Source organism: Schistocerca gregaria, chromosome 4 (assembly GCF_023897955.1).
Source record: "Schistocerca gregaria isolate iqSchGreg1 chromosome 4, iqSchGreg1.2, whole genome shotgun sequence".
Taxonomy (NCBI): Eukaryota; Metazoa; Arthropoda; class Insecta; order Orthoptera; family Acrididae; genus Schistocerca; species Schistocerca gregaria.
The window spans coordinates 74,932,488-75,004,576 of NC_064923.1; positions in this window are offsets into that span (position 1 = coordinate 74,932,488).

A 72,089-nucleotide genomic window follows, 5' to 3' on the forward strand; every position below is an offset into this window, starting at 1 on the left:
AAGAGGTTTGACCAAATAAGGCAAAAGGGATAGGTAACAATACATCAGAATTTCTAAAACCATTGGGGGAAGTGGCAAAAAAACAACTCACGTGGTGTGTAGAATGTATGAGTGTGGCGACATGCCATCTGACCTTCGGAAAAATATTATCTACACAATTCCGAATGCAAGAGTAAGAGAATTATTGCACCTTCAGCTTAACAGCTCATGCATCCAAGTTGCTGACAAGAATAATAACAGAAGAATGGAAAATAAAATTGATTATGTATTAGATGACGATAAGTTTGTCTTTAGGAGTGGTAAAGGCACCAGAGAGGCAATTCTGACGTTGCTTTTGATATTGGAAGCAAGGTTAAAGAAAAATGAAGACACTTTTATAGAATTAGTCGACCTGGAAAAAGCGTTCGTCATTGTAAATCGCTGCAAGATGTTCGAAATCCTGAGAAAAACAGGTGTAAGCTATACTGTTGAATCTGTACACCGAAGAAGCAATCACGGAAATAAAAGAAGCATTCAGGAGTGGGATTAGAATTCAAGGTGAAAGAATATCAATGATATGATTCGCTGATGACATTTGTAGTCCTGAGTGAAATGATCTGCTGAATCACATTATCTGCTGAATGTAATGAACAATCTAATAAGTACAGAATATGGATTGAGAGTAAGTCGAAGAAATACGAAAGTAATGATAAGTAGCTGAAATGCGAACAGCGAGAAACTTAACATTAGGACGACAGTTAAGAAGTAAATGAAGTTAAGAGATTCTGCTACCTATGTAGCAAAATAACTAATGACGGACGGAGCAAGGATGCCATCAAAAGCAGATTAGTACTGGCAAAAAGGGCGTTCCTGGCCAAGAGAAGTCTGCTAGTATCTACTACAGGGTAGAGGGAGCTGTAGATAGCAAAAACTGTAGAGGACGACTGAGATTGGAATGCATTCAGCAAATAATTGAGGACGAAGGCTGCATGTGCTACTGTGAGATGAAGAGACAGGACAGGAATTCGTGGCGGGCCGCATCAAACCGGTCAGAAGACTGATGACTCAAAAAAAAAAAAAAGCAGAATAATAAGCAATTGCTATACGAGAAAGCAGAGGAAGCACTTCGGAAATCTTCGGTTCGCGCCTAGCTTGGATGCCAGGCGAAGTGGTTTGGCCGTAAGTTCAGAGCTGGTTCGACAATCTCGGAGGACAAACATGTTTTCTCCCGCGGTCGATGGTTAAGAACTTAATTAGCAACCTCCGTTTTTTATTTATATTTTATTTTATTTTTAATTATTTATTGTACGTGTAACTGAGAGGTAGTTTGGTAGTAATTACGCAAACCTGAAGCTGATTGTTTTGTTTATTCTCTGTGAAATTGCGAAGAATGGAAATTATTTGTGATTCGTAAAGAGAATTATAACTTTGCAGATTATCTTATTCTGCTAATAAAAAAAACGAGTGACATCCCTTTCAAACAGACCAATTCAATATTTAATTAATTTTACAATACTAGTTCCTCTCTGTTTGTTAAAGCCTCAATATAGCGGATGACCTACGTGCTGTTTTCTGTGCAGGGGACAACAGCTATAGGAGACTGCAGGCTGGTGAACATTATTTGGAATTAATATTTTCTACTCAGGGCGGCGGAAGCAACTAGGCACTTCAATTATACGGTGTACTGCAATCTTAGTACAAATAAGATCTGTGGCAATACAGAGGAGGTATGAAGGAGGGAAATTTTCGAAGGAAGGGATTTGTCATTCACATGAAAATCCCTCATGTTATCTATCTTCCCCTCTCTTCCACTTTCCATACAGGACACCATGGCACCCGAGATTTGTAAACCACTACCAGCGACTACTTACCAATTAAATTCAGGATATTAACGTCCTGTTTTCTATGTATTTGTCTACTATAAAAACTGTCGAAATAAGAAAATTATTCCACCATCTTACATGGGCATAGAATAACTCGACAGTAGCTCGGCTGGCCGACTGGCCGCTGTGGCCGAGCGGTTCTAGGCGCTTCAGTCCGGAACCGAGCTGCTGCTGCGGTCGCAGGTTCGAATCCTTCCTCGGGCATGGATGTGTGTGATGCCCTTGGGTTAGTTAAGTTTAAGTAGTTCTAAGTTCTAGGGGACTGATGACCTCAGATGTTAAGTCCCATAGTGCTCAGAGCAATTTAGGCCAGTAGCACGCACGTCAGACGCGTACCTAGTAATGAAGTTCACTAAAGGAAGGCTATATACGTGTGCCTGTCAGCGTTCCGTTTGTCTTAGAATAACAACTAAAACCTATGAAAAGCGACCTTTAGATAATTAGTAATATGATGGGCATATTATTGTTTTCGTTTTAATCTTAGTGTGTGGTAGAAAGATGTTTATTGTTTCAGAATAACTTTTGCGAAGAATACTGCAACCAGTTCAACTACAATCAAACAATACAATAAATTTTCCGTAAGTAACAGCAGTTGTAACATGCTTTAATAATAATCTTGCACGTGGCACACATAACTCTTTTATACGATACAGACTGCACCGTCACATTCTAGTGTAATTTTTATAGTCAATAGATTTAGGTTTTCAAACTGGATATTATATTAAATACATCATAACAAAAAAAAACTGCAAAGGGGGTGTTGTGTACATAGTTCCGCGTAGTCAGCGCGGACACAACTTTCCCACTAGAGCGCGTCCCGCTGAGCTCAAATGTTCATATGTGTGTGAAATCTTATGGGACTTAACTGCTAAGGTCATCAGTCCCTAAGCTTACACACTACATAACCTAAATTATCCTAAGGACAAACACACACACCCATGCCCGAGGGAGGACTCGAACCTCCGCCGGGACAAGCCGCACAGTCCATGAGTGCAACGCCTTAGACCGCTCGGCTAATCCCGCGCGGCCCGCGCTAAGCACAACAGCGCAGGCGCAGCGCTCGTCCGTCTCCGCACTACGAGATGGCGCTGTCTTAGAGACGGACCAAATTCTGCATCCGCCGATCCGCGTATTAACATGTAACGCAGCCAATGAGATCGCTGCTAACGTAGAACCTTTTCTCCTCGCGGATCACACTCGCGCAGTGATACATGAACGCGCGAGGTATTATAACGAGTGTACAGGCCTCCGATTAGTTAGTCTGCATTTGTCTGTACCAGTCTGTAGTCAAGTTTCAGTCTGTGCCTAATAAGATTACCATATTCCTGTACATAGCCATGAAGATAAATGTATAGACACTTTGTCAAGTATCAGAGATATGTGAGAATAAGATTAACGTAGCAGTACCAAAGGAACTTCAGATTGTCAATTGTAAATAGCGTCCAGAATCAAGTTAAGTAATTTTATGTTGTTATTATTTTAATAAATGTGTGTGAAAATTAATCAAGTTCTGTTTAAAGTTGGTCACCGTCAATCTGCTACTCTAAGGGTGCAAGTGGCATTTCTATCGTCTGACCTAATGAGTGAAGATAAACACGCCACGATAAGACCACGAGACATATTGCTGACACTCGCCAACTTCGTTAGAGCGACAAGTCAATTAATCTGATGGTGTGTGTACCGAAGGTCTTACAGTATGCACGCCACAGCAGGCGTAGTAAATTTCCTGCTACAACTTACTACTGGTTGTGTTCAAGGTTTTGAAATATTATTTCGTGGCCCATTGTACTTTGTGTCTGGCACTCTTGTGGCATAATACTGAATACTTGAGCGTGAGTCTCCTCTCTACACACTATGAAAGTTTAAGCACGACTGAGATATTACAGATGTGGCGCAGTGGCTCTTGATTCATTTGAATCACGTACCTGTACGGAGAGCACAATTCCGGTTTATATGGAGGTCTGGACTATCATTCACGGGTGTTGCCCACATTTCCCTACTAACACAGCTCAGTTTTGTACATAAGAGAAGGTAACGGGGAGAAAAAGGCAGCAGGAGTGGTGGATCGTGTGTGTCAGTACCACTCACTAAGCTGCCATTTCAGTTCTTTATTCACCGCACCTCTACAGCTAGATGACATTACTGTATTCAGTTGCAGCTACCGGCTGCCATGCGCACTGTTTTGTGGTGTCGATCTATCCGCACATTTTTTGCCTCTAGAGCAAGAGCCGTGAAACCCGCACACATGATACGCCGGGAGATAAACTTTATTGCCTACGTTCTCCATACGACTCAGCACTCCTTCACGTCCGGTTTTACGACGTGGCGCGTTATGAAATTCTGCAGGCAGAAATTTTCGCAATTTATTCGGAAGGTGACGGGATGCAGTCGGCCGTTGACATACGAAGGACACGTCGGTGCAATCGCCTCTGTGTGTGGGGGCTGTTTTCCATATTTCTGGCACTCAAACGCGAATTGCGTTCCGTCTCGCCTCGAAGTAGTGCCGACAATCACTTTATAATAGTTGTAACTCCATTAATTTATATGGAAGGAAACCTTAGGCTGACTTATTTTTACAACCTTACATGAACTATTGTTTCTCTCATGTGTAATTCATATTCCGCTAACTGCACAGTTCGCAGAATTATAAATTTTTGTAAATGATACAATAACGTAATCGATTCAAAATTATGTACAAGTGAATATTTTGAAAACAAGATCTTTAAAATCACGAAGCGTTCATCAGGTTCATTCGCATACTTCCTACCTTGGGAATTAAAAAACAGTGTCATCATATTTAGTAGTGCACATCGAAAGGCACTAAGCCAATCGTCATTTAGGAAACAGGCACATAACCTTAATAATCTGTGAGCGTCGATACTGATGAGGTTTTAAATTGCAACAACGAAAATTCTGAAGAATCTTATGAGTTGGTTCAGGCACTTTCTTGTTTCATGTGACGGATAGTCTTGGACGGAAGCTTACTTTGGTAAGTTTCATACGGTATTTTCTTGTTACTCTATGGAAATATATCCTGAGGTAACTCAGACTGAAGCAAGAATACTGTCATTACCAAAAGGAAATTCAGGAAGAATGATATGCTGCGCTCATTAAGAATCTTCTCACACATCATTGTTAAGATGATATGTAAAATAATTACGGCCTTCTAGCACATATAAGTTTATTTTATATAAGCCATAACATTTCAGAATGAGTAATTATATTCTTAATTACAATACTAGAATGGGATTCATTGAAACTGACAGTGATGCAAAACAGGACGAGTGATATTATCGCCATGGCCTTTTTATCATTTTCCTAGTGGTATAAGATGATCAACAAGTAGTAAAGCTAAAAGTGAAAGAAAGTTAAAATAATTTATTTTGGGCAGTTCTGTCTAAACCACAGAAGAATTTTTATTTAGCAAACTGTGTCCGATATAGTGCAAAATAATTAATCACGTAATTAAACTAAATATTGTTTTCTTATTTAATAATTTCATGTAAACTCAAGGTTATTTCCGTTAGCAAATCATTATCTAAACATCTCTCAGAGTTTTCGAAAAGATGTTTCCGCCATTTGGCTGTATCATTGAGCTCATTTCACTTTCTACATTTTGGTTTTGGGCCATTTTCAAGTGTTACAGTGGAATAAATAACAATAAAAAGTGCAAATAACAAAAACAGGACAAAAACACAAAAAATAAATTGAAATTAATGTAAAAGTTACATGATTTGCTACATTAGTTACACGTCAAAAATCGTGCGAATTTGGTGAAACACAAGTCACTGTTGATAAACACAGATCAGCTGTCTTGTAAGCAAGTATGAAAACACATCTGCGATACACAAAAAGGCTGGGAACTTGCATGTCAAGCAGCTGAAGTGAAATTGTGATGTAAATTACGCGGTCCAAAACACAGGTGTGAGCTTCATTTCACTGTATGTAAACATCAAATGCTCCCTAACAAAAGAAAAACCAGGAATATTACCTTAACTTATTTGTACTAAAAAGATAAGTGAAACAAATGTTACTCACAATGGTGTTGAGAAACAGCTGAAATCTTCAAAATCGAACAAAGCTAAAGGCCCTCCGGAATCCCTATCAGATCCTACATCCAGTTCGCAGCTTAGCTAGCCCCTCTATTAACTATAATCTATCGAAATTCCTACGAACAAAAATCTGTGCCCAGTAGTGAGAAGAAAGCACAGGTCACACCCATCTACAACAATGGTAGCAGAGGTGATTCACAAAACTATTGTCCAATACCCTCGACATCCCTTTCTTGTAGAACTAGAACATATCCTGAGTTCAAACGCAGTGAGGTATCTCGAACAGAACGACATTCTCTAAGCGAACCACCATAGAGTTCGAAAACATAATTCATGCGAAACCCAACTCGCACTTTTTTAACATGGCATCCTGGATGCCATGGATTAATGTAGTCAAATATCTTAGATGCAATATTTCTCCATTTCCGTAAAGTATTTGACTCAGTACCACACCTACGCCTATTATTAAAAGTCCAATCGTATTGGGGATCAGACGAGATACGTATCTGGACTGGGGATTTCTTGATAGGGAGGAAGCAGCGTGTTATCTTGGATGGAGAGTCAGTAACAGATGGGAAGTAACTTCGATTGCACCCCAGCGAAGCGTGTCGGGTTCCTTGCTGTTCATTCATACGTATATTATAAATGAGAAAGTAACTCTGTCTCTTACGCTTTTACGTCTAAACCGATGAAACGAGTTTGATAAAATTTGATATGTAGATAGCTTGAACGCTGAGGAGGAACAGAGACTACTTTAGAAAGTGTATCGTATAAAATATTTACTGATCTGAAGAAAATAACGTGAAATATGGAACAATAATCACTCTTTGCAAACGCTATTTACTCTTTGACTTTTGAACTTTATCATACTTGTGAAAATGCTTTTATTGGTTAGTATATTCTATGTAATATGATTCAACATAATCAATACAATGCTTATTAAATTCTTAACTTATTTTATCCATACTTCCATTCTAATACCACTGTTATTAATTGCGGAAGTAACTCAGTCTCTCACGTTTTCACCAGTTTACCACTGAATCGATTCCGATGGTGTCTTGTATGCATATAGCTTGAAACCTCTTGAAGACTACAGGCTATTTTAGAAAGTTGTATTTGTTTAGTATTATTAACATGTTTAAATATAATTTAGGAGAATGGCACTCAGGAGACGATGGTGTGATGGCCAGCGAGTCTTAGTGTCTATAGATTATTCAGCGACAGTGCAAATCCAATGTTATTGTGCCCGTAATTTATGGTAATCAGCTACTACACCAACTGTCACAGCTGGAGAGTTTTGGTGGAGATACAACAACAAAACCGTACGGTAAACCAGAAACCATATTTAAACTATTACTAGAAGCCTCGCAAAAGTAAGTCTGTTTTAGTGCATAGTTCTAAGAGAGCTCAATCTGCGAAAGTTACTCGAATCCGACCAACCTAAGAGCATTCTCATGTCCACGAGAACTTGAGTGGAGAACGTCAGGCTGCCTTAAGAGCTACAGAGACAGTCATAGGACAATCGGGTCTTAATCGCTGAGCCTCAAGTGTCTCTCACAGTGTCCGAGACACTTGAAGCAGAGATGGGCAAAACTGGTCTTCTCAGAGACAGTTTCAGAGCTGGCCAGTCACTAAAATAAACTAGCCCTTTTTCACGACCCAGCACTCACCATTCACTCACAACAATAAGTAAAAGAAAGGTTCATTGCATTGTAAATTCAGGTCATTAAAGCAGTGTTTTTATCTGATCTGGTCCTAATTTGAAAGGACATATAAAGAGGAGTAATAATTTTGTGTTATGTCCCAAGCTTTAAATTTCGTCTGCTTTAAAAATTATAAATATTACAAGAAAATCCTAAATATTTTGTATCAAATAGAAAAATTTTAAGAATGAAGACTTATTCTCGTTATATTTTGATACTTTTATTGAAAAAATATACAAAAATTATAAGAACTGTAACTGGAGTGTATCTGCAGTCATCACTTATAATCAGTACTACCACGTAGGTTCTCATAAAGGAAAAAATAATCAGTATTGCCATATGAAAATAAAATTTCACCAATTTTAGTCAATGCAAGTTTCTTTCTCTTCTTAGTGCACATTGATCCTGCTTTTCAAAATATTCGTTACAGGCTACTGATATCGGTGTGATACATAATACTTTTAGAACCAGTAGATACAGCTCCGGTGATTGTTATCTATTAGCTGACTATGTTAATCATAAGTCAGTCATGACAGGGGGATGAATCGAGAATGTAAGCACCATATTGCGTTAAAAGGGATTGGGGGGGGGAGGGGGGGCAGATAGTAGGCGTTACTCTGATAGCAAAATCTCACATTAGTATCAACTGAGCCAGAGAAACGCATAAAAGCTCTACGTCTGCACGAATGTGATGAATCGAGGCATTTTTGAAATATAGTGTACCTACATACTGGCACTGTATACATGTTTTATACAAATGTCTCTACACTACTATGTACACAGACATCTTGTAAAATTACTAGCTTGTTTACTCACCATCACACACCATAACAAAATTATTGATATGCGAGCGAAGCAGCAGGTAGCAGCTAGCGTCATACACTAAAGATCTTGTGGACAGTATTATCAGTATCTCGGTTTTTTGGCAGATGATACAGTTATCTACAACGAAATACAGTGAGCCAGATAGACCTTGACAAGATTTCAAAGTGGTGCAATGATTGACAGCTTGCTTTAAATGTTCAAAAATGTAAAATTGAGGACTTAACAAGAAAGAAAAAAAAAATATAGTAGTCTAAAAACATAATATTATTGAGTCACAGATGTTGGTCAACTTAAGCATAATGGAAACAATCATCAAATATCATTACATAGACATCACAATGTGCACCATGTAATGTATGATATGCCAAGGAACAAGGTAGTTGAATTGTTCCTGTAACATGATGATTACATTACCTTCGCAACAAATACTACATGAAAGTGTTTAAAGTGGAGTGTATAAAATGGAGATGCAACTTCAGTGCTCGTATGTAAATATCGTAAAATGCATTATAGTAATATAAATACCAAGAATCACAGAAGTTCAATTAATTGTCTAAGATGTGATGCATCATATAGCTAGATAGTTGTAGATGTCTCTACGAATTACAAAGACCTCACAGAATAGCTTTAAAGACTTTTGCACTGGATCAAGCGCTCAAAAAGGTGGCAGATTGTAACTAATGTAAAATAAAAACAAAAAGTAGAAAATGTAGATGGGTAGAAGGGCTGAAGGGGGCGGTGTAGTCTGAGGAAGTATGACCTACAGCTGAAATCTAGGTAATTAATTAAATAAATACATTGTATACAGTCAAATGGTGGAATATCTTTTCGAAAATTTTGGATGACTACCGGCTCCAAAAAAAAAAAAAAAAAAAAATCAGTCCTTCATATCCTTTGTGCAAACACAAAGAGAGCTCTTCTATTCCTCTGAATGACATTATGTAGTCTGCAAAATAACTCGCTCCACGTCATTATGACGTTTTATAAATCACACACAGACGAGACCAAACTTTAAAACAAACTCAGAACAGTTGAGAAGAAGAGACAGTCAACTGTCACATAAAGGTAAAGCCTCTATGCCCAGCAGAAATTATGCGCTGCCTGGTAACAGCACCCTCCACTCCCCCTCCATTTCATATTGTGTCGAAGCAAAACATAACCGTCTTCAAGGCACAGTGGCATCAAACTATCGCTCGTTCATGCACAAGTGTTATTTTCACAGTTTCTAAGTACAACTAACGTTCTATCACTACAAAGCTACACATTAAATTCTGTTCGGCGAAAGCTTTTCTGGGACTCACATATCCGTTAGAATACAAGGAGGCTGTGAGAATCTGTTAAGAATCGGACCAGATCGATGTGCTTCCAGGGAAATTAGCAGAGGGACAGAGTCATGCATCGTCTAAAATTCTTGTGAATTTTGTCTGACGACAAGAACACGGCAAGTGCCATAGCCCGATTTGTCAGAAACTTCTCTCTGTGAAGAGGAGTCAAAATAAGCGAAAACGTGTCTCGGCTTACCAGCAGATACTCGACTGTTTCTGCGAAAACGAGGTTAAAGCTTAGATGCCAAATTTAGAAGTCTTTTATGGAGTCATAATCACTGACGAAATGGTGGCACAGTGGCTATCGTCACGTTCTCTCGCTTTTGCGTCCCGTGTTCGAAACTCGATTATTGTTTCTATTTGTTTTATTTTTAATTATTTTTACCTGCCGGTGTCCGTTTAAGATCACTACACGAGAGTTTCTTATCCAGTTAGGGGGTACGAGGGCGTAATGTTAGTTACAACTGGACTTCGCAATAAATTTCATACATTTATTGTAATTGCGTGTGTTTATTATAGATGTAGGAATGGTATTTTCAGGGGTTACAACCTTTTCCAATTCTCTTGACCGTCGTTTTCTCAGAAACGGTAATGTATCTACAGACAAGCCGACACACGTGTTCACTTATTTTGATTGCTCTTCCACTGAGTGAAGTTTCTGGGAATCGGGTTATGTTCTCCTCGTCAGCGCTGAATCCCAGAAAAGTGCGTAGAGTGGCGGAAAGGCCTGGAGGTTTTCTCTTAGGCTTCGTAAAATATTAACATTACCAAATTTCCTTGTTAGTTTGACCTCTCTCTGAAAGTACTCTAGTCTGCGCTCACAGTATTCTACCACAGATAATAAACTTCCAAAAATCGTCTTTTTCAGTTGCAGTAAAATGTGAGGATTAACACAAAGTTATTTCAGTTAGGAATCCACATCCTTTAACAAAAATCTAGTGGCACTCCCCTCCCGCGAAAATTTCTCCCACCTATTCAAATAAAAAATTTGATCACAGTAAACTGCTCCCTTCTCGTACGGTTCTCGAAGAGGGCCATCACATCTCACTTGTTGGTATATCCAAATAAGGGAATGCCGCCCACATCTCCTCCTCGTGTTAATGAATGACTTCTGTAATGTTGTAAGCCCTGACACGTATACATTTCGCGACATGCTGTCATAAACGCTACCTTTTTTTTCAGACACTCCATAATTTTCAACAGTTACGATACATTACCACACTAGCAATAAGGAATGTTTATTTGTATTACCCATCTGAAACAGCTTTCTTTATGAAGAACACCATAAAATTCTACTCGTTTGATGATGATGATGATGTTGGTTTGTGGGGCGCTCAACATCATGGTCATCAGCGCTCGTACAAGTTCCAATCTTTCCATTTCCAGTCTCGCCACTACCCGAAAGATGATCAGATGATGAGGACAACACAAACTCCCAGTCCCCGGGCGGAGAAAATCCTCGACCCAGCCGGGAAGTGAAGCCAGTACGCCGTGATCCAGAGGCAGCATCTATTCGTTTAAGCTGTAACAATTCCTCTTTTAGGAGGTACTTTTTTACATTCTATTTCACTGAAATATTTATTTATCTTTCTAGTCCTTAAGTATCGTTAGAGGTTTTATCTGGTGTAGCTAGAAGAACATCAGAAATGAAGGGCTTTCTCACACATCTGTACCTTGTGCTGCAGTGACGCCAGGAAACACCATGCTCCAAGTGGTTTCCACGCACCTTTCCTGATAATCACCTAAAATGACCACAGAAAACAGACAGTAAAGGGGCGTTCCTTTACTGTCTGTTTTCTGTGGTCATTTTAGGTGATTACCAGGAAAGGTACGTGAAAACAAGCAGTGAATTTTATTTTAAGTTTTTCCCAACACAAGCCAAATTTTAAAACACAAACCGGGCACATATTATTTAACTTTTTTGATTTCTTACAGTTTAATTTCTGAACTAAAGAGTTGTTTCAGCAATCTAGCTTACAAGTACACTATTGCCCATCAGAATTGCAACACCACGAAGGATGGAAAATAACGAAATTTTACTTGTTATGCTGATACAACGTAGTAGGTACAGCACATGGTTAATTTTATGAGTGACTTGTGAGTATACAGGGAGCAAAATTTCATACATAGAGACCTTTTGGCAACACTGGCTCTAGCCCAGCTGGACATCGTGTCAAAGTAAGTTCCAGAGACTCACTTGGGTGCTTTGTTCCATGCTATTCAACTATACAGTCATAGTGGCTGGTGAATGGTGGTACCCCAGGCTCTTAGCACCAGAAGACCAGGCGTTTTCAGTGAGTGACAGATCTGGAGAACATACTGGCCAGGCCAGCAGTCAACCACCATCTGTATTGAGGTAGATCGGCGCAGCATATGAAGTTGCTGTCTTGCAGTACCTTTGTTGTATCGTCCAGAGATCGCAGCCCACATCAAAGTCGGTGCTACCACAGGCATTGGCGAGGACTCGCTGTAATCCGCAACGATGTATTGGAGGTGCTGCGTAAGACCACACCTCCCTCTCAGCACCAGCAGTGCCATCACTCTGATGTCAATATAGTGCCAAGCATGCAAGAGCTCGACCCCAGTTTAATACCTCAGCTACAGCAGCCAACATCATAGTGTAGGACCGTCGAGCTGTTAGAGTATATGATGAACTCATTCTGTTGTAACTGTCGACCAATGCACCTCAAGAGAACAGTTTGTTAATTGGTGCATCGAGTGACGCTTTGCTATTCAATGACAGTTGTGAATTACCCTGTACGTCCGTGTCAAAGATGTGTGTCAAAGTTAAGTAAATGTTTTATTCATTAATATAATAAAGTGAATTAATATTTCAAGAGTTTTAGTTTGATGTGCCACCTCACCGTTCAATCAAACAACATACAATTATAGCCGGGCGAAAGTAGAAGGATGCTGCACTGGATCTCTAAGTCGGACAGGGGCCGTGTGCTGATGGCTGAAGCGGTTAAGGCAACCGGTGTGAGAAACGGCATATTCAGGTCCGAGTTCTTCTCCTGCATGAATTTTGAACTTGCCATTGCATTACCACAATGTCCTGTGCGGCTAGAAATCACGAATTCTCAGTGATCTGTTTCTTTTCTTTCTTCGTCTCTATTTCGTATCAAAGTAGTTTCCTCTGGTCACAACAATCTTGGTGAAAGACAGCATCACAGAGACGTCGAAGACACGGTTCTACAAAAGGCCGTAACACGTCATGAATGTAATGTTTCTTGCGCCAGTTACCAGCTATTAGAATCAGAGGTGATCGTGTTGTCTATCCAAGAGCATATCTCACCACCACGCCAGGCGTTGGAACAGTAAGGCAAGGACGAATGGAGTTTGGCAACGTTTCTTCTCTTCTAGATCTCCACATATGGATACGTCCATCGTGACGCTCTGTACAGAGGTGTGACACGTCTGAAAATATTGGATGGTGCCAATACAGTATCCAGTGTTGTTGTTTGGCTCACCAATGACGGCACACCTCTCCGCTGCGGCGACAAGCTGGCCTGCAGAAGATGGGTCAAGCTATGTCTAGACACATACGTACATGGAAAAGAATGGTTTCTTTATATCAACTAGCTAGTCTTCGGTTAGAGTCTTCACCAGAAATAGGAAGCTTCGGCCGAATGAAACCAGTCAAGACGATGCTGAAATAACTTGGACTTCATATCGGCCACAGTCCTCCGTGAGAGAAACATACCATCTACATCTACATGGATACTCTGCAAATCACGTTTAAGTGCCTGGCAGGGGGTTCATCGAACCACCTTCACACTTCTCTATTATTCCAATGCCGTATAGCGCGCGTAAAGAATGAAAACCTATATTTTTCCGTACGAACTCTGATTTCTCTTATTTTATCATGGTGATCGTTCCTCCCTATGTAGGTCGGTGTCAACAAAATATTTTCGCATTCGGAGGAGATAGTTGGTGATTGTAATTTCCTGAGAAGATTCTGTCGCAACGAAAAACGCCTTTCTTTTAATGATTTCTAGCCCAAATCCTGTATCATTTCTGTGACACTCTCTCCCATGTTTGGAGATACTACAAAACGTGCTGCCTTTCCTTGAACTCCGTCAGCCCTATCTGGTAAGGATCCTACACCGCGTAGCAGCATTCTAAAAGAGGATGGACAAGCGTAGTGTAGGCACTCTCCTAAGTAGGTCTGTTACATTTTCTGAGTGGTTCTGGCTCTGAACACTATGGGACTTGACATCTGAACTCATCAGTCCCCTAGACGTTAGAACTACTAAAACCTAACTAATCGAAGGACATAACACACATCCATCCCCGAGGCAGGATTCGAACCTGCGACCGTAGCAGTCGCGCGGTTCCGGCCTGCAGCGCCTAGAACCGCTTGGTCATCGCGGCCGGCCATTTTCTGAGTGTCCTGCCACTAAAACCCAGTCTTTGATTAGCCTTCCCCACAACATTTTCTATGTGTTTCTTCCAATTTAAGTTGTTCGTAATTGTAATACCTAGGTATTTAGTTGAATTTACGGCTTTCAGATTAGACTGATTTATCGTGTGACAGAAGTTCAACGAGTTCCTTTTAGCATTCATGTGGATGACCTCACACTTTCCGTTATTTAGGGTCAACTGCCACTTTTCACACCATTCAGATATCTTTTCTATATCGTTTAGCAATTTGTTTTGATCTTCTGACGACTTTATTAGTCAATAAACGACAGCGTCATCTGCAAACAACCAAAGACGGCTGCTCAGATTGTCTCCCAAATCGTTTATATAGATAAGGAACAGCAAAGGTCTTATAACACTACTTCGGGGAACGCCAGAAATCACTTCCGTTTTACTCGATGACTCTCCGTCAATTACAACGAACTGAGACCTCTCTGGCAGGAAATCACAAATCCAGTCACGTAACTGAGACGACATTCCATAAGCACGCAATTTCACTACGAGCCGCTTGTGTGCTACAGTGTCAAAAGCCTTCCGGAAATCCAGGAATACGGGCTCGATCTGAAATCCCTTGTCAGTAGCACTCAGCACTTCACGTGAATAAAGAGCTAGTTGTGTTTCACAGGAACGATGTTTTCTAAAGCCATGTTGACTGTGTGTCAATAGACCGCTTTCTTCGAGGTAATTCATAATGTACGAAAACAATATATTTTCCAAAATCCTGCTGCATATCGACGTTAACGATATGGGCCTGTAATTTAGTGGATTACTCCTACTACCTTTCTTGAATATTGGTGTGACCAGTGCAACTTTCCAGTCTTTGGGTACGGATCTTTCGTCGAGCGACCGGTTGTATATGATTGTTAAGTACGGAGCTAGTACTTCAGCATACTCCGAAAGGAACCTAATTGGTATACAGTCTGGGCCAGAAGACTTGCTTCACTACTCCAAGGATATTTACTTCTGCGTTACTCATAGAAGCTGTCACAAAACTGGAAAGTCCAATACAACATTTGAAACTCACATGGGTGCAAACTGGGAGGTGGATGTGGATATTGAACTAAGACTATATTGTGATTTGGTACGTCCATAAATGCACTAAGTTTGTCTTCGTTTTCGGTAAGCTCCTGACATATGTCCAGGACGATGAGACAAATGTCACTACAAAGCACTTAGCAAATGCCTGGGGCCAAGCAGTTCCCACCAACTAACTCTCTGTTATTTGTAAGAAATAAACCTACGCTACATCTACGTCGCGAATACCCGAGTGCGGAATTTTTAGTCAAACGGTCGCAGTTCGCACAAGTCCAGATGTTACGAGGGGCGTTCAGTAAGCAATGCAACACTTTTATTATCTCGGCCAGTTTTGTTTGATAAAGTGTGGAATTTGATGTGGGTTGGTTGGTTGGTTGGTTTGAAGATTAAAGGGACCAAATTGCATAGGTCATCGGTCCTTTGTTTCATAAACACACAGAGCACAGTGAAACCATCCATTTGTCATTCGAAGCACAAGATAAAAATTCCAAGGAAAGAAAATCCCCACGGTCAATAATAAAGAAACATGGAAAAGGGAGCACAGCAACAAAAACAACATAGAGAAGAAAGGCAGAAAGAACTAAAACTGTACAGCAGAGGATCGTGCCTGGCTGATCACAAAATAATAGGATGAGCCAGCCACTCTCCAACACGTTAAAACCTCCAGCCTAAAAGATTAAGATGGAGTCGAATTGCAACACAAAACTAATTAAAAGATACAGCTCAAAAGAGGGTGATGTAAGAAAATTAAATGGACCTATAAAAGCCGAATGCGCAAATAAAACGTAAAACCCGAACTGTCATAGAGACATTGTCACCTAAAAGAGATGATAAATCACGCTGGAGATTAAAAGCACGCCTGAGAGCGGTTAAAAGAGGACATTCCAACAACAGATGCGCCACCGTCATGGTTGCACCACAGCGACAATGAGGGGGGTCCTCTCGACGCAGCAGATGCCCATGCGTCAGCCAAGAGTGACCAATGCGGAGCCTACACAGAACAACAGAATCCCTGCGAGAGGCCCGCATGGAGGAACCCCACACAGTCGTGGTCTCCTTTACTCGCCGCAGCTTATTAGGTGCAGACAGAGTGCGTCATTCGTCTCCCCACATCCCAAAGACTCGACGGTGTAAAACCTTTCGGAGATCAATTGCCGGTAGGCTGATATCCAGCGTCTGTTTGCGGGTAGCCTCTTTGGCTAACTCGTCGGCGAGTTCGTTTCCCGCGATTCCAACGTGCCCCGGGGTCCATATGAACGCCACCGAACGACCACGCTGTTCAAGAGCGTGAGTGGGCCCCTGGATGGCACCAACAATGGGATGGCGTGGGTAGCACTGGTCAAGAGCCTGCAGACTACTGAGCGAGTCACTGCAAATGACGAATGACTCTCCAGTGCAGGTACGAATACGCTCAAGGGCACGGAAAATGGCTGTCAGTTCTGCGGTGTAAACACTGCAGCCTTCTGGCAAGGAGCGATGGTCGACATAGTCCGCATGAGTATAAGCGCACCCCACACGGCCATCAACCATCGAGCCATCGGTATAGATAACCTCCGAGTCATGGTATGCGCCGAGGAGAGCAAGGAAACGGCGGCGCAAGACTGCAGGAGGAACCGAATCCTTAGGCCATCGGCAAAGTTCCAGCCGAAGCTGCGGCCGACGAATACACCAAGGTGGTGTATGTGGGCGGACCTGGTAAGCAGACGGAAGAGGCAAACACTCGAGTTCACGAAGGAGCGACCAAACACGGATTCCAATTGTATGGCCTGATCGCGGCCGCTGGTGTCGGATATGGACTGCCGCATTAGCGAAAAGGAGACGGTAGTTAGGGTGACGGGGCGAACAACGGACGTGGGCAGCATAGTTCGCTAACAGTTGTTGACGCCGAATACGAAGCGGAGGAACCCCAGCCTCAGCAAGGAGGTTATGAACAGGGCTGGTGCGGAATGCTCCTGTCGCCTGTCGAACCCCACAGTGGTGAACGGGGTCCAGCAGCTGCAACGCTGAGGGCGACGCTGAGCCATACGCCACACTCCCATAATCGAGTCGGGACAGCACGAGGGCTTTGCAGAGCTGCAGCAGCGTGTTACGATCTGCACCCCAAGTTGTGTTGTCGAGGCAACGGAGGGCATTCAGATGCTGCCAGCACTGACGCTTGAGCTGACGAATATGTGGAAGCCAAGTAAGCCGGGCATCGAACAGCAATACCAGAAAACGGTAAGTGTCAACAACCCTGAGCATGGCATCCTGAAGATAGAGCTCAGGGTGGGGATGGGCAGTTCGACGCCAACAAAAGTGCATGACACAAGTCTTCGCAGGAGAAAATTGAAACCCATGGGCTAGGGCCCACGCCTGCGCCTTGCGTAAGGCTCCCTGCAACCTACGTTCTGCAGCACCAATGGTGGAGGAGATGAAAAAGTTGCAGAAATCGTCAGCATATAACGTGGGTGAGACAGACGACCCTACTGCTGCTGCAAGGCCGTTAATGGCCACAAGGAAAAGGGGCACGCTCAATACAGAGCCCTCTGGAACGCCGTTCTCCTGGATATGAAGTGAACTATGGGATGTGCCAATTAAAACGCGGAATGTCCGAACAGATAAAAAATTCTGATTAAAAATGGGGAGAGAGCCCCGGAGACCCCACCCGTGCAACGTGGCGAGAATATGGTGCCACCACGTCGTGTCATATGCTTTGGAGAGATCGAAAAAGACAGAGACGAGGCGTTGGCGCCTGGAAAAAGCAGTGCGGATCGCAGACTCAAGAAAGACCAAAGTATCGGCGTTGGAACCGCTCTAACGGAAGCCGCTCTGGCACGGAGCCAGAAGACCCCGAGACTCGAGCAGCCAACACAGCCGTCGACTCACCATACGTTCCAGTAGCTTGCACAAAGTGTTTGTCAAGCTGATGGGCCGATAGCTATCCACATTAAGATGGTCCTTACCAGGCTTCGGCACCGGAATGATGGTACTCTCTCGCCACTGCGACGAAAACACACCACCGCCCCATAGGCGGTTGAAGATGTCAAGAACACACCGCTGACAGTCCGGGGACAGGTGTTTGAGCATCTGATTGTGGATGCGATCTGGCCCAGAGGCTGTATCGGGGCACTGTGCCAGGGCGCTTTGGAGTTCCCACAAACTAAACTAAACGGGGTGTTATACGCCTCAGCGTGGCGAGAAGCAAAAGAAAGCCGTTTGCATTCCTCCCGGCGTTTTAACGCGCTAAACGCGGGCGGGTAATTCCCTGATGCAGAGGCCCGAACATAGTGCTGTGCGAAATGCCCGGCGATTGCTTCGGCATCGGTGGATAGCGCCCCGTTGATGGTAAGCCCTGGGACACCTGTAGAGTGCTGCAATCCTAAGATGCGCCGAATCTTCATCCACACCTGGGAGGGTGAAGTACGGGAACCAATGGTGGAAACGTACCTCTCCCAGCACCCCTGTTTCCGCCTCTTGATGAGCCGCCGTGCCTGAGCACGGAGACGTTTGAAGAAAAATAGGTTATCCTAAGACTGGTGCCGCTTATGTCGCTGAAGAGCCCGCCGACGTTCTTTAATGGCTTCAGTGACCTCCGGAGACCACTGACTTTCGCCGGGGACACCCTAACGAAAGAGGAATGGTACATTCCACAGCGAAAACAATCACTGCAGTCAGTGTAACAACCGCCACATCGATGGTACTGTGGGGGAGAGAATCAACAGTGGCAGCAGAGGAAAACGTTTCCCAGTTGGCCTTGCTAAATGCCCATCTAGGTAAGCGGCCATGGTAGCGACGCTGGGGTAGTGAAAGGAAGATGGGAAAATGGTCACTACCACACGAGTCGTCATGGACTCTCCAGTGGACCGATGATATAAGCCCTGGTCTGCACAACGACAGATCTATGGCCGAGAACGTGCCATGCTCCACACTGAAATGTGTGGCGGCGCCAGTGTTTAAAAGGCAGAGGTCGAGTTGGGAGAGGAGATTCTCGACATCTCTGCCCTGGCCAGTAATCTTCGTTCCACCCCACAGTGGATTGTGAGCGTTAAAATCCCCCAGGAGAAGAAAAGGCATGGGAAGTTGGGTGACAAGTGCAGCCAATTCGGTCAGGGAGACTGTACCACCTGGAGGGAGGTAGACACTGCAGACGGTGATATCCTGGGTAGTCCTTACCCTGACAGCCACAGCTTCCAATGATGTTTGAAGGGGCACAGGAGCACTATATACAGAGGTAAGGACATACACGCAGGCTCCACTTGACACACAATTGTAAGTGCTACAGTTGCAGTAGTAACCTCTGTATCCACAAAGGACAGGTGTCCGCATTGCCAAGAACCAGTTTTCCTGGAGGGCAATGCACAAAGCAGGTGTCGTGCTTAGAAGCTGACGCAACTCAGGTAGATGGCTAAAATAACCGCCACAATTCCACTGGAGGATTGTACAAAGCGTGTCCTGTAGGGGCATGCAGGCACGGAAAAGGCAAATTACTTCGCAGGGTCACATGCTGCCATCGACTGAGTGACGGACGTCGCTACGGCCATCGCTTCCGAGGAGACGGCAAGATCGAGGTCATCAGGGGACGCAAAGAGCTCGACGTCATCCTCAGAGGCTGAGCTGACAGGAAGTGGTGGTGCGGGAACCACTGGGTCCTTATTCTTCTCTCTCTTGTCTTTCGCAGGAGGGCTTTCCTGACGCATCATCAGGAACAGACGAAGAGCGTGAAGCCCTTCGACCAGCAGCTGGTGGCTTCTTCAGCCACTGGCTAGTGTCATGTGAGACACTGGGGAAGTCCTTGGAAGGTACTCACCCAAGGGATCCCTTCCGAACAAGTGAGGCTGGAGGAGGCTTTTGCGTCCCCGGCTGAGCAGCTGGAGAGGGCTGTCGCTTCTCCAACTGAGTAGCCGGAGAGGGCTGTCGCCTCTCCAGCTGAGTAGCCGGAAAGGGCTGTCGCCTCTCTGGCTGAGAGGTGGGGACTGACGTCCCCGGTTGTTCGGGGCACACTGCTCCCAAACTGGGTGTTTTGGGAGCAGTGGAAGAGAGAGTGGCCCTCACCTGTGGTGGGGCAGGCGTAACGTGACTGTTCGGTGGACTAACTGTGAAAGAAGTCTTTGCAGGAACTAGTGCCGGCAGTGTTGCAGCAGCACAACTCCTCAACATAGGTGTGGGGTTGAGCCGTTCTAATTTCTTCCTGGCCTCTTGGTAAGTTAAACGGTCCAGGGTCTTAATTTCTTGTATCTTCCGCTCTCGTTGGTATACTGCACAGTCTGGCGAGCAGGGAGAATGATGCTCCCCACAGTTAACGCAGGTGCGAGGCGGTGCACACGGAGCATTGGGATGCGAAGGTCGTCCACAATCTCGACACGTGGGGCTGGCAGTGCATCTGGAGGACTTGTGTCCGAATTTCCAGCACTGGAAGCATCGCATAGGGGGCGGGACATAGTGCTTGACATCGCACCGATAGATCATGACCTTGACCTTCTCGGGCAAGCAGTACCCTCAAAGGTCAGGATGAAAGCACCGGTAGCGATCCTATTATCCTTGGGTCCCCTAAAGACACGACGAACGAAGTGTACACCTCGTCGTGCCAGGTTCTCCCGTAGCTCGTCGTCAGACTGTAGCAGAAGATCTTTATGAATGATAATCCCCTGGACCAAATTTAGTGACTTATGGGGAGTGACGTTGACGGGATGTCACTAAGCAACTCACAGGTGAGTAATGCCCTTGACTGTGCAGCTGAAGCCGCTTGTATCAAAATGGCCCCGCTCCGCATTTTGGACAGAGACGCCATTTCCCAAAACTTATCTTCAAGATGGGTCACAAAGAACAGAGGCTTAGTCCCCAAAAATGAATCCCCATCAGTTCTGCTGCATACAAGGTATCGTGGCGAATATGGCTCCTGTCTATCTGCAGCCCTGCGTTCCTCCCATGGTGTGGCTAGGGAAGGGAACGATTTGGGGTTATATGCCACAGCATTAAAGTCTACTTTACCGCGCTTAGAGACGTTGGTGGTCGTGCGACCGCTAGATTGAGACTTTACCCGCTTCATTGCGGGGTATCCGCCCTGATGCCACCCACTCCAACCAGGGGCCCTCCCCACGGGCGCCACCCAGCCACAGCAAAGGCCACCTGGCAGGATGGCCGTTGCCGGGAGTCCTGATGCCCCAGAGAGTCGAGCATCTACTCCTTGGCTTATGTGGGGAGGTGTCAGTTCAGGCATCGGCAATAAAATCCCTGTGTTGACAGGGGGCTACAACCTAGAGCGTACATGACGACCCCACCACTACGGGCTGGCTACCGTGCTGGATTTCAGGTGCCATGGGAAGTCCACAGGTATCGTGGGTGCAGATAGTGACGCACTAATGATGTAACTTACACAATCCATCAGGGGTGTATGCCCAAAATAAGGGATGGAAGGTGTAGTTACGACGCCAAGACGATAAAGAGTGCCAAGGTCCGAGGGCACAGAGGACTGATGGTGCACCATGTAAGGTGCCGTTCCCCAAAAGGCTCGTACTTCTGTAGAATGTGGAAAAATGGAGGTCAAACCCCAATGGGGACCACCACATTAAAGGCTGAAACAGTTGAGACTCCTTTTAGTGACCTCTTGCGACAGGCAGGAATACCGCAGGCATATTCTAACCCCTGAACCCGCAGGGGGGGCTGATGTGGGATATCGTGGAATATTCCCATTTGAGGCTCTATAGTTCATGAAGCTTAGATAGGTGGCAGTGTTATTCATAGCCTCCCATATGGTGCGTTCCAAGCAGAGAGTTGTCAGCGAGTTTCTTCTGGCGAAAAACCAAGCTTCGCAGATATTCACAGGCGTCTGCAGAATGTCTACGGAGAACTGACAGTGCACAAAAGCACGGTGAGCCATTGGGCGTTTTGTTTGTCATCATTGCAACAAGGTCGCCCAAACTTGTTGGATCTCCCGCGTTCCGATCGGCCGCACGCAACTGTGGTTCCTGCAATGTTCGAACGTGCGGACACTCTCATTTAAGTTGATCGACGGATCACAATCAAGCATCTTGCTGCTCGACTGTACTTCTCTGTTGGTAGTACTGACACACGCGTCCACTCGTTGGGGTACTCAAAGGTGTATGTCTGTTGGGCTCATCATCCACAAAGCGCAATGGGGGATCATCCGTGCGGAGTTGCTTGTGCGTTACGAGGGTGATCGTGACAATTTTTTGTCGAACATTTTCACAGCCGATGGAACTTGGCTTCATAACTGAAGAAAAGACTCCACGCCACAAAAATGAAAACGATCATCTCCTTCTCCATGACAAATCAAGCCCTCACACGAGTCTGCGCAACGGAGAGCACTGTTCTTCCTCATCCACTTTACAGCCCGGATTTCCCACGTTCCGACTTCTATCTGTTTGGCCCAATAAAGGAGACACTCCACGGAAACCAGTATGTGGATGATGTGGAGGTTATTTATGCACCCAGACTTTACCTCTGACTTCGCCTATATAACGGGTCTTTTACGTTGGGACAAATTTATTTTATTTTTTGTAATATGTTTTCGTTAAATAGCTGAGTAAATTGTAATTAGAAATAATTTAATTAAGCAGACTAGAGAAGTTAAAGTCAAAGAGATGTTCATTGGACGGACATTGTCGTAATGTAACGTCATTGCGTTGTTCGGTTGTTAAAACAAGTCGTTTGTGTTGCGTTTTGCTGTTCGGTCGTGCGCGTATCTGAAAGGAATTAATTCGGGGACTAGAACAAAAAATTCACATAATGGTTACGATTCGATGTTCCGACAAGACAAGTGTTAATTTGAATTGTGGGCGACAGGGTTAGTTTTGACAGATAGGTGAAAACGGACGTAACGAAAGTTGGACGCATATCATCCTTGAACGTGACTTTTTAGTTAATTAACGATTGCGGGCTCATTAAAAGCTATTATCTCATGATTAGGATCAATCCCTCTTTCCTCCTACATAGTAATCATGCACTAACATTTACGTCATAAGAAAAAGGATTATTAATAAAAGTTATGTTAAATGACAATTAAGTGTTATTCCATTAGTGTGGAACCGACGTAATATCTCTTAAATGACATTGATATATAATTTATGTTAAATACTGAACTGAGATAGGAAGTAAATTGAAATTAGTGAACATTTGATATTGAGACTATAGAAGCAGAAGCCCTTAAGGTTTCTCTTCTCTAACGTGGTAAAACAGGTACGAACTTTAACTCAATAGTCGACATTATGTACTACTAAGACATTAGCATTTCATACTTATTTTGACGACGCGCTGTTAAACAAAGGAACGTTGAGTCTCTGTACGAGTAGATGTGGGGCATATAAAACAAATTTAAAAATCCATTCAAGCTACAGTGGAGTCGGCACAACACGACGTGGGCACTTATACCTAGCAGAGTGGTGTCATACGGGCATAAAGGAACCTCCCAGTTAAATGGCGTCAAGCCGTCGTATTGAACATAAATTACGTTGGTAGCCAAATGTGCGGGAAATAATATGGTGTATTGGAACCCTGGATAAAACCAACCTACTTTCAGAAAAAAATGTGTTGCTTTACTTATTGAATGCCCCTCCTACAAAACCTCTATCCCTTAACGGGTCCAGATACTTGCGCAGTAAAAGTCTCCTCCTCTTGTTCTCGCATGGGTGGTAGTCGATTTGTCAAACGAAGCGTGTGTGCACAACAGTTACTCTGAAGCTGTATTTGACCTGTACTTTGGCTCTTGTTATTCAAATAATTGCAGTTTTTTCAAAGTACCTCTCCAAACATAACAATGCAAGAGCCATCTACAGCGACCCTTCGAAGACTGAAGATGGATGTGGTTGTGCTTACTGCTACAGTAGCTTCCACGGAACGTATTTCAAGCTTCCTAAGGAACTCATGATTATGGCGGTTGAGCTCCTGGCTCTTCTTCGATCCGTTCAAATACGCCGAGATGCACTTGTTTTCTAAGTTCGTTATCCTTTCTGATTACAGATCAGCACTGGAATTCTCAAGACATCCGGACGGCGGAACATGCAACCATTCAATGGTTTATGACATAATTAATCAGATGTTTCAAATCACAAATAGAAATCAGGAAATTACCATATGCCACGTAAAATCGCATTGTGGCCTAGCAATGAAAACGTAGACAAGCTAGCCAAAGCAGCGTTCTATTGCATAGCGAGGGAACATGTGGAATTACCTGGTACAGATCTCTTAAACGTCTTTAAATTATCGTCAATCAGGCACAGCATAGCAAGATACATCCAAATACAAAGGCGAAGATTATGCCAAAGTGAAGCTGATGCTCATCCCTAGCCTTTGACACAAGAAACACTGATGCTCCAGCTGACTGACGAAACTATTTGACGCCTCACATGCAAGCACGGCTGTTACAGGAACCATCTACGTCGTACTGGTGTGGTTGAATTCCCGCTTTGCATATGTGGTGAAGAAGAGGAAGTCAGTCATATTCACGAACACATACAACGCTACAACGTCGGGTCACCACCGGTTGCCGTTTGCCGACGTGAGTCACCGTAATGCTCCGCTTGAGAGACTTGAAAATTTTATATGCCGTTTTGTTGGAAGACCAGATAAACCACTAATACGGTTATCCGGATTTTTTTCGCTATGATGTTGTGCAATATATTAACTCCGATGTGAACGTCGTTCTTCAATGAGTTAAACATTACTATGAGGTGAGAAAAGTCATGAGATACCTCCTAACATCATGTTGGGCCTCGTTTTGCCTGGTGTAGTGCAGCAGCTGGACGTGGCATGGACTCAACAAGTCGCTGGAAGTCCTAGGCAGAAACACTGAGCCATGCTGCCTCTACAGTCGTTCACAACTGCGAATGAGTTCTCTGTATGTTATGTCCCATAAGTGTTCAATGGGATACACATCGGGCGATCATGGTGGCCAAATCATTTGCTCTAATTCCCCAGCTTGTTGTTCAGTCGCGAACAATTGTGGCGCAGTGATACAGGGCATTCTCCTGAAGTCTATGAATGGCTGGAAATAATCCGCAAGTAGGCGAATACAACCATTTCCAGTCAATGATCGATTCTGTTGGACCAGAGGACCCAGTCCACTCCATTAAACACAGCCCACACCGTCATGGCGCCACCCCCGGCTTGCACAGTGCCTTGTTCACAACCTGGGTCCATGGCTGCGTCGAGGTCTGCACCACACACCAACCCTACCATCGGCTATTACAAACTGAAGTCGGGGATCATCTCACCAGGTCACGATTTTCCAGTCGTCTAGAGTCCAACCGAAATGGTCACGAGGCCAGGAGAAGCGCAGCAGGCGATGTCGTGCTGTTAGCAAACGCATTCACGTCAGCCGTCAGCTGCCAATGGCGAGTGGAGTAGCCGCGCGGTCACGGGCGCCTTGCCACGGTTCGCGAGGCTCTCCCCGTCGGAGGTTCGAGTCCTCCCTCGGGCATGGGTGTATCGTGTCCTTAGCGCAAGTCGGCCAGGGTAACCGAGAGCGCTAACGCGCTGCTTCCTGGACTCGGGTAGGCATGCCAGCCCCGGATCGAATCCGCCCGGCGGATTAACTACGAGGGCCGGTATGCCGGCCAGCCTGGATGTGATTTTTAGACGGTTTTCCACATCCTGCTAGGTGAATACCGGGCTGGTCCCCAAGTTCCACCTCAGTTACACGACTCACAGACATTTGAAAACGTTCGCACTATTTCATGACTTACACTAGACGCAGACAGCTTGGGTGCACTACTTCCGTCCTGGGGGGTTCGGGGTGGCGGCAGAAAGGGCATCCGGCCACCCTCTGCAAGCCTAGGGACCGATGACTTCAGCAGTTTGGTCCCACAAGAAATTACCACAAATTTCGAAATTTTTTTCATTTACTGCAGCCCATAAACGCCAAACTTCGCCGCACTGTCCTAACGAATACGTTCTCCGTACGTCCCTCATTGAGTTCTGCGGTTATTTCACGCAGTATTGCTTGTCTGTTACATCTACATCTACATCTTCATAGCTAGTCCACAAGCCACCGTACTGTGCGTGGCGCAGGGTACACTTTACCACTACTACTCACTTCTTTTCGTGTTCTATTGATAAATATAGTGTGGGAAAAACCACTGTCTATATGCCTCTGTATGAGCCCTAATTTCTCGTATCTTATCTTCGTGATCCTTGCGTGGAGTGTTTGTTGACGCCATTAGAATCGTTCGGCAGTCAATTTCAAATGCCAGTTCTCTAAATTTTCTGAACAGTGTTAGTATTGACAATCCTAAGCAAACGGCACTGCTCGGTCGTTAAATGAAGACCGTCGGCCTGAAATTTGGTATTCCAGGCATACTCTTGACACTATGGACATCGAAATACGGCATTTTGTGACAATTTCCGAAATGGAGTATCTCATGCGCCTAAGTAGAAGTACCACTGCGCGTTCAAAGTCTGTTAGTTCCCGTCGTGCATCCATAATCACGTCGGAAACCTTGTCACGTGAATCACCTGAGCACAAATGACTGCGCTTTTAGATCTTGTGTAAGAGATACTGCTTCCGTCTGCATACGGGCATATCGCTATTGTCACCGCGATATATTTATAATGAAGGCTGTATGAGTCCTGCTCAGGGGCCAGAATAAGAAAAAGAACAGAAAGCGGCTCTGACAAAGGTCTCTGTATTGACAGGCCGTGCTGGTGCCCCAAACGTCGTCCCTCTATACACGTGGATACTTGTCTTGCCGGAAACAAGCTCATTTGCTGACTAACGGTACGTGATGCGGCTGTATGATCCTGCATGGCTGACCAAATTACAAGTCTGTCCTTTCGGGCGCTAGTCATATGGGGCCACTTAGACCCTGCGTAGTGCTGAGTACATCTATATGGGACCTGTCAGTTCGTCCACCTCGGTAGCTACGCAGTTAGCTCGGTGGGCTTTTATCCGCTGGTAGACATTCTTCCTCCTTACGGTAGACATAACGTCATATTCTCACAAACAATAAACATTCGAATGTGATAACTGAATCACAAACGTACTGTATAATCTTACCTTACATAAAGAATGCATACGGCGTTAGTCCTAACCACTTTGTGCGGTAATGCTGAACAGCTTTTGCCTATCCAAGGGAGTTCTCCACTTCATGATTTAACGTTTAATGCATGGGGCCTTCATGACGTTGCAGTTCTAATTGGCAGCAGTGTAGTTGTGCATAAATTTACAAGTCAACCCCACATTGAAAGTGGTAGTCTGAAGTTGACTAAGGGAGTCTGTACCCCGTGTGCTTCTTAACCAATTGGTATTGTTGTTGTTGTTGTTGTGGTCTTCAGTTCTGAGAATGTTATGATGCAGCTCTCCATGCAACTCTATCCGTGTAAGCTGCTTCATCTCCCAGTACGTACTGCAGCCTACATGCTTCTGAATCTGCTTAGTGTGTTCATATCTTGGTCTCCCTCTACGACTTTTACGCTCCACGCTGCCCTTCAATACTAAATTTCTGATCCCTTGATGCTTCAAAACATGTCCTACCAACCGATCCCTTCTTCTAGTCAAGTTGTGCCACAAACTCCTCCCCAATTCTATTCAGTACCTCCTCATTAGTTATGTGGTCTACCCATCAAATCTTCAGCATTCTTCTGTAACACCACATTTCGAAATCTTCTATCCTCTTCTTGTCCAAACTAATTATCGTCCATGTTTCACTACCATACATGGCTACACTCCATACAAATACTTTCAGAAACAACTTCCTGACACTTAAATCTATATTCGATATTAACAAATTTCTCTTCTTCAGAAACGCTTTCCATACCATTACCAGTCTACATTTCATATCCACTCTACTTCGACCATATGGGATCTGTGGTCTAGGGGTAGCGTCTTTGATTCATAATCAAAACGTCGATCCCCGCCACTGCCTAAATTTTGATAAATAATGAGCATTGGCGGCCGAAGAAATCAGCAATGATCAACGACATGAGGATGCAGATGGCAATGGAAACCACTGCATTGAAGACACGTAACGTGTATACACAGGACATGTGGCCTGTAGTTGAAGAAGTGTCACGATGATCTCTCCATTGGCAAAAGATTCCGGAATAGTCCCCCATTTGGATCTCCGGGAGGGGACTGCCAAGGTGGAGGTTACCATGAGAAAAAGATTGAATAACCAACGAAATTATAATGTTCTATGAGTCGGGGCGTGGAATGTCAGAAGCTTGAACGTGGTAGGGAAACTAGAAAATCTGAAAAGGGAAATGCAAAGGCTGAATCTAGATATAGTAGGGGTCAGTGAAGTGAAGTGGAAGTAAGACAAGGATTTCTGGTCAGATAAATATCGGGTAATATCAACAGCAGCAGAAAATGGTATAACAGGTGTAGGATTCATTATGAATAGGAAGGTAGGGCAGAGGGTGTGTTACTGTGAACGGTTCAGTGACCTGGTTGTTCTAATCAGAATCGACAGCAGACCAACACCGACAACGATAGTTCAGGTGTACATGCCGACGTCGCAAGATGAAGATGAACAGATAGAGAAAGTGTATGAGGATATTGAAAGGGTAATGCAGTATGTAAAGGGGGACGAAAATCTAATAGTCATGGGCGACTGGAATGCAGTTGTAGGGGAAGGAGTAGAAGAAAAGGTTACAGGAGAATATGGGCTTGGGACAAGGAATGAAAGAGGAGAAAGACTAATTGAGTTCTGTTACAAGTTTCAGCTAGTAATAGCGAATACCCTGTTCAAGAATCACAAGAGAACGAGGTATACTTGGAAAAGGCCGGGAGATACGGGAAGATTTCAATTAGATTACATCATCGTCAGACAGAGATTCCGAAATCAGATACTGGATTGTAAGGCGTACCCAGGAGCAGATATAGACTCAGATCACAATATAGTAGTGATGAAGAGTAGGCTGAAGTTCAAGACATTAGTCAGGAAGAATCAATACGCAAAGAAGTGGGATACGGAAATTCTAAGTAATGACGAGATACGTTTGAAGTTCTCTAACGCTATAGATACAGCAATAAGGAATAGCGCAGAAGGCAACACAGTTGAAGAGGAATGGACGTCTCTAAAAAGGGCCATCACAGAAGTTGGGAAGGAAAACATAGGTACAAAGAAGGTAGCTGCGAAGAAACCATGGGTAACAGAAGAAATACTTCAGTTGATTGATGAAAGCAGGAAGTACAAACATGTTCCGGGAAAATCAGGAATACAGAAATACAAGTCGCTGAGGAATGTAATAAATAGGAAGTGCTGGGAAGCTAAGCCTAAATGGCTACAGGAAAAATGTGAAGACATCGAAAAAGATATGATTGTCGGAAGGACAGACTCAGCATACAGGAAAGTCAAAGCAACCTTTGGTGACATTAAAAGCAACGGTGGTAACATTAAGAGTGCAACGGGAATTCCACTGTTAAATGCAGAGGAGAGGGCAGATAGGTGGAAAAAATACATTGAAAGCCTCTATGAGGGTGAAGATTTGTCTGATGTGATAGAAGAAGAAACAGGAGTCGATTTAGAAGAGTTAGGGGATCCAGTATTAGAATCGGAATTTAAAAGAGCCTTGGAGGACTTACCGTCAAATAAGGCAGAAGGGCTAGATAACATTCCATCAGAATTTCTAAAGTCATTAGGGGAAGTGGCAACAAAACGACTATTGGTGTGTAGAATATATGAGTCTGACGACATACCATCTGACTTTCGGAAAAGCATCATCCACACAATTCCGAAGACGGCAAGAGCTGACAAGTGCGAGAATTATCGCACAATCAGCTTAACAGCTCATGCATCGAAGCTGCTTACAAGAATAATATACAGAAGAATGGAAAAGAAAATTGAGAATGCGCTAGGTGACGATCAGTTTGGCTTTAGGAAAAGTAAAGGCATGAGAGAGGCAATTCTGACGTTACGGCTAATAATGGAAGCAAGGCTAAAGAAAAATCAAGACACGTTCATAGGATTTGTCGACCTGGAAAAAGCGTTCGACAGTATAAAATGGTGCAAGCTGTTCGAGATTCTGAAAAAAGTAGGAGTAAGCTATTGGGAGAGACGGGTCATATACAATATGTACAATAACCAAGAGGGAATAATAAGAGTGGACGATCAAGAACGAAGTGCTCACATTAAGAAGGATGTAAGACAAGCCTGTAGCCTTTCGCTCCTACTCTTCAATCTGTACATCGAGGAAGCAATGATGGAAATAAAAGAAAGGTTCAGGAGTGGAATTAAAATACAAGGTGAAAGGATATCAATGATACGATTCGCTGATGACATTGTTATCCTGAGTGAAAGTGAAGAAGAATTAAATGATCTGCTGAACGGAATGTACAGTGTAATGAGTACACAGTATGGTTTGAGAGTAAATCGGAAAAAGACGAAGGTAATGTGAGAAGTAGTAGAAATGAGAACAGCGACCAACTTAACATCAGGATTGATGGTCACGAAGTCAATGAAATTAAGGAATTCTGCTACCTAGGCAGTAAAATAACCAATGACGGACTGAGCAAGGAGGACATCAAAACCAGACTCGCTATGGCAAAAAAGGTATTTCTGGCCAAGAGAAGTCTACTAATATCAAATACCGGCCTTAATTTGAGGAAGAAATTTCTGAGGATGTACGTCTGGAGTACAGCATTGTATGGTAGTGAAAAATGGACTGTGAGAAAACCGGAACAGAAGAGAATCGAAGCATTTGAGATGTGGTGCTATAGACGAATGTTGAAAATTAGGTGGACTGGTAAGGTAAGGAATGAGGAGGTTCTACGCAGAATCGGAGAGGAAAGGAATATGTGGAAAACACTGATAAGGAGAACGGCAGGATGATAGGACATCTGCTAAGATGACTTCCATGGTACTAGAGGGAGCTGTAGAGGGCAAGAATTGAAGAGGAAGACAGAGATTGGAATACGTCAAGCAAATAATTGAGGACGTAGTAGGTTGCAAGTGCTACTCTGAGATGAAGAGGTTAGCACAGGAAAGGAATTCTTGGCGAGCCACATCCAACCAGTCAGTAGACTGATGACCAAAAAAAAAAACTTCGATCATCATCAGTCATTTTGCTCCCCAAATAGCAAAACTCCTTTACTACTTTAGGTGTCTCACTTCCTAATCTAATTCCCTCAACATCACCCGATTTAATTCGACTACATTCTATTATCCTACTTTTGCTTTTGTTGATGTTCGTCTTATACCCTCCTTTCAAGACACTGTCCATTCCGTTCAGCTGCTCTTCCAAGTTCTTTACTGTCTCTGACAGAATTACAGTGTCATCGGGGAACCTCAAAGTTTTTATTTCTTCTCCATGGATTTTAATACCTACTCCGAATTTTTCTTTTGTTTCCTTTACTGCTTGCTCAATATACAGAATGAATAACATCGGGGAGAGGATACAACCCTGTCTCATCCCTTCCCAACCACTGCTTCCCTTTCGTGCCCCTCGACTCTTGTAACTGCTATCTAGTTTCTGTACAAATTGTAAATAGCCTTTCGCTCCCTGTATTTTACCCCTGCCACCTTCAGAATTTGAAAGAGAGTATTCCAGTCAACATTCTCAAAAGATTTCTTTAAGTCTACAAATGCTAGAAACGTAGGTTTGCCTTTTCTTAATCTAGCTTCTAAGATAAGCCGCAGGGTCAGTATTGCCTCACGTTTTCCAACATTTCTACGGAATCCATACCGATCTTCCCCGAGGTCGGCTTCTACCAGTTTTTCCATTCGTCTGTAAAGAATTTGCGTTAGTATTTTGCAGCCGTGACTTATTAAACTGATTGTTCGGTAATTTTCACATCTTTCAACACCTGCTTTCTTTGGGGTTGGAATTATTATATTCTTCTTGAAGTCTGAGGGTATTTCGCCTGTGTGCTACATTTCTACAGATGGTAGAGTTTTGTCAGGATTGGCTCTCCCAAGGCTGTCAGTAGTGTCTACTTGTTTCGACTTAGGTCTTTCAGTGCTCTGTCAAACTCTTCACGCAGTATCATATCTTGCATTCCATCTTCATCTACATCCTCTCCCATTTCCATAATTTTTCCCTGAAGTACATCGCCCTTATATAGGCACTCTATATACTCCTTCCACCTTTCTGCTTTCCCTCCTTTGCTTAGAACTGTGTTTCCATCTGACATCTTGATATTCATGCAAGTGGTTCTCTTTTATCCAATAGTCTCTTTAATTTTACTGTAGGCAGTATCTATCTTACCCCTAGTGAGATAAGCCTCTACATCCTTACATTTGTCATCTAGCCATCCCTGCTTAGCCATTTTGCACTTCCTGTCAATCTCATTTTTGAGACGTTTGTATTCCTGCTTCTTTTACTGCATATTTTAATTTTCTTCTTTCATCAATTAAATTCAATATTTCTTGTCACACAAGGATTTCTACTAGCCCTCGTCTTTTTACCTTCTTGATCCTCTGCTGTCTTCACTACTTAATCCCTCAAAGCTACCCATTCTTCTGTATTTCTTTCCCCCATTCTTGTCAATTGTTCCCATATGCTCTCTCTGAAACTCTGTACAGCCTCTGGTTTTTCAGTTTATCCAGGTCCCAACTCCTTAAATGCCCACCTTTTTTCAGTTTCTTCAGTTTTAAATTTCTATTTTTTCATTTCTATTTTCTACATTTCAGAACTAATAGATTGTGGTCAAAGTCCACATCTGCCCCTGGAAATGTCTTACAATTTAAAATCTGGTTCCTAAATCTCTGTCTTACCATTATATAATCTATCTGACACCTGTCAGTATCTCCAGGCTTCTTCCATGTATACAATCTTCTTTCATGATTCTTGAACCAAGTGTTAGCTATGATTAAGTTATTATCACAACGTTATTGGAGATGTTAGAGGACAGTGCAGTTGCCATGCAGGAGACTTCTAGAAGCAGTAGGGATCGATTCTCTGAAACTGAACGTCGGCAATCGACAAACAACGAACTGACAGCTAATGCTGTGTTTGTGTGTGCGGAGCTAAAGGAGATCCGCTCATTGCACAGCAAAACGCAGTGTATATGAAAATTGCTGATACAAACTTGTAGGACTTGTAGAGATGAGTGAGTGCTTAATTTCTTGAACAGGAGCCCGTATCTGGAAATGTACCGTTTCCATTCCAAGGCGTTTTAAATTCATATGTGTGAGGCGTCTACGTCTGCTGTGGGAGAGAGAAAAGCCTGAGTTGCTTGTCCTGGTATGTAGTAGAGTTGACGAGACGACGTGAACTACGTCACGGGGTCGCGTGTTTTGATAGCGCATCACTATGCTGGGTTCCTTTTTCTTTCCTAACAATTGTTGTTGTTGTTGTTGTCTTCAGTCCTGAGACTGGTTTGATGCAGCTCTCCACGCTACTCTGTCCTGTGCAAGCTTCTTCATTTCCCAGTACCTACTGCAACCTACATCCTTCTGAATCTGCTTAGTGTAGTCATCTCTTGGTCTCCCTCTACGATTTTTACCCTCCACGCTGCCCTCCAGTACTAAATTGGTGATCCCTTGATGCCTCAGAACATGTCCTACCAGCCGATCCCTTCTTCTGGTCAAGTTGTGCCACAAACTTCTCTTCTCCCCAATCCGATTCAATGTTTCCTCATTAGTTATGTGATCTACCCATCTAATCTTCAGCATTCTTCTGTAGCACCACATTTCGACAGCTTCTATTCTCTTCTTGTCCAAACTATTTATCGTCCATGGTTCACTTCCATACATGGCTACACTTCATACAAATACTTTTAGAAATGACTTCCTGACACTTAAATCTATACTCGATGTTAACAAACTTCTCTTCTTCAGAAACGCTTTCCTTTCCATTGCCAGTCTACATTTTATATCCTCTCTACTTCGACCATCATCAGTTATTTTGCTCCCCAAATAGCAAAACTCCTTTACTACTTTAAGTGTCTCATTTCCTAATCTAATTCCCACAGCATCACCCGACTTAAATCGACTACATTCCATTATCCTCGTTTTGCTTTTGTTGGTGTTCATCTTATATCCTCCTTTCAAGACACTGTCAATTCCATTCAACTGCTCTTCCAAGTCCTTTGCTGTCTCTGACAGAATTACGATGTCATCGGCGAACCTCAAAGTTTTTATTTCTTCTCCATGGACTTCAATACCTACTCCGAATTTTTCTTTTGTTTCCTTCACAGCTTGCTCTGTATACAGATTGAATAACATCGGGGATAGACTACAGCCCTGTCTCACTCCCTTCCCAACCACTGCTTCCCTTTCATGTCCCTCGACTCTAATAACTGCCATCTGGTTTCTGTACAAATTGTAAATAGCCTTTCGCTTCCTGTATTTTACCTCTGCCACCTTCAGAATTGGAAAGAGAGTATTCCAGTCAACATTGTCAAAAGCTTTCTCTAAGTCTACATTCGCAACAATGTAAACACTTAATGTTTACGAGTTAACACAAACAAATGTGCTTAAGCGATATATGGATGTTTCTTTATGTTTCCTTTCGAATTTTTACCTAATAATTCTACTTTGTCACACCCAATTCAGCTCCCCATGCATAAGTGCGTGAGTTAAACATCTGAAATGAAATTGTTGTAGAACGGAAACGGTACGTTTCGGACGTGGGTCCCTGTTCAGAATATTATGTACGTTCTCCCCTCTACAAGTCCTAAAAGTTTTTATCGGGCATTTTCAAACATCCCGAGTTTGCTGTGTAATGGACTGATCCGCGTTAGTTGCTCACGCACAGACACACCATTCCTGTAAAGCAAATTTTCGAACATCCAGTATTTGCATACTTCAAGTATGATGTAACTGCAGATTCAAAATGCGAATTCCAAATTATGTGATACACTATTTGTGATAATGTATAAAAAAGGGACTGTCAATATGTTTCATTAATGTTTTGTTAAATAATTTTGTGTCAAAGCCTTCCCGAAAGCTATAGACTGCGGTCAAACAAAGTAAAATCTATACCACAGGTGAGACTGAACAGGGCTGCGACAGTGAAGTTACCATACTATGTGTGAATCAGTATATTATGTTCCTAGAGGCTACGGCCAACTAAAGACGATGATAATGCTTCGGGATAGAATATAACGAAAAAATTTGATATACGTTTTGTAAATGGAAGGCGTTTACTTGCAAAGGCAGACACTAGCCACCTGTGTTTTGTTGTAGCATCTGTAAAATACGAGTGGCCTGGGTGGGTTCCAGAACTTGTATCTGCGTGACTAATTAATTAACATTCCATCTTGTCCTCGGCAGTTTTGCATGCTGCAGTACACGTTTTGCTGTTTCAGAGGAGTATCTCATCTCGTGCTTCAGTGGCTGTATAAGGCAAAATTAATTTACACTAATTAATTAGGAAATACGATACCATGCGGCGTCATACTGTAGCTTGCGGCACAGGTTTGTTCCGACTTGACCAGAGATGCACGTGGCAGTCCTCACTGCTGCTCGTCTCTGAAGTCATATGATGAGTACTTCAGTAACTCACATCTGCGCAAATCGTCTGCTCGTCACAAACGGTAAAAGGGAAGAAAGTTTCGATTAGAGGTTTCATTTGGAAGAACTTTGTCGCAGTTCGTAGCAAATTTTTCTAAAGGATTTTCTTTCGTTGCAAGTTGTATGTAGTAACGGTAAATTGTCTCCGATATATGAGGGTTTTGTGAAAAGTATGCCTTCAATTTTTAATGTGAAAACTGTTGCAACTTTTAAAATAAAACAAACTTTATTATAGTTCTACATCTCTAGTCATCATGTCTACATATTTATTCCTCAACATAGTCACCCTGGCGACGAACAGATTTCTCCCAACGATAGACCAGTTTGTTGATACCGTCACTACAGAATGTTTCACTTTGTTGACGGAGCCCTCAACCTCACCTCTGCTTGCCCCGCTTCATCACTACCAAAGTGAAGCTCTCGGAAGTGTTCTTAAAGTTTGGGAAACAGATGAAAATTGGATGGGGCCAAGTCGATATTATATCGAGAACGATCTATGACATTTTGTTTTATTTATTTGTATGGCTCACATGCAGTTTAAAAATACAGGTATATAACATTAGTATATGTATATAACAAGAATACGAAAATACAAAACTATGTACAGTGAAGCGCCAAAGAAACTGGTATCGGCATGCGTATTCAAATACAGATATATGCAAACAAGCAGACTACGGCGCTGCGGTCAACAACCCTTATAAAGACGGCAAGGGTCTGGTACAGTTGTTAGATCGGTTACTGACGCTACAATGGCAGGCAGTCAAGATTTAGGTAAGTTTGAAGGTAGTGTTACAATCGGCGCACGAGGACATAGCATCTCCGAGATATCGATGAAGTGGGGATTTTCCAGTACAACCATTTCACGAGTGTACCGTGAATATCAGGAATCTGGTATAACATCAAATCTCCGACATCGCTGGGGCCAGGAAAACGTCCTGCAAGAACGGGACCAACGACGACTGAAGAGAATCGTTCAATGTGACAGAAAATTACATCAGATTTCAATGCTGGGCCATTAACAAGTATCAGCGTGCGAACCATTCGAAGAAACATAATCGATATGGGCTTTCGGAGCTGAAGGTCACTCGTGTACCCCTGATGACTGCACGACACAAAGCTTTACGACTCGCCTGGGCCCGTCAACACCGACATTGGACTGCTGATGACTGGAACCATGTTGCCTGGTCGGACGAGTATCTTTTCAAATTGTATCGAGCGGATGTGTTCAGGTGTGAAGACAACGTCATGAAACCATGGTCGCTGCATCCCAGCAGCAGACTGTTCAAGCTGGAGGAGACTCTGTGTCGGTGTGGGGTGTGGCAGTTGGAGTGATACTAGACCGTGATACGTCTAGATACGACTCTGACAGGTGACAAGACACGTAACCATCCTGTCTGATCACTTGCATCCATTCATGTCAATTGTGGATTCCGATGGACTTGGGCAATTCCAGCAGGACAATACGCCATCATCCAGACGAATAGTTGCCCGAAACATGCACTGCGCCACACACGCAGGGCGTTGGGAACAGTCTAATGGTATGGTGGAAGTCAGTCACCTGAGATTCCGTGCGACCTTACTTAGTAGACGGAGGCTCCATGACAACTATGGACCACCTGCACTCCTTGGTGCTTGAGGCCTTCCCCGACGCCGACACCACGTTCCAGCAGAAAAACTGCACCTGTTATTGCGCCAAAATGGAAAGGACATACACTACTGGCAATTAAAATTGCTACACAGCTGTTGACCGGCGATGCCTGGTCAAACGTTGTTGTGATGCCTCGTGTAAGGAGGAGAAATGAGTACCACCACGTTTCCGACTTTGATAAAGGTCGGATTGTAGCCTATCGCAATTACGGTTTATCGTATCACGACATTGGTGCTCACGTTGGTCGAGATCCAATGATTGTCGGCAGAATATGGAATCGGTGGGTTCAGGAGGGCAATACGGAACGCCGTGCTGGTATCCCACGGCCTCGTATCACTAGCAGTCGAGATGACAGGCATCTTATCCGCAAGGCTGTAACGGATCGTGCAGCCTCGACTCGATCCCTGAGTCAACAGATGGAGACGTTTGCAAGACAACAACCATCTGCACGAATAGTTCGACGACGTTTGCAGCAGCATGGACTATCAGCTCGGAGACCGTGTCTACGGTTGCCCTTGACGCTGCATCACAGACGGAAGCGCCTTCGATTGTGTACTCCACGACGAACCTGGGTGCACGAATGGCAAGACGTCATTTTTTTTCGGATGAATCCAGGTCCTGTTTACAGCATCATGATGGTCGCATCCGTGTTTGGCGACATCGCGGTGAACGCACATCGGAAGCGTGTTTTCGTCATCGCCACATACTGGCGTATCACCTGGAGAGATGGTATGTGGTGCCATTGGTTACACCCCTCGGTCGCCTCTTGTTCGCATTGACGGCACTTTGAACAGTGGATGTTACATTTCAGATGTGTTATGACCCGTGGCTCTACTCTTCATTCGATCCCTGCGAAACCCTACATTTCAGCAGGATATTGCACGACCGAAAGTTGCAGGTCGTGTACGGGCCTTTCTGGATACATAAAATGTTCGACTGCTGCCCTGGTCAGCACATTCTGAATATCTCTCACCAACTGAAAACGTTTGGTCAATGGTGGCCGAGCAACTGGCTCGTCACAATTCGCCAGTCACTACTCTTGATGAACTGTGGTATCGTGTTGGAGCTGCATGGGCAGCTGTACCTGTACACGCCATCCAAGCTCTGTTTGACTCAATGTCCAGGCGTATCAAGGTCGTTATTACGGCCAGAGGTGGTTGTTCTGGGTACTGATTTCTCAGGATCTATGTACCCAAACTGCGTGTAAATGTAATCACATGTCAGTTCTAGTATTATATATTTGTCCAATGAATATCCGTTTATCATCTGTATTTCTTCTCGGTGTAGCAATTTTAATGGCGAGTAGTGTATAATAATGTTCACATAGTCCACAGTTCTCATGGCACCTTTGACTACTTTGACTACTGTCTCAGGTCCCATGGACGGCCAGATGGAAGCCCCCCATACCATTACACTGTCACCAAATGCCTGCGTCCGTGGTGCAGCGCATGTTTCGAGCAGCCATTCGTCTGGATCTTAGGGACGAGGTGGTGAACTGATGCTGCTGGCCGCCAGATCGGAGTCCAGAAATCACTGGCCCGTAGTTCACGGGAACTGCGTAGACAACCGGTATCATACGTCTCCAGAAACCTAGCGAGCACTTGTCGAATCCATGGAACATGGAGTCGCTGTTGTAACGCGTAGGATTGTTGGTAATTTTAAAAATACTGGGAATCCGATATATCAATATTTAAATACTATATTATCTTCCTTCTATATGGCGTGAAAAGAATCGATTTAACGAAGCATCGACGAAAAAAATATCTAAGTACAGACTTATAAGAACATCGGCTGCACATAGTACATATACTGCCGGTTTTAGATATGTATATTTAAGTATTGATTTATTATTAGATATTCTGTACTTCAAAAAGCTAGTTGCCTGCTTATCCCCCTTACAGCAAGAACTGAAAGGAAGGACGCACGTTCACGCTTGGCGGTAACAATGCTAAGTGGCTCAATGGAAGGTGTCCGATGGGTATATCGTTCGGTGTCGTCACATACCGGGCTTGTCCGGAATACTTAATGCCGACTTCCCTGTCTTATGATTTTTGCAAACGCCACGGATCTAGCAGTTCTAGTGACAAAATTGTGTGGTGAAGCTAAACGTTGCAGTTTCTGTTGATGGATGACAACACACGGCCCTACCGAGCTGCCATCGTGGAGGAGTACCTTGATTTTGTGTTAGCAGTTGAGCCAACACCGTGTTACGAGTGGCGGCCGAAATGCACGAGTTTTATCTCACGCAGGCTGGCGTGAGGAGGGAAGAACTATACTGACGTGAGGTCTGGAACATGACAAGGAATGATAATTCAGAAAGCGGATGAAATTAGTTTGACACTTAACTTTAACCTATTAATGATGAACGTCGCTCTTAACGGTACATGATTCACAATGTTATCTGTTCAGAATACATTCTTGAAGTAATTATAGTAACAGAATATGGCGCCTTGGTAGGTCGTAGCAAATGACGTAGCTGAAGGCTATGCTAAACTGTCGTCTCTGCAAATGAGAGCGTATGTAGACAGTGAACCATCGCTAGCAAAGTAGGCTGTACAACTGAGGCGAGTGCTAGGGAGTCTCTCTAGACTAGACCTGCCGTGTGGCGGCGCTCTGTCTGCAATCACTGATAGTGGCGACACGCGGGTCCGACGTATACTAACGGACCGCGGCCGATTTAAAGGCTACCACCTAGCAAGTGAGGTGTCTGGCGGTGACACCACACCTCAAACAGAAGATATCCGGCGAATGGAGTGGCCTGCCTCTTCTCCAGACCTAAATCCCATTGAGCACGTCTGGGATGCTGTCGGTCGACGTATCGCTGCACGTCTTCAAACCCCTAGGACACTTCAGGAGCTCCGACAGGCACTGGTGTAAGAATGGGAGGCTATACCCCAGCATCTACTCGACTACCTGATCCAGGATATGCCGACCCGCTGTGCGACTTGTGTATGTGTGCATGGTGATCATATCCCATATTGATGTCGGCGTACATGCGCTGGAAACAGTGGCGTTTTGTAGAACATGTGTTTCGGGACGGTTTTCTCAACTTATTACCAATACCGTGGACTTACAGATTTGTGTAGGGTGTGTTCCCTATGTGCCTATGCTATTAGCGCCAGTATTGTGTAGTGCCACGTTGTGTGGCACCACATTCTGCAATTATCCTTAATTTATGAGCATGAGTGTGTATCTCGTTCGAACATTACGAACTACCTCGAAGAGAATGGTCTATTGACAAATAGCACAGAATTAGAAAAAAATCTTTCTTGTGAAACACAGTTAGGTCTTTACTCAAACAAAGTAACTGCTATCGACAAGTGATTTGAAACTGATTCCGTATTTATACATTTCGAGAAGGTTTTTGACACCATATCCCACATGAGGCTTGAAATCACGCACTTATGCAATATCGTCTGAGTTATGCGAGTGGATTCTTGATTTCCTGTCTGAGAGGTCACAGTTCGTAGTAACTAACGGCAAGTCATCGAGTAAAACAGAAGTGATTTCTGGCCTTCCCCATAGTAGTGTTATAGGACCTCTGCTGTTCCTTGTCTGTATAAACTCAAAACCAGCTACATAATGATTTATGTAAGACATCTTTGTAATGGAAAACTGGCAATTGACCCTAAATAATGAAAAGCGTGTAGTCATCCACAAGAGAGCTAAAGGTAATCCGTGGAACTTCGGTTGCACGATAAGTCAAGGTGGTGCAATAGGCCGTCTGGTGTCCCTTGTATGATAAACGATTTAGGAGGCAATCTGAGCAGCTGTCTTAGATTGTTTGCAGATGACGCTGGCATTTATCGTCTAGTAAAGTCATCAGAAGCTCAAAACCAATTACATAACGATTTACGAAAGATATCTGTGTGGTGCGAAAATTGGCAATTGACTCCAAATAATAAAAAGTTTGTAGTCACCCACAAGAGTACTAAAAAAAATCCGTTGAACTTCGGTTACACGATAAATCAGTCAAATCTAAAGGCCATAAATTCAACTAAATACCTAGAAATTACAAGAAAGAACAACTTAAACTGCAAAAAATACTGAGAAAATGTTGGGAAGGCGAACCAAAGATTGTGTTTTATTGGCAGAACACTTACGACATGTAACAGATCTACTACTGCCTACACCACGCTTGTCCGTCCTCTTTTGGAGCACTGCTGTGTGGTCTGGGATTCTTGCCAGATAGGATTAACGGAGTACATCGAGCAATTTTAGGGCAGCTCGTTTTATATCATGGGGAAATAGCGGAGAGAGTGTCACGGGCATGATACAGGACTTGAGGCGGATATCTTTGAAACAAAGGCGTTCATTGTTGCGGAAGGACCTTCCCACGAAATACAATCACTAACTTCCTCCTCCGAAGGGGAAAATATTTTGTTGACGCCGACCTACATAGGCAGCAACAATCATCATCATAATAAGAGGAATCTGAGCTGATACGGAAATATACAGGTATTCGTTTTTTCCGCGTGCCTTTGGAGAGTGAAAAAATGGAGAATTAGTGTGAAGGGGGTTCGATGATGGTCTGACAGGCACTTAAGTGTGATTTGCCTCGTTCTTCTAGGGTTGTTGGGACACATGTTATTACTGAGTTATATTATACTGTTCAAAGAATGTCTCAAAGGAAAGTTTGTACTTTGCATTACAGAAATGCCTCAGCACAGTCAGTGAGTCCGTAGAGGATGGTGTAAATATGACTGGCCGAGCAATCCCATCCTTTTACTATATTAGCGAACAGCGTGTAGGATTCTTTCTAACTCTTTTGCCTAGAAGCTTTCGAAGTGTATGTCACTCGCAGAAGCAGTGTCAGCGCCGTCGGGTTCTCTGTAAAGTGCAGTTCTGCTTCCTGTCAAAATGAAAATGAGCGTTTGCCGTCATTGGCCGGGAGACCCGTTACGGGGAGGGTCCGGCCGCCTTGGCGCAGGTCTTATTACATTCGACGCCACATTGGGCGACCTGCGAGCCGAATGGGGATGAAATGATGAGGAAGACAACACCAATTCCTGTGCGGAGAAAATCGCCGACCCAGCCGGGAATCGAACCCGGGCCCGTAGGACGGTACTACTCCACGGTGACCACTTTTTTTTCTTTCTACCATTTGTTTTTCTTTCTGATCTCCCAATTTTTTTCTATTTTTTTAGGTCTTTTTATTGATTTTTTAAATTTTTTTAGTTGTAAATTATTTCTCTGCCAACTTTTTTTAATATGGAAAAAGACGTCTTTCACTGACGACAACCAAAATTAGAATGTACATCCGTAGCAACAACAGAAAAAGAGTTCCTCCTAAACTATGAAATAGAGGTTGAAACCAATAGTGTATTGATAGACAATAAACAAAGAAAAATGTAACGTTTGTATGGCTCATCTGCGTACAGATTCCATGTTCCAAATTGGTACAACCTTTCGCAGAGTTTGGAGCTCTAGACGGCGTTCATCCTCTGCCCGGTACTCCCCAACTGTGAGGGGGGTTATCGAAGACACTGCGCAAATAGTTTGCAAATAGTTGTCGGTATCGGGATGTACCCTCAAGTGTGCTATGACTGTCCTGGAGAAATTGCCAATAATCAAGTACCATCTTCTCGTCATCTCGAAAGAGGTAGTATATGGACATGCCTTTAAACCATGTGAGAGCGTGAGTCTTCGCAGGTGTGAAATAAGTATGCTCTGGACAAAGGAGGAGCCGCGGCTCAATTGTGCGAGGCGCGATGCGTAGGTAGCTGGCGAGGATCTTCTGCACTAGCAGCCATACCTTTAATGCCGATCCACATGTTAAACGGTGTTCGTCAGTATCCACGAGGTGGCAACGTGGGCAAAGGGGGGAATCCGACATCCCAATAGCGTGCAGCCTTTGTCGTGTTACAACCTTCCCGTTCGCCACCTGGTACCACGCAGCTAGTACCCGCGTGGGGAGGAACGGCTTCTGGACCGCTCTCCACACTGCAGGCCATAGGATGGTGGGGCTCTTCCTCTCAATCACATTGCGAGGGATGGACCTCAGTAGCAGCCGGCAAACGTCTCTCGCCTTGGGAGTGCGAGTGTTGGGAAGGTCTGGGTGCACGTAACTATACTCAAGAATAAATGCCGAGAGGTGCGAGAGTGAGGGTGTAATGTGCGCAACCGTGACAGATGGCAGAAGAGAAGCCGGCAGCAATTCCTCTAACAGACGTCCCGTAAGGGAATCATCTTGGTGGGTCCACAATTTCATCATTGTGCACAAGTATAACGCTGTAGCTCTCGCTCGTACATTTATAAGTCCCAGTCCACCATCACGCGGAGGGAGGGTGAGTGTTTCGTAGCGGACTTTGAATAGGTCTCCGGCAGTAAGGTGATATCCAAACGCTGCTTGCAGTCTGTACCACTCAGCTATCGGTGCAGGCTCTACTTCCTCTGATTCGATGTGATGAAGCAGGAAGCTATGTTTTCCTGAATAACATTCGAAAGGGAAGCCATTATGACGTATTTATTTATTAAAACACCGTAAACTGATAACATCGATACAATTAATAATGATTAACTGAAAACTAACAGTTTCCTGAGAGCACGGTCCTATGACAGAACTAGGTCGGAAGGCGATTGACGACTACGGCACGCAGCCTGTACGTTGTACTTGCAATCGTGGTATTTCGTAGCCGTTCGCACATCTTCGTTAACTGAAACATTATTCATTTATTTTTTACTATGATCGATTTCTGGCATTGTAATATTGTTGTAAGAAACCTGCCAGGATAGCCGAGAGCGCTGCGCTGCTTCCTCTATTCGGGTAGGCGCGCCGGCCCCAGATCTAATCCGCCCGGCGGATTAACGACGAGGGCCGGTGTGCCGGCCAGCCTGGATGTGGTTTTAGACGGTTTTCCACATCCCGCTAGGTGAATACCAGGCTGGTCCCCACTTTCCGCCTCAGTTACACGACTCGCCGACATCTGAACACGTTCGCACTATTCCATGAATTACACTAGACACAGACAGCTTGGGTGCACTACTTCCGTCCCGGGGGGGGGGGGGGGGGGTATGGGGTGGCGGGGAAGGACATCCGGCCACCCCTTCGTCCTAACTTTGCCAAATCCGTTCCTAACAATGCCGACCCTGCGTCAGTGCGGGACATGGCACCAATGAAACAAGAAAGAAAGAAGAATATTGTTGTAAGAAAGTACTTATAGCCTTTAGGCTTCTCCTAATATCTATGTTGCAAAAACTTGCTTTGATTAACAAGTACGTACTAAGGAAGATGACTTGCTTCGCGCCAGAGTAACTGTGCTTTTCCTGCGCACCTCGCTGCTGACGTAACGGGCATTTTCATATCCAGCCAGAGCGCCTCACACTGCCGTCTACTCACAACGCCATATGGTCCACCGGCTCCTTCTGACACCGGGGAACTGAAATTTTATTGCCGAAAGTGTGTATACTGCCGTTCCGCTTTACTCACTGAATGCTACATGCTACCTGGAGACGCGATACAAAAAGTCGAAAACAGGGAACTAAAATGAGACTTGAACAGAAGGGGTATCTTATAACTTCTAGACGGGACCACAAGTAAGCACAGTGTCTGCCAGACGCAACGACAAATGAGAAACGTCGGCGTAGACGCGTCCTCAAGACTTTACGTACGCCAGCAGTGGAGGATGTTTACTTAACATCAGAGCGAAGTGCCGCTCAACTCAATCTGCAGTCATAGCCGAAGACGACGGCATCGCCCCACTACGGAGCCACCCAGACAAGGGCTGAATTACACAGAAAGAGATAGCAACGTTTACAGTCAATTGTACTCAGAGAGAAGAGATTTATCTTCCTACTGCATCGAGTGATAAGTTAGTGTTCAGAGACAGTAACAAATAGACACGTACTTTTCTGTGTACATGAATTGTTTCAATGTTTAATGTAACAGCTATTTAAAGAAAAATTTTACAGCCAAGACGGTGTACGAAACTGTTTCTCATTGACCAGTTTCGACAGGCAAGACTGGCATCTTTAGATCTTTAAAAAATTTGTAGGGTTGTTATGCGTTTTCTGCTATTGTAAATAATTCAACTTTATTGTACTTGGACAAAGATGATGTGCGCATTGCATGAGCAGTGAATAAGGTCCTTGACTGTGATTGGTTTTATGTGTGTTTAACTTGCTAATCACTCAGTTAATGATAGCTGAGACGTTCTTATTTGAGGCTCAACAGCGATCTGTTGAGTTTTTCACAGAAAGAGATATGTTATTTGTGAATCTGGGAGAAACTATCTGGAGCACTTTATTATGGAGATAAAAACTCATCTATAATACCCTCTTGTTCTTTGCATTGATGGTAAGGTTTTGGAGAAATTTTAGAGGTATTTGTAGTTTCTTTGTAATGAGAGAATTCTTATGTTGTGCAGTATTCTTGTCAATAATCACACCTTGATTTCTCAAAAACGATCTTCTTTAGAATAAAACCCACCTCCTTGAGCCTCAGTAAATTAGTGGAGAATTCGTCGTCGTGTGTCGCGCGGGGTAGCCGCGCCGTCAGGGGCGCCTTCCACGGTTCGCGTAGCATGTTAACATCACTCTTTGCTTGAAACTCTCGTCTTCTATTTCTTTCTCTTTTGCTCTCTCTGTACCTGCCTAAATATCTCAGCTACAGTTTTCTCTTTTTATCTTTATATCTATAACCTTCGTTTTCCAAGACTCCGAACATGGTACGTAATTCATTCTGTCGTACCTCCGTATTCTTGACCCCTACCTGACCAGTGGGACATATGTGTCCCACATACAAATTTATTTCCCTGAGTTCACAGGGACTTGAAAAGTCTAACATCTGTGTAGTGCTGCGATCTAGCGTTGAATGTTTGAACTGACAGGCTCGTTGTTTCACTTGTGCATTGAGTGCCCTGTGTTTTGTCGGTTTTATGCAATGTTTTCCTCATCTGCAATAGATAAACTCAGAAAAGATATTTATTGTCTTTTTTACATTTTTCTGCAAATATGCAGAGATGTTCACATATTTAGGGATAAAACACTTTTAAAAATTCGTTCAGTGGTTTTGCCTTACGGCCAGTGTGTGTAGAGAACTTCTATTGGTGCCTTTTGTACATATTTATGTCCAAATTTTTACATTTATTTCCAGTGTGGTACTCTTACTTTATGGCTCTTGATTTGATATGAAACGAATAGCTTCACACACTCCTGGTCTGTGTTTTGTGATGAATGCTTCCCTTCCCTTTCTGCTTACATTTCTCCCAGTTGAAAGCCGCCTTACAAGGGCAAGATGAAAAGAGAGTTCGTCATATTTTCCTCCATTGTTACAGTTCCACGTAATGAAACTGTTTACTAGCGTAATGCCCGCAAGAATAAATTTAGGGAACCACTTATTCCTCCTAGAGTCCAGTAGGGCATATAGTCCCACTTAAAATACCGTAATTATAAAACCATAAACAGCAATCGACGTTACAGAGACATGGCCGGACTCAGTATCTATTCCAAAAGTAGAAAACCAATTTTTTTCAGTAATATATGATATTTTTATTGATTCAGTCCCTAAAGTATTAAACATTCATTCTAACTTTGTGCCGATTAAGCTTTATAGCTTTGTGGCTATTTTCAGTCTACATGTCACAGTGTGAAATTGTTCGGGAAATTTTGGACCTAAACTGGCAGCTAACAGCAATATGAAGAGTTTCTCATACGAGAAACAGAGACGCTAGCGGACACAGGAGTCACGCTGTAACGAGCTGTGAGACAGCAACCATAACAATGCCGCGCCCCCGCCACCTCAGCTCCTAACTCCCTTTCCACTCAACCAGTCCTTGTTCGGCTGTGGCATACTATGTGAACCAGCACACTGTCTCCGCTTTGACCTGACGCCCACGTGGCGCAGATAATGCGCGCCACTCCACTTTGTTTGCGTCGCACCATGGTTCTCTTTAATATTAATATTAAAAGTTCATATTTTTAATCAGTTAATGTTGTTTAAGTGTACTCTGCCCTGTAATTTCCGTGCTTTCATTATTTTGTGTTAAGCATGTGGACGTACGCTGTCTGCTAAAAATGTAAATGCTTATTGAGTCTATAGAGAGCTGTGAAATTTATTTCATTTTTTTGTGGTAATAGCTACCTCTAGTTGCCAGCTCCTTTATTGATTAACCTTCCGTGTTGGGGAAGAACCGAGGTGAAGAACTGTGCATTTCACTCGTGGTCTAGACTGACAAATACGGAGGCGCAAAGTGCACTACGAAATTTTTGATTAAGTTATCAAATGTCAGTTATTATAAAATCTGTTTTGTAGCCAGTCTCATTCGCAGCTTTAGTGCTATGACTGTTTTCGACGTTGAAGTCGACAGCGTATAGCTAGTTGTATTGTGGGTCTTGATCCGTGCACGGATGTCCTCTTCCCTGATCTCCCAGTGCTGGGGGTGCATTTGCTGACAAGCGTCGTAGTACAAGAACCGCAATAGTGGACTGGCTGCCTGATCTACACTGAAGAGCCAAAGATGCTGGTACACCTGCGTAATATCGTGTAGGGCCCTCGCGAGCACGCAGAAGTGCCGCAACACTACGTAGCGTGGACTCGACTGTTGCCTGAAGCAGTGCTGGACGAAACTGACACTGTGAATCCTGCAGGGCTGTCCATAAATCCGTAAGAGTACGACGGAGTGGAGATCTCTTCTGAACAGCACGTTGCAAGGCATCCCAGATAAGCTCAACAGTGTTCATGTCTGGGGAGTTTGGTGGCCAGCGGAAGTGTTCAAACTCAGAAAAGCGTCCCTGGAGCAACTCTGTAACAATTGCGGACATGTGGGGTGTCGCACTGTCCTGCTGGAATTGCCCAAGTCAGTCGGAATGCACAATGGACACGAATGGATGCAGGTGATCACGAAGGATACTTAACGTACGTGTCACCTGTCAGAGTCGTATCTAGGCATGTTAGGGGTCCCATACACTCTACCTGCATACGACCCACACCATTACAGAGGATCCATCAGCTTGAACAGCTTCCTGCTGACATGCAGAGTACATGGATTCATGATTCTCCATACCCGTACACGTCCATCGGCTCGATACAATTTGAAACGAGACTCGTCCGACAAGGTAGCTTGTTTCCAGTCATCAACAGTCCAATGCCGGTGTTGACGGGCTCAGGCGAGACGTAAAGCTTTGTGTCGCGCAGTCATCAAGGGTACACGAGTGGGCTTTCGGCTCCGAAAGCCCTTATCGATGATGTTTCGTTGAATGGTTCGCACGCTGACATTTGTTGGCGGCCCAGTATTGAAGTCTGGTGCAATTTACCGAATGGCCGCACTTTTGTCACGTCGGACGATTCTCTTCAGTCGTCGTTGGCCCCGTTCTTGAAGGATGTTTTTTCCGGCTGCAGCGATGTACACTCGTGAAATAGTCGTACGGAAAAATCCCCACGTCATCGTTACCTTGGAGATGTTGCCAACTATAACACCACATTCAAACTTACAGGGTGTTTCAAAAATGACCGGTATATTTCAAACGGCAATAAAAACTAAACGAGCAGCGATAGAAATACACCGTTTGTTGCAATATGCTGGGGACAACAGGCGGACAAACTTTCGAAATTACAGTAGTTAACATTTTCAACAACAGATGGCGCTGCAAGTGATGTGAAAGATATAGAAGACAACGCAGTCTGTGGGTGCACCATTCTGTAAGCGTGTGCTGTGGACAACATGGTTTATTCCTTAGAACAGAGGATTTTTCTGGTGTTGGAATTCCACCACCTAGAACACAGTGTTGTTGCAACAAGACGAAGTTTTCAACGGAGGTTTAATGTAACCAAAGGACCGAAAAGCGATACAATAAAGGATCTGTTTGGAAAATTTCAACGGACCGGGAATGTGACGGGTGAACGTGCTGGAAAGGTAAGGCGACCGCGTACGGCAACCACAGAGGGCAACGCGCAGCTAGTGCAGCAGGTGATCCAACAGCGGCCTCGGGTTTCCGTTCGCCGTGTTGCAGCTGCGGTCCAAATGACGCCAACGTCCACGTATCGTCTCATGCGCCAGAGTTTACACCTCTATCCATACAAAATTCAAACGCGGCAACCCCTCAGCGCCGCTACCATTGCTGCACGAGAGACATTCGCTAACGATATAGTGCACAGGATTGATGACGGCGATATGCATGTGGGCAGCATTTAGTTTACTGACGAAGCTTATTTTTACCTGGACGGCTTCGTCAATAAACAGAACTGGCGCATATGGGGAACCAAAAAGCCCCATGTTGCAGTCCCATCGTCCCTGCATCCTCAAAAAGTACTGGTCTGGGCCGAAATTTCTTCCAAAGGAATCATTGGCCCATTTTTCAGATCCGAAACGATTACTGCATCACGCTATCTGGACATTCTTCGTGAATTTGTGGCGGTACAAACTGCCTTAGACGACACTGCGAACACCTCGTGGTTTATGCAAGATGGTGCCCGGCCACATCACAAGGCCGACGTCTTTAATTTCCTGAATGAATATTTCGATGATCGTGTGATTGCTTTGGGCTATCCGAAACATACAGGAGGCGGCGTGGATTGGCCTCCCTATTCGCCAGACATGAACCCCTTTGACTTCTTTCTGTGGGGACACTTGAAAGACCAGGTGAACAGACAGAATCCAGAAACAATTGAGCAGCTGAAGCAGTACATCTCATCTGCATGTGAAGCCATTCCGCCAGACACGTTGTCAAAGGTTTCGGGTAATTTCATTCAGAGACTACGCCATATTATTGCTACGTATGGTGGATATGTGGAAAATATCGTACTATAGAGTTTCCCAGACCGCAGCGCCATCTGTCGTTGACAATTGTAACTACTGTAATTTCTAAAGTTTGTCTGCCTGAAAATGTACTGTTGTATCAAGCATATTGCAACAAACGGCGTATTTCTATCGTTGCTCGTTTAGTTTGTATTGCCGTTTCAAATATACCGGTCAGTTTTGAAACACCCTGTATTTAAATCTTGATAACTTGCTTTGTAGCAGCAGTATCCTATTTAACAACTGCTCCAGACACTTGTCTTATTTAGGCGTTGCCGAGACCGCATCGCTGTATTCTGTCTATTTACGGATATCTGTATTTGAATACGCATGCCTATACCAGTTTATTTGGCGCTTCAGTATATAATACTAATCGCCTAGAACGGTCATACAGTCACCTGCTTCTTGGAAGATGCCTATCGAACGGCTTCCAAGAGCAACAGAAATTTGATTTTCAGCGTTTCACTTCATTTTTTACGGAATTCAAAACAATGACTTAATCTACTCATTAATAGGTATAATCTTACGTTGAAGGCTTAAAACAATAAGTCAAGTATTATATTTAGAAACTGTGTCTATGTCTGGAGCTAGCGTAGCTGATGCTGTGCAGATTACGCAGACTATATTTACCAAGTATTTGTGAATGAGAGCCCTTAGCGTCTGCGAACAGTCTTTACACGTATTGTATTGTATGTAAACTGGGGACCTAGAAACGACGGACAGGCTCCGTCGCCGCCAGAACTGCAGTGGTCCACGACGCCACGACGACTACCGCAGTCCACTTCACCCCTCCTCTGCCCCACACCGAACCCAGGGTTATTGTGCGGTTCGGCCCAGTTTAACTCCCCAGGGAACGTCTCACACCAGACGGATGTAACCCCTATGTTTGCGTGGTAGAGTAATGGTGGTGTACGCGAACTTGTTTGCGCACCAATCGCCGACATACGAGTAGTGTAACTGCGGCGGAATAAGGGGAACCAGCCCGCATTCGCCGAGGCAGATGGAAAACCGCCTAAAAACCATCCACAGACTGGCCGGTTCACCGGACCTCGGCAGAAATCCGCCGGGCGGATTCGTGCCTGGTACCAGGCGCTCCTTTCCGCCCAGAAAACCGTGCGTTAGACCGCACGGCCAATCGGGCGGGCCGTCTTTGCACGTAATTTTAAGCTTTTATAAACTGTTTCCTGCTGACCCCGTCCACAAATTTGTGAAAGGAAAAAAGTTTACCGCTAACTACATTTTCGCTACTCTTGCGAAATAACTACACCATCACACATGACATTTCAATGAATTGCTTCTTTACTACTAATTCTATCCGCAACAGATTTTGCAGGCAGTGTCCACGGCTACCGCTGGATGTACCCGCAAAATTATATCATTGTACGAATGGTGGTTCATGGGATGTGACTTCATAAACATAGAAATGCGTGACAAGCTAGCTGCTTTACACATAGGAATTCGATTCTTGAAGCAATAGATGGTGGAGGGGTGCGGACACAAAGGTACATCACGGACATCCTGCATCCTCATATGTTCACTTTCATGTGGCAGTATATTAGTGTCACTTTTCAACAGGTGAATGTTTGAAACTTCCTGGCAGATTAAAACCGTGTGCCCGACCGAGACTCGAACTCGGGACCTTTGCCTTTCGCGGGCAAGTGCTCTACCATCTGAGCTACCGAAGCACGACTCACGCCCGGTACCAACAGCTTTACTTCTGCCAGTATCTCGTCTCCTACCTTCCAAACTTTACAGAAGCTCTTCTGCGAACCTTGCAGAACCAGCACTCCTGAAAGAAAGGATACTGCGGAGACATGGCTTAGCCACAGCCTGGGGGATGTTCCCAGAATGAGATTTTCACTCTGCACGGAGTGTGCGCTGATATGAAACTTCCTGGCAGATTAAAACTGTGTGCCCGACCGAGACTCGAACTCGGGACCTTTGCCTTTCGCAGGCAAGTGCTACCATCTGAGCTACCGAAGCACAACTCACGCCCGGTACTCACAGCTTTACTTCTGCCAGTATCTCGTCTCCTACTTTCCAAACTTTACAGAAGCTCTTCTGCGAACCTTGTAGAACTAGCACTCCTGAAAGAAAGGATACTGCGGAGACATGGCTTAGCCACAGCCTGCGCTACAGTCGCAGGTTCGAATCCTACCTTGGGCATGAATGTGTGTGATGTCCTTAGGTTAGTTAGGTTTAAGTACTTCTAAGTTCTAGGGGACTGATGACCTCAGATGTTAAGTCCCATAGAGCTCAGAGCCATTTGACCCATTTTTTAACCATATTTACATTTTTTTTTTCCACACGTCCCAGATCGCCCGCTTATAGAAACCTCTCAAAACTCTGTCATCTCTCTCTCCACATCCACTACTGCTGGCGGCTCACCTCCAACTGGCCAACGCTCGCGCTGTTAACAGCCAACTACCCAACACTACACAAGCGAATATTCCAACGATGAGTACTACCATCCACAGACTGCACACAATGCAATCAGTGATTTTCATACAGAACGCTACGTGGCGTTACCAACATAAAAACCTAAACAGCCTTCTCACAGTACAATAGCGAGAATTAAACAGCAAAACGTTCCAGGTGTGCCCTTTTGGCCAACAACGCACTCTTTAGTAACATATGAAGTTTCCATCTGTTGGTCATTTTCGTTGAAAACTGTTGCATCTGGAAACGGAATAATGGGTGTATTTCAGATATTTTACTATTCCTACCACCAGTTCCTTCAAGTTCTCCATGTCTGTAAATTTAGCACAAAGTAGGTCGTGATATACAGAACAACGAATTCCGTCTGTCGATCGTTGTAATTTTTTTGCTCTTTCGTTGTCATCTAAAAGTTTAAGTTTTTTTGCACGGTACTATAATGTAGGATTTAGGCTGTAGTAGGTACTGGGAGATGAAGAAGCTTGCACAGGATAGAGTAGCATGGAGAGCTGCATCAAACCAGTCACATGTCTGAAGACCACAACAACAACACTATAATGTTTCATAGCAAATAAGCAGTACCCGTCACTTATGCGAATTGAGAATTCTCGTCCTTCTGTCGTTCCTATTCATTTTAAAGGATTGTGACGATAGATCGCTAGACTCCCTCTTTTTGTGCAAACACCCACTGGACTTGTAAACGTCCTTCACACCACGAACAAATAGCGAAGGATAAACCGAGCTGACGTCACGGTTCTGCAGAACTCAGAGAGTTGTGCCGACCGCAGAATGCTGCGCCGCAGTCCTAAATGAAATTCCGCGTTGTTCCGGGTACTTCCGAGAATCAGCGAGCAAAGCCGTGTGACAGGCCGGGGTTTGCCCCGTACGCGGCACGCACGCACAGCACGCACGAAGTTTCGCACACCGTGGCCGGCCATGTACTACACGCGTGGGAACCGGGTTGATGAACTTATCAGAGAAAATCGTCAGATAACACAGACACAGCTCACAGTTAAGTGTGACATGTCAGATATCACGAGAGCGTGTAGATCCCATGATTGCAGACCTACGGTACAGAAAACAGTGTGCGCGGTGGGTGCATCGAATGCTGACTCCTGACATGAAACAGACGAGACTGGGCGTCTGTCGAAATTTTCTTTTGCGTTTTGAGCTCGAGGGTGATGAGTTCCGTAACAACATTTTTGGGCCGGCCGCTGTGGCCGAGCGGTTCTAGGCGCTTCAGTCCGGAATCGCGCTGCTGCTACCGTCGCAGGTTCGAATCCTGCCTCGGGCATGGATGTGTGTGACGTCCTTAGGTTAGTTAGGTTTAAGTAGTTCTAGGTCTAGGGGACTGATGACCTCAGATGTTAAGTCCCGTAGGGCTTAGAGCCGTTTGAACCATTTGAACAGCATTGTGACAGGTGATGAAATGTGTCACCGTTTTGACCCCAAAAGCAAGCGAAAATCAGTGGAGTACCGCTACAAAGGATTAACGACGCGAAGAAAGTTCAAAACCATGCCTTTCAACAGCAGGAAAAGCCATGCTCTTAATGTTCTGGGCTGCTAAAGGTGTGGTGCATTTTGATTTCAAGCCTAAAGGCACCACCATAAACGCTGTATGGCACTGGGAGGCTCTCGGAAAACTGATAGAACGGATTCGAAAGGTTCGACCACACATGGAGCACCCACTCCTTCACCATGACAAATCCAAGCCACACACGAACGCTGCACATCTGCAACAATCCGACGCCTTGAGTTCACTGTCATCGATCATCCCCTATACGGTCCCAACTTGGCCCCATCTGCATTTCATCTGTACCAAAACTTTAAAAAACACCTCAAAGGACTTTACTATCGTAGTGATGAAGCGGTGCAAGCAGAGACGAGGTTGTGACTCCATGAACAAAGTCATACATTCAACAATGGCGGTCTGTCATTGGGACACATGATTTGGTTTGTCGCCAGCGTGACAATGTGGAGAAAAAAATATGTACACATGAACAATAATGCTGTCGTATGTTAATAACGTTTGCCTTACTTAAAAAATGTTTCAGAGCTCCACAAAAAATTCGAAAGCATTAGTTTCAAGCACGCCTTTGTGTTTATACGTCTTCACAGCGTAATGAAAAACCCATTAAATTTCGGGCATGCTCTAGAGCGAATTGCAGTTTAGAATTTGAACTGCAGCACACCCAACGGATAAAAAAATTAATATCTAACTGTACCATCAACATTAAGCTTATATACACTCCTGGAAATGGAAAAAAGAACACATTGACACCGGTGTGTCAGACCCACCATACTTGCTCCGGACACTGCGAGAGGGCTGTACAAGCAATGATCACACGCACGGCACAGCGGACACACCAGGAACCGCGGTGTTGGCCGTCGAATGGCGCTAGCTGCGCAGCATTTGTGCACCGCCGTCGTCAGTGTCAGCCAGTTTGCCGTGGCATACGGAGCTCCATCGCAGTCTTTAACACTGCATGCCGCGACAGCGTGGACGTGAACCGTATGTGCAGCTGACGGACTTTGAGCGAGGGCGTATAGTGGGCATGCGGGAGGCCGGGTGGACGTACCGCCGAATTGCTCAACACGTGGGGCGTGAGGTCTCCACAGTACATCGATGTTGTCGCCAGTGGTCGGCGGAAGGTGCACGTGCCCGTCGACCTGGGACCGGACCGCAGCGACGCACGGATGCACGCCAAGACCGTAGGACCCTACGCAGTGCCGTAGGGGACCGCACCGCCACTTCCCAGCAAATTAGGGACACTGTTGCCCCTGGGGTATCGGCGAGGACCATTCGCAACCGTCTCCATGAAGCTGGGCTACGGTCCCGCACACCATGAGGCCGTCTTCCGCTCACGCCCAAACATCGTGCAGCCGGCCTCTAGTGGTGTCACGACAGGCGTGAATGGAGGGACGAATGGAGACGTGTCGTCTTCAGCGATGAGAGTCGCTTCTGCCTTGGTGCCAATGATGGTCGTATGCGTGTTTGGCGCCGTGCAGGTGAGCGCCACAATCACGACTGCATACGACCGAGGCACACAGGGCCAACACCCAGCATCATGGTGTGGAGAGCGATCTCCTACACTGGCCGTACACCTCTGGTGATCGTCGAGGGTACACTGAACAGTGCACGGTACATCCAAACCGTCATCGAACCCATCGTTCTACCATTCCTAGACCGGCAAGGGAACTTGCTGTTCCAACAGGACAATGCACGTCCGCATGTATCCCGTGCCACCCAACGTGCTCTAGAAGTTGTAAGTCAACTACCCCGGCCAGCAAGATCTCCGGATCTGTCCCCCATTGAGCATGTTTGGGACTGGATGAAGCGTCGTCTCACTCGGTCTGCACGTCCAGCACGAACGCTGGTCCAACTGAGGCGCCAGGTGGAAATGGCATGGCAAGCCGTTCCACAGGACTACATCCAGCATCTCTACGATCGTCTCCATGGGAGAATAGCAGCCTTCATTGCTGCGAAAGGTGGATATACACCGTACTACTGCCGACATTGTGCATGTTCTGTTGCCTGTGTCTATGTGCCTGTGGTTCTGTCAGTGTGATCACGTGATGTATCTGACCCCAGGAATGTGTCAATAAAGTTTCCCCCTCGTGGGACAATGAATTCACGGTGTTCTTATTTCAATTTCCAGGAGTGTAGATTTAACTGAGCAATTCGTTTTATTTTTGGACAACAGGCGCTTAACTAGTTCTACCGCAATGGTCTCCGGAGGTTCTTTGGCTGCTGGTCTATTGTCAGGTTGCCACCAGTGTTGACGCTGCTTATGACCGCGTGTTACGTTCGCCGGCGAATCGAATTTCGTGCGGCGATCCGTAATTTAAGAGAACATTTCTTTCAAACATATTAATACAAGAATGATCCGCCAATAGTGCCTTTAATCCCACCAGTCAGCAAATATTTTTCCATCACTTTGCTTTGCTTTGCTACTTTACAGGAGGAACTGAAGAAGGCGCATATACAGGCGATGTAGTCCTGACTGGATAGGTGAGTCGGCGGAGCAATTGCCCGCGAAATGCAATTGTCCCACGTTCCAGTCCTGGTCTGCCACACAGTTTTAATCTGCCAGGAATTTTCGAATCAGTGCACACTCTGCTGTAGCTAAGAAATTCGGTAATTACAAGGATGCTTGTCTATCGAACTCGTGGAGTCCAAACGATACACATCGAACGTGCAATTGTAAATCGATTCTGCAACTCTGGTGGCAGGCTTTATGATCAATTGAAACGTCGCCTTTGAACAATTATACATAACTGTGCTTAAACTAACACACAATATTTTTAGCGCAACGCAATCTGACTTTCAATAATCCCTACAAGAGAATGGCCCTGACTAACATTAACCTATATGTTTCACAAATCACTTACCTCACAAACATCTTCGTTACTCGAACTACTGCAATACAGCGAGCGCCACTACTGCCAGCTAACTAAAAGATTCAAACTACGGAAGTCACTAACTACTGATAGGCACAGTTAGCAAATGAAAGATTTTAATAGAGAACAAACAATGTATTTACCTTTATAGTCATAATATATATAGCAGTTCATGACATCCAGTCTTACAAATTTCAAAACTCCGCTATCTCTCTCCCCACGTCCAACACTGCTGGCGGCTCACCTCCAACTGCGCAACACTACGCGCTGTAAGCATCCAGCTGCCGCTGCCCGACACTACAATGGCAGACAACAATGCAAACCAGCCACAGACTGCACACGGCACAGCCAGTGATTTTCATACAGAGAACTACGTGGCGGCGGCGTTACCAATAAAAAAAAACTAAACATCCTACTTACATAGCCCCCTTGCTCCCCACAAAAAAATGTACAAAATATTTTGGGCAGTGGCCAATACAGATTTGAAATTTTTTTTCATAATTACAATAACAAAGAAATGAAATGCACACACTTATCGATACAATGTTGGTCAAAAGCTAAAATTGTCTCACAGTCTATAAAGACAGTCCTGATCATTCATCAAAGTAAAATTGCAGTGTTTTTCTCAAAGTCTGAGTAGTAAAGGAAAATGCACATGGAAGTAGTGGATTTCCATGCAGTCTTGAAGAAGTAGTGTTGTCCTTCCAACGGAAAGACAATGCTGACTCTTGATATGCAGACAGGTAATGGGCCACAACAGAGCAAACCCACAGCAGAATCAGTCGAAGTTTTGAAGAATATTGGTAGGTAGGTCAACACAGAGTAGACCCATTGTAGTCCTGGTAGAGATTACGGTATTGGTGGGCCACCAGAGGTGCAGACCCACTGCAGTCCTTGTAGAAATAATGGTATTGGTGAGTCATCAAAGGTGTAGACCCATTGTAGTCCTTGTAGAAATAATGGTATTGGTGGGTCATCAAAGGTGCAGATCCACCGTAGTCCTTGTAGAGACGGCCAGCAGCCATCTGTTGCAACTGTGCAGGTGCACAAGCACCATCGAAGAGTCTTGCGGAGAATATACCAAGTCCATAAACCACCACTTATGCACTCACATACTGTTTGGTATGTCCTTAGAACCAGCAATGCTGTTAACCAGTCCCTTGCTGAATTATCAACACACGTTCAAGCACTAACAGTCCCTACTTCTCACATATTGTCCATATACTATGACCAACAGAAACGTGTGCAGTGAAATGTAATTTACAAGTTACTTAATTTAATGAACTAGTGTCAATTACAATTTTATAACATAAGAATACAATAACAAAGATACAAAATATATCATTGAAGAACATAATAGTAAAGATAACATTTGCAGTAATACAGGCTTTACAAAAGAATCTAAATAACAAATATATCAGTGTTACAAAAATTACATAAGTACATACATAAAAGATCAGAATAACTTATGAAACATCAAATTCACACATGAGCATTAAAACAAAATAGAATAAATAATGTCTAAACATCTTTACAAAGTAAATAACATATTATTGATGCAAATTATATTTGAGGATAACAGTATTCCTCATCATAGTGAATGTAGCTTAGTATTAGAACAGAAAAAATTCTATGGAACACTACACAGAGACAGGAAGAAAATAAATACACAAGGGTACACAAACACATAGTGGGATAACACAAAAGGAAAGGACAGGGTTTGTTTTCAGGGTAACATTTGGTACTGCAGTCCAACCCAAAACTTCATACCATAGATCGTCCTTCTTATTTCAACATTTGCTCCTATCCAAGCATGCTTTCTGTATTCTGATCACATCCTCCTTCAAAAATAGTTTTTCTCCACTGTACACCACTTTTTTGGCCAAACCATTTTCTTATAGCTTCTCAATGCTTTTCTTCCAGTTCATCATAGTTAGTTTCTTATATAGTCTACCCCATCTTAAGGTAGCTTAAACCTACTGAGCTCAGATGCTTAACTAAGGGACGAGGCAATGCAGCAGCACAAAACAATTAATACAAACAGCAATGACAAAAAAATGCAAGTAAGCAAAGCAAGCAGCAATAAATGTAATAACTTATACCTAAACATGACAAACCCACAAGCAGAAAAAATAGTACACTGAAGACAACAATGCAGATAAGGGAAATGTCTATTCACATCTTAATGTCTATGTAATTAAAGTCGTGCACCACAAAAATTAATTCTACAAAAAATTACCAAGTACTTGAAAAGAAAATTATATACGCTGTTATTGTTATTAGTCCCTTCTTATTGTTCTTTCCATTCCAAGAGCTCCTTTTTTGAAGAATGTGGATCATAAAATAATTATTTAATAGACCTGTTGACAGAAAGTGTTCACATTAGCAAATGCATTTAAGTTTATTTTATAAAACCAATGCTGCAACACAGCTGGAAAACAGATATAAAATGAAATAAGCAACTATGAAACGCAAAGCATAAAAATATCATTCAATAGTCATGTGACATTTCATAAGTTAGTACAAATTCTCTCAACTCTCGTAGAAAGACACTTGTCATAATCAGGTGTGCAAATGTAAGAATGTTTCCAAGTAATGAGCGTGTCGTTTTTGCGACGCTTTCTACAAAGGAATGTCAATAGCGAGGATAATGGCCTCTTTTTTTTCTCCACCCGTGCCTCTGAAAGGAACACACTAATGGCTTGTTTCCAGGTGGTTGTCGCCCAGCTGGGTGCCCACGACGCATTACGTGCAGGTGGTCACTTAACTTTCTTACCGAAATATTTACGACAGCAGTTTCTGCTACAGTGACAGTCTCATATAAAAATATTTTCACAGGTTGAGAATTTGCGTTACAAATCTGTAGAAACAAAATCCTTTAAATATAATAGTGTCCAAAAAATTTTCACCAGCATAGTGATACATTCACGCATATACACACATTTCATAACACTTAAAGTACGGTTCTCGGTTTCCAACATCCTTTTTCTCAAACCAGAGTCCCTAACCACCACTCATTATTCCTTACCTTATTACACATATACATATTCGACGACACTTCTTCAATATCTCATCATAATAAATATGTAGCATAATGAAATTCCTCATATAGCATCAGCTTATTGATCATAAACATACCTCAGCTGCATAATACACATAGTCATCGTAATAATAACATCATAACACCTCAGTCAAATTCTCAAAATCGTCGTAGCTTCCTCCAATAATATCCAAACCTAAAAGAATTCTCTGCCCATGTCAAAAGTGTCATCTACCTCAAACGTACTTTAAAAATCATGATCCCATACCAAATATGTCATTCAAAGCTCTCATAGTATCACAATGGTTCCGAAAAAGTATGAACAGTTCACAAAGTACAGACAAAATATAATTTCGTAAGTGTGAAGTTATCCAACTGTGTAATTACGTAAACATCTGTCACTGATGTAGTATAATAAATGTTTGTTTCTCTCAGTTAAATGATCAGATAGCTGTGTAATTTATGTGTTAGAGAATTATGGTACCAATGTGTAAAGTTGTATAAGCAAATACTACATTAGCTAGGGCTCGTTGTGCTTGCCAAACACATGGTACACAAAGTAGGCGTGTACTCCCCTGAGGATTAATGCAATTATATCCTCAGGTTTTGCAGATTACAGCAATGGAATGAAACGTATCACAGAAAACCTTTGTACCACAGTACTTCGAATATCTTTAAAAATAAATGTTTTAAGTACAAAATTAATCACACAAATACGTGTACTGTAGTGCTAAACTGTGTGTCTTGTTGTAAGTGGAAGTGTCGTAGTTATCGTCCTCCGAAAGCTAAGTTCTGCAGAAGTCAATGTAGTTACCTCATGATAAAAAAAAGTGAAATACTTTGCGTATAGATATCGTAGTTACTACGCTTATTGCCGTGATGAAGTAAGTACTGTACTGTAATGTATTGTTGTGCTACGATAAAGGCTGTCTCATTGTAGCTATACCACAAAAGTTACTACTAAAACATGTTTTACTTTCCAGAATAATACAGAAAAACTGTGCATATATAAAACAGATACACCGCAAAAGCAACAATGTAAATCGTGTCACATATTAGCAGCGTCGTGATATAATCGTGTAGCTATCAGAGAAACCAAATGCTAAGTCATCTTTAATCTCACCGAATGTACTTCAAATAAAGAATGTATTTTCAAGTAAACCAAAATGTTGCATTACAATCTCATTGGCAGTACTGGTAAATGTTCTAAGTAGGTAAGCCTTATACTGGTTACGTAATCGTGCAACTAACAAGCAACAATGTACACACACAATAACACTGTGACGTCTGTTCACTATAACAATGCACTCGTAAATACTGTCTAAATAAGTTCTCTAAGTTCTAGACTGGATAGTTAACTTCACAACATTGTTGCATGTTAATAGGTTCTAAGTCTGACAAAGTATACTAGTAACGTGAAGTGAACAGCTTTATGGCAAAGACAAAGTTAAAAAGCAGATTATCTTTCAATAAATGGTTTTACATGTGAAATGTGGTGTAAACCTTTACTCTTCCTCGTACGCAGACTGTCAACAGAAAAGCAATTATCATGTGATTACGTCGGTAAAGAATACTGGAATTTTGCTCAAGGTTAGCTTATGTTATTTTTCTCTGAGCCAGCCGGCGCAAGCGGCTGCCTGCGGTGCGAGTCATTGTCTGTTTCTTTGTTGACGCGCCTCGTTATTGGGATTAGGAGACCTAACTTCTACAAATTCACCATGCCGAGAGGGCCCTGCTCTGTTTGAATCCGCCGGCCGCGGTGGTCTCGCGGTTCTAGGCGCGCAGTCCGGAACCGTGCGACTGCTACGGTCGCAGGTTCGAATCCTGCCTCGGGCATGGATGTGTGTGATGTCCTTAGGTTAGTTAGGTTTAAGTAGTTCTAAGTTCTAGGGGACTAATGACCACAGCAGTTGAGTCCCATAGTGCTCAGAGCCATTTGAACCATTGTTTGAATCCCGCCAGTTCTGATGAAATTCCCGTCTGTCTTTATGATTATATCGTCTGTCGTCATGTCGGTAGTTCCTGTAGTTTCTTTCTTGTCGGTTAAGTGGTGGAGAATTTCTCCCTGAATTATCACTGCGCGGTGGACCCTTGCGTCTGAAATTATTCTGGTTGCCATATTGTCTGTTTCTAAGATTGTCTGTGTAATATTCATTACTACGGAAATGTGATCTTTCTCTGTAACTATTACTCTGCCAGTGGTTGTCATATGGGTGGTGTCTGTTTTGGTCACGATTTGTGTTGTGAGAATAGCCTTGCCGTGTCCAGTTATTGTTTCTTTCATCGCGGAATTGCGACAGATGTGACCTGTAGTGATTGTTTTCCTGTTTTCACATCCCGCGACTGTCAATTTCTAATTCTTCTAAGAGTCCCTGAAAAGCTTCAATGTCGTCTTTGCAACGCCCTGCCAAAATAATCTGTCGTAAATGTTCAGGTAATTTGATTAAGCAAATGCGGATGAGTTCTGAGGGGCTGTAAGGGTTGGACAGGTACTGATTCTTGTGCACCATGTTTTCAAAATATTTCACAAGACTGGAAAATTCAGATTGTTCGAATTGTTTCATCATTATGATGCCATGTTTTACTCGGTCTTGTGTAGCTTGAGACCAATATGCTGAGAGGAAGGCATGATAAAATTCTCCTACACTGTGGCAATCGTGAATGACCAATCGCATTCTTACAGTTGGTTCATCCTCCAAGTAGCCACATATAAATTCTAATCTGTGTTCTAATGACCAGTTGGGAGGAAAACAATGAGAGAATTGATGAAGCCACGCTTGTGGATGAATGTCGTTGCCAGAATTCTTAAATGTGTTGAATTTACGTGCACTAATGAACAGCTTATAGTCAAAATCATTGTGTCGGCGGGTAGCATATCGGTCATTGTTACGTCGTTTCGGCGGTTCCATCACAAAATTCGGTGCACCTTTCCAATTTCTTTCACAATTTCCGAAATGCCCTGTGTTATTATTTTGCGGCTTTTCCGTATTTCTAAGTCCTTCTTCCCGTCTTGGAGCGCGAGTGTCCTCTGAAATACGTAATTCTTGTATTACCTGTGTCACCTGATCTTGCACTTCCCGGATTTCTCTTTGGTGTTGTGTATTAATTTGATTCGGATTTTGTTTGAATTTCCCAATTTGTTCGCACTCTTCTGTATCATTCAGATCATCATCTACCTTTGTAGATAAGTTAGTGAACTGACCTGAAAGTTCGGCTACTTTCTCCGATAGTGAACACATTTCGTCAGTATGTTTTTCTGAACCGAGTTTCAGTGTGTCCATTTGTGTTGAAATCGAATCTACTGTGTCCTTTAAGTTTTCCTGAGTTCTTGCAAGTTGCGTAACTGAATCGGTCGATGCAACTGAGTCCATTTTAGCTTGCAACGTGTCGTGATTTTCACGAACAATAGTTTGCAGTTCTTTTATGGCTGCTTCGTGATTCTGTAATGCATTTTCATGCCGCGAAAAAATAGGTTGAAAATGCTCACAAATTTGTGTTTTTACCTCATTACAGATTTTTTTGGCATTTCGATTCAGTGTTATGTAACTCAGTAGTTAAATAGTGACGTATTTGTTCAAGTGTGGTGTTTAACTTTTGAAGCTTTTGCTGTGTTTGTCTCAGATTTTGTTCCATTGTGTCTAACTTTTGAAGCTTTTGCTGTGTTTGTCTCTGATTTTGTTCCATTGTGTCTAACTTTTGAAGATTTTGCCCCATTTGTTTCTGATTTTGTTCCATTTGTTGCATTAATTGCAATAATAATGTATTAGTGTCTGGAATCTGTTTTCCTATGCTTTTTGGCAGTGCATTTTCACCGGCAACATTTACATTTTGACAGGCAGAAAATGTGTCTTGACTCATTTGAGAAAACGGTGAGGACCCATAACCTAAGTCTACAGTATTTGCAATATTGTGTTCTGTCATTTCGGATCCCTGAGGCGAGCTGTTGCCGACCGATCGATCGATAATGCTTCCCTGTTCACTAACTGTTTCACTGTCTACACCATTATTTGACGCCCGCTCCATTTCCCTATGCATGGTTACCATATTACTACTTTGAACATTAGTTAATTCTTTACAGAGTGGTGCTGATAAGCGACGCTCGTCGTCACTATTATTTCTCAGTTTACTTTGGAGCCTAGTGTTAGGTTTTTCACACGCCATTATTGTCACAATATTTCACACAATAACACATAAAAGCACAATTTGAAGAGCAAAAATAAGAGAACACATTAACATAGCACTGAAAATAATATCTAGCTAATTACAAGCGCAGCTGCGAAATACTTGGTGCAAACCTACATGCATGCCACAACTGTTTTACTGTACAACAATGAAAAACTACAACTACAGAGGAAATTCTCTCTACAATTGCGCGCTAGCAATAAACAAAGGTTACCCTCATTACACAAACTACAAGAAAAAAATCAGAAGATTCCAGTGAGGTATCCTTGGCTAAGGGTCGACATATGAAACGTCCCCTTAGAACAATTGTACAAGACTGGTCTATGTGAAACGTCCTCTTTGAACAATTATACATAACTGTGCTTAAACTGACACACAATATTTTTAGTGCAACGCAATCTGACTTTCAATAATCCCTACAAGAGAATGGCCCTGACTAACATTAACCTATATGTTTCACAAATCACTTAACTCACAAAAATCTTCGTTACTCGAACTACTGAAATACAGCGAGCGCCACTACTGCCAGCTAACTAAAAGATTCAAACTACAGAAGGCACTAACTACTGATAGGCACAGTTAGCAAATGAAAGATTTTAATAGAGAACAAACAATGTATTTACCTTTATAGTCATAATATATATAGCAGTTCATGACATCCAGTCATACAAATTTCAAAACTCCGCCATCTCTCTCCCCACGTCCACCACTGCTGGCGGCTCACCTCCAACTGCGCAACGCTACGCGCTGTTAGCATCCAGCTGCCGCTGCCCAACACTACAATGGCAGACAACAATGCAAAACAGCCACAGACTGCACACGGCACAGACAGTGATTTTCATACAGAGCGCTACGTGGCGGCGGCGTTACCAATAAAAAAACCTAAATATCCTACTTACATAATTAATTGTGATCGTCATTTTTATCTGTTTTCTGTCTTTCCCTTAGTTGCTATAAGTTACATACCTCCGTGAATTAATGGCAAAAAGGGAATTGTACCCGTAGCGTACACATACACATTACGTGGAATTTCATATGACAACACAGACGACGACTAAGGTAAACCATTTCCTTTGCAATTTCAAGTATTTTTGTAACGGTCTTCTTTTGTCATTGCTGTAGTGAACTCAGTTAACATACTCTTAACGCCCGCCAACAGAGTCGCTTGGTCGATTTAGGACGGCACGTCCGATACTTATCGTTTGAACCTCGCGACATCGATAGGCAATCATTCTTGGAAATTATCGAAAATTAATTCTCAAAACAGTTGTACGCAAACGATTCTACTGTATACAGTATAAAGTGAAGTCGAAACTCTGGAATATGGTAGCGGCATCGACAAATATCTGAAGACTATCATAATTATTGAATTTCAACTATTTTTCTTTCCTCTCTCACTATTAAAATTATTTCTTGATTCATAACTCTGTCAGTCCATTACACTTTTAGCGTTTTTCTCAGCAACCACGTTTTAGAACTATGTAAGTATAGTTCCTCCTCCTTTTTCAGCGTCCTTTTTTCGCTATTACATGATACTATACTCCAGCTACAAGAATTGGCAATCTTTTGTGGCTTATCGCAGTTCGTTTTGCTATCAATAAACATCTCATGTTTCTTAAAACTTCTTTTATTCGTAGATATTTTATTTCATATTTCCTTACTGTCACCACAAATCATTTTACTTATTCCAAATTGCTTCCTTTCGGTGACATTTTGACACAGCCTTCACGTCCGCTGATTCTTTCCCACATTTATACTAATTCCATATTCTTTCCCTGCTTCTACGACTCTCTGCAACATACAAGCTGTATCACCGGCATGAGTCTCTCTACCGTTTCTCCTCCAAACATAATGATTCTTCCTTGTTCGAATACTTCCTCTGTTGCTTTCGCAGCATAAATATCGAAACTCGTAGGTCAGAATCAACATAAGACGCAGCAGTTGCATCGGGAACTTTCCGGAGAAGGTCGCGAGGACGCATGAGCGGAAGGAAAACTGGGTCGGCTCACTGTTGCTCCACCCCGTCGTGGGACGGAGACCAGCTGATGAATACTGACACAGCTTCCTTTCCTTTCCTATTTGCATACTTGGAAGTTTTATTTTATGTGTGTGATATGCTTGTCCAAACATCTGAATGTTGTTCTTGTTGTGGCCTTCAGTCCTGAGACTGGTTTGATGCATCTCTCCACGGTACTCTATCCTGTGCAAGCTTCTTCATGTCCCAGTACCTACTGCAACCTACATCCTTCTGAATCTGCTTAGTGTATTCATCTCTTGGTATTCCTCTACGATTTTTATCCTCCACGCTGCCCTCCAGTACCAAATTTGTGATCCCTAGATGACTCAGAACATGTACTAACAACCAATCCCTTCTTCTAGTCAAGTTGTGCCACAAACTCCTCTTCTCCCCAACCCTATTCAATACCTCCTCATTAGTTGTGTGATCTACCCATCTAATCATCAGCATTCTACTGTAGCACCACATTTCGAAAGCTTCTATTCTCTTCTTGTCTAAACTATTTATCGTCCATGTTTCACTTCCATACATGGCTACACTCTATACAAATACTTTGAGAAACGACTCCCAGACACTTAAATCTATACTAGATGTTAACAAATTTCTCTTCTTCAGAAACGCTTTCCTCGCCATTGCCAGTCTACATTTTATATCCTCTCTACTTCGACCACCATCAGTTATTTTGCTACCCAAATAGCAAAACTCCTTTACTACTATAAGTGTGTCATTTCCTAATCTAATTCCCTCAGCATCACCCGACTTAATTCGACTACCTTCCATTATCCTCGTTTTGTTTTTGTTGATGTTCAACTTATTTCCCCCCTCAAGACACTATCGATTCCGTTCAACTGCTCTTCCAAGTCCTTTGCTGTCTCTGACAGAATTACAATGTCATCTGCGAACCTCAGAGTTTTTATTTCTTCTCACTCCCTTCCCAACCACTGTTTCCCTTTCATACCCCTCGACTCTTGTAACTGCCATGTCCTTTCTGTACAAATTGTAAATACCCTTCCGCTCTCTGTATTTTACCCCTGCCACCTTCAGAATCTGAAAGAGAGTATTCCAGTCAACATTGTCAAAAGCTTTCACTAAGTCCACAAATGCTAGAAACGTAGGTTTCCTTAACCTTTCTTCTAAGATAAGGCGTAAGGTCAGTATTGCCTCACGTGTTCCAACATTTTCTACGAAATCCAAACTGATCATCCCCGAGGTCAGCTTCTACCAGTTTTTCAATTCGTCTGTAAAGAATTCGTGTTAGTATTTTGCAGCCGTGACTTATTAAACTGATAGTTCGGTAATTTTCACAACTGTCAACACCTGCTCTCTTTGCAATTGGAATTATCATATTCTTCTTGAAGTCTGAGGGTATTTCGCCTGTCTCATATATCTTCCTCTCCAGATGGTAGACTTTTGTCAGGACTGGCTCTCCCAAGGCTGTCACTAGTTCTAATGGAATGTAGTCTACTCCCGGGGCCTTGTTTCGACTCAGGTCTTTCAGTGCTCTGTCAAACTCTTCACGCAGTATTGTATCTCCCATTTCATCTTCATCTACATCCTCTTCCATTTCCATAATATTGTCCTCAAGTACAATGCCCTTGTATAGACCCTCTATATACTCCTTCCACCTTTCTGCTTTCCCTTCTTTGCTCAGAACCGGTCTCCATCTGAGCTCTTGATATTCATACAAGTGGTTCTCTTTTCACCAAAGATCTCTTTAATAAGTGAGATAAGTGAGATAAGCCTCTACATCCTTACATTTGTCGTCTAGCCATTCCTGCTTAGCCATTTTGCACTTCCTGTCGATCTCATTTTTGAGACGTTTGTATTCCTTTTTGCGTGCTTCATTTACTGCATTTTTATATTTTCTCCTTTCGTCAATTAAAATTCAATATTTCTTCTGTTACCCAAGGATTTTTACTAGCCCTGGTCTTTTTACTTACTTGATCGTCTGCAGCCTTCACTACTTCATCCCTCAGAGCTATCCATTCTTCTTCTATCGTATTTCTTTCCCCCATTCCTCTCAATTGTTCCCTTATGCTCTCCCTCAAACTCTCTACAACGTCTGGTTTAGTCAGTTTATCAAGGTCCCATCTCCTTCATTTCCCACCTTTTTGCAGTTTCTTCAGTTTTAATCTACAGTTCATAAGCAATAGATTGTGCTCAGAGTCCACATCTGCCCCTGGAAATGTCTTACAATTTAAAACTTGGTTCCTAAACCTCTGTCTTACCATTACATAATCTATCAGAAACCTTTTAGTATCTCCAGGGTTCTCCCATGTATATAACCTTCTTTCATGATTCTTGAACCAAGTGTTAACTATGATTACTTTATGCTCTGTACAAAATTCTGCCAGATAGCTTCCTCTTTCATTTCTTACCTCCAATCCATATACACCTACTATGTTTCCTTCTCTCCCTTTTCCTACTCTCGAATTCCAGTCACTCATGACTATTAAATTTTCGTCTCCCTTCACTACCTGAATAATTTATTTTATCTCATCATACATTTCATCAATTTCTTCATCATCTGCAGAGCTAGTTGGCATATAAACTTGTACTACTGTAGTAGGCATGGGCTTCGCGTCTATCTTGGCCACAATAATGTTTTCCATGTGCTGTTTGTAGTAGCTTACCCGCACTCATATTTTTTTATTCATTATGAAACCTACTCCTGCATTACCCCTACTCGATTTTGTATTTATAACCCTGTATTCACCTGACTAAAAATCTTGTCCCTTCTGCCACCGAACTTCACTAATTCCCACTATATCTAACTTTAACCTATCCATTTCCCTTTTTAAGTTTTCTAACCTACCTGCCCGATTAAGGGATCTGACATTCCACGCTCCGATCCGTAGAACGCCACTCAATTGCTGCTAATTTGTAAATTCCTGTTCGTGCTTTAAAGATGAAGATCGATTTGTCTTGCAATTTATTTTTTTACCTAAATAGATCTGCCTATAATCTGTGGCATCCTAACCGATTCTAATACAGTCTTGCATCGAAGTATAATTTTTTGATTATTTTCATTAATAAATTAGATTTGTTACGAGGACAGATCAACAAAAACTGAGACAGATTTTTTTTTCACAGAAGTTCATTACTCTATTTCATTGGTTACATAATCTTTTTCAAAGTACTCCCCTCCTACTTCAATTCACTTTTTACAGCGTCTCTGCCACCCTTATACACACGATGCAGACCATTCTTTGTTAGGTGTTTCAGAATCGCCTCACTTTTATTGAGCACAGCTTCAGAGTTCCCAAATTGAATGTCTCGAAACTTTGACATTAGTGGTGGGGATTAAAAAAAATGACAGGGCGCACGTTGAGGGCTGTAAGATGGATGCGGTATACAGGTAACGTTGAGTACAGTCAGAAACTGCATGACTCGATTTGCAACGTGACGCCGCGCATTGCCAAGGTGGAAGTCGCCACACAGTCGGCGAAAGTTCTGGTCGTTTTATTGCAATGTCCTTCCTCAGTTTAGCCAAAACTGACATGTAGTATGCTGTTGTAACACTCATGCGAGTGGGAACAGCATGCTAGTTAATCATTCCATTAAAGTCAAAAAACGTGATCACCATAACTTTCCCTGCAGATAGAAACACTTTCGCCTTTTTTGGTGATGGAAAACCTGGAGATTTTCAAACTGTGCTGGCTCGTTTTCCATCAGGATCTTAATGATGCAGCCGTGACTCATCAACTCTGATAATCGCTTCGGAAAAGCATTCCCACCATCAGCAAAAAGACGCACCACCTCACGGCTTACCTCTGTTCGCACAACCTTTGCAACGTCCCCTGGGAAAAATTTATGACTTACTCTGCTGGTAAACCTCTTACGTTATCTGACTTTCAAACTGCTGAGCAAAACTGAACGTACTCAGACATTTCTCTCTTTACTTATTCTGATCATCACTAAACTGACACACAATATTTTTAGCTCAACGGAATTGGACTTTCAATAATCCCTACAAAAGAATGGCCATGACTAACAATAACCTATAACTTTCATGAATCACTTACTTCACAAAAATCTATATATATATATATATATATATATATATATATATATATATATATATATATATATATATATATATATCAGCTCATTACATCCAGTCTTACAAATTTACTGTCTCTGATGGACACACGTCCAGATCATCCACTCTCAAAACTCCGCCATCTCACTCCCCACATCCACCACTGCTGGCGGCTCACCTCCAACTGCGCAACGCTACATGCTGTTAACAGCCAACTGCCCAACACTACAATAGCAAATTCCAACAATGCAAACCAACCACAGACTGCACACAGCACAGTCAGTGATTTTCTTATAGAACGCTACGTGGCGTTACCAACCTATAAACCTAAACATCCTATTTACACGTTTTGTTCGGCAGCCAACAGGCGTGCCACCCAACGCGCACAAACATGGTTCATACGGAGACGATCACGCGTAATCATAAAGACACTGCCACATGAAACTCTCAGCACTTCTCTGAGCTCGTACTATAGTGTTATCCGGCGATCCTTGCGGACAATTATGGCAGCAGAGTTGATGCTGACTTTAGTCACAGCAGAAGCCGAGGCACCGGGGTCTCCTTGCTTAACACAGACAAGACACCCTGCTTTCAGTTCTTGCCGCACCTAGACGCCGTTGCATGCAGCTTTGTATTTTCACTGTGCGCTTGCCGCTGTTTCATTGGTTGTATGGTTTAAACGAACTCAGAATTTTACTGCACCGTTCTGCTCCTCTCACGTCACGTCCATTGTTTGCAAAGAGCATCTACCAAGGACCTTGGCTGAAAAACGTTTCCTCGTCCTTGCTTGATTTTCGTACACATTTGTAATTGGAAGCTGTCGTTCATAAAATACTGATAAAACAGTATTAGAATTGTGAATAATTGCCGCTTATGCCTATCATTTCGTTACTAACTGTCTAACTGTCTTCTCTTCTTTTACCATTTCCGATTATCTCTTTTCATATTTTAACGTTCTTTTTTTTTTTTTTGTAACTGGATAGTAACCGGTTCATTATTTCTTTTTCTTAGCTTTATGTAGTATAATATTGTGATAAGTTTTGGAGATGTATAGATAACCATTTATAGAAGTGGGGAAGAGTTTTGTAATGTACTTCGGTTTGTAATGTTAACACCGCTAATCGTGAAGCGCTGCCTGCAGTTGGCTTCTGTGGTGCAGGAGATATGAAAAAACAACAACTACACTGATGCTCATAAATTAAGGATAATTGCAGAAAGTGGCGCCACACAACGTGGCACTACACAAAACTGGTGCTAATCTGTAACTCCACAGTATTGGTGATAAATTGAGAAAACCGTTCCGAAACACATGTGCTACAAAACTCCACTGTTTCCTGCGCATGTACCCCGACATCAATCTGGGATATGATCACCATTCACACGTACACAGGCCGCACAACGGGTTGGCATACTCTGGATCAGGTGGTCGAGCAGCTGCTGAGGTGTAGGCTCCCATTCTTGCACCAGTGCCTGTCGGAGCTCCTGAAGTGTCGTAGGTGTTTGATGAAGTGCAGCGATACGTCGACCGAGAGCAATCCAGACGCACTTGATGGGGTTTAGGTCTGGAGAACAGGCAGGCCACTACATTCGCCTGATGTCTTCTGTTTCAAGATACTCCTCCACGATGGCAGCTCGGTGGGGCCATGCGTTATGAGGAGGAAGGTGGGACCCACTGCACCCCTGCAAAGGCGGACATACTGGTGCAAAATGACGTCCCGATACACCTGACCTGTTACGGTTGCTGTGTCAAAGATATGCAGGGATGTACGTGCACCAATCATAATCCCACCCCACACCATCAAACCACGGCCTCCATACAGGTCCCTTTCAAGAACATTAAGGGGTTGGTATCTGGTTCCTGGTTCACGGCAGATGAAAACCCGGCGAGAATCAGTGTTCAGACTATACCTGGACTCGTCCGTGTACGCAACCTGGGACCACTGTTCCAATGACAACGTACTGTGTTCTTGACACC